The sequence below is a fragment of the Oncorhynchus tshawytscha genome, linkage group LG12 (genome assembly GCF_018296145.1).
Source record: "Oncorhynchus tshawytscha isolate Ot180627B linkage group LG12, Otsh_v2.0, whole genome shotgun sequence".
NCBI lineage: Eukaryota > Metazoa > Chordata > Actinopteri > Salmoniformes > Salmonidae > Oncorhynchus > Oncorhynchus tshawytscha.
In genome coordinates this window covers 36,180,520-36,252,608 of record NC_056440.1, presented here as the reverse complement: position 1 = coordinate 36,252,608, position 72,089 = coordinate 36,180,520, and the positions used below count along the sequence as shown (strand labels likewise).

At 41.3% G+C, this 72,089-nt stretch overlaps 3 protein-coding genes across 4 annotated transcripts in view; 1 reads left to right on the top strand and 2 right to left on the bottom strand.

Annotated features, from left to right (window-relative positions):
* Positions 1 to 13,243, top strand: part of LOC121847858 (adhesion G-protein coupled receptor D2-like) — a 13,525-nt gene extending 282 nt beyond the window's left edge. Inside the window, exons 2-13 of the mRNA XM_042331096.1 lie at positions 265 to 368; positions 615 to 717; positions 1,021 to 1,174; positions 1,651 to 1,784; positions 1,972 to 2,087; positions 8,572 to 8,692; positions 9,479 to 9,520; positions 9,663 to 9,716; positions 9,866 to 10,013; positions 10,694 to 10,755; positions 10,890 to 10,920; positions 12,705 to 13,243. Coding sequence (XP_042187030.1) covers positions 265 to 368; positions 615 to 717; positions 1,021 to 1,174; positions 1,651 to 1,784; positions 1,972 to 2,087; positions 8,572 to 8,692; positions 9,479 to 9,520; positions 9,663 to 9,716; positions 9,866 to 10,013; positions 10,694 to 10,755; positions 10,890 to 10,920; positions 12,705 to 12,712 — 1,077 coding nt within the window. The 3' untranslated portion in view covers positions 12,713 to 13,243. The remainder of the gene's footprint in view (positions 1 to 264; positions 369 to 614; positions 718 to 1,020; positions 1,175 to 1,650; positions 1,785 to 1,971; positions 2,088 to 8,571; positions 8,693 to 9,478; positions 9,521 to 9,662; positions 9,717 to 9,865; positions 10,014 to 10,693; positions 10,756 to 10,889; positions 10,921 to 12,704) is intronic.
* Positions 13,244 to 14,625: 1,382 nt separating this feature from the next.
* Positions 14,626 to 43,790, bottom strand: LOC112263084 (nuclear receptor subfamily 5 group A member 2-like). 2 transcript variants are annotated; one of them, XM_042294879.1, is made up of 7 exons: positions 43,592 to 43,790; positions 41,439 to 41,557; positions 41,198 to 41,339; positions 36,315 to 36,973; positions 32,098 to 32,217; positions 30,979 to 31,126; positions 14,626 to 17,131 (listed from the first exon to the last, which is right to left on the bottom strand). In XM_042294879.1, the coding sequence occupies exons 1-7, from the start codon at positions 43,611 to 43,613 to the stop codon at positions 16,878 to 16,880; spliced, it is 1,464 nt and encodes a 487-aa protein (XP_042150813.1). In that variant the 5' UTR covers positions 43,614 to 43,790; the 3' UTR covers positions 14,626 to 16,877. The 2 variants fall into 2 exon arrangements, with proteins under 2 accessions (XP_042150813.1, XP_042150814.1); XM_042294880.1 differs by lacking the exons at positions 41,198 to 41,339; positions 41,439 to 41,557.
* Positions 43,791 to 57,279: 13,489 nt separating this feature from the next.
* The window catches only part of LOC112263083 (nuclear receptor subfamily 6 group A member 1-A), a 24,322-nt gene continuing 9,512 nt past the window's right edge, over positions 57,280 to 72,089 (bottom strand). The window contains exons 2-9 of the mRNA XM_024439072.2: positions 67,242 to 67,472; positions 66,527 to 66,582; positions 64,268 to 64,437; positions 63,506 to 63,739; positions 63,000 to 63,254; positions 61,630 to 61,751; positions 61,311 to 61,463; positions 57,280 to 61,176 (exon numbers count right to left, since the gene is read on the bottom strand). Of these exons, the coding sequence (XP_024294840.1) occupies positions 61,037 to 61,176; positions 61,311 to 61,463; positions 61,630 to 61,751; positions 63,000 to 63,254; positions 63,506 to 63,739; positions 64,268 to 64,437; positions 66,527 to 66,582; positions 67,242 to 67,472 (1,361 nt within the window). The 3' untranslated portion in view covers positions 57,280 to 61,036. The remainder of the gene's footprint in view (positions 61,177 to 61,310; positions 61,464 to 61,629; positions 61,752 to 62,999; positions 63,255 to 63,505; positions 63,740 to 64,267; positions 64,438 to 66,526; positions 66,583 to 67,241; positions 67,473 to 72,089) is intronic.

The window sequence follows — 72,089 nt, the reverse complement described above, 5'->3', positions numbered from 1 at the left end:
TCCAAACAACCTGTTTTACAGTTAAGCAATAAGGACCAAGGGGGTGTGGTATATGGCCAATTTACCACGGCTAAGGGCTGTTCTTACGCACGGCGCAGTACTTTTTCTACCATTGCTGGTTACCAGCGTAATCAGAGCAGTAAAAAAAAAATGTTTCGTCATACCCGTGGTATACCACGGCTGTCAGCCAATCAGTATGCAGGGCTCGAACCACCCAGTTTCTAATCTCTGATAAATACCTACCCATGTGTGTCTGTGTGTCAGAGGAGTCCAGAGAGTGAGAGAGCCCTCCAGGTCATGACGTTCATCGGCTGTGGAGTGTCCCTGTGTGGCTTACTCTTCACCTTCATCCTCTTCTTTGCTGTGGGGTGAGTGGTGCCCTGCTCCAGCGAAGAATCTACTAGCTTGTGGAGGCTACAATACATCTGTCTGTTTGAATGATTCACTCTGTCCCGTACATCACTTCTCTTTACTATGCTGAGTAGACAAACTGCTGCTGTGTTTCCTATGACTGTATAATGACTGACTCACGGTCGGTTTGTCTGTATGTTGGTCTGACCTTGATCATCTCCGTGTCCTTCTCCACTGTCTGGCCTGGTGTGGTGTGGGGGCAGAGTTCCTAAGTCTGACCGCACCACTGTCCACAAGAACCTGATTGTGGCTCTGGGGATAGCTGAGCTGCTGCTGATGTGCAGTGACTGGGCCTCTGCTAACGAGGTGGGACTCTTTACATGGCTGTGTCTGTCTTTAAACATCTCACTCTCTGTATATGGTCATGGGTACTATGGACTAGAAGAGGGCACAGGGTCAGTTGTGTCAGTGATCCAGGAGTCTATAGGCTTTTAGCGGCTTCTGTCGTTGAATGTATGATAGGACTCCATTCTCTTTTCTGGATTTTAGTACTATATGTGCATTACTTTCTATTGTTTTTGAGCCCGTGCCACCATGTAAGAGTAAGTGGTGGACAGATGTCTATGGCGATGGGAACCATGTCAATGCCATGTCCCTCCTGTCCACTAGGGGGCATGTCTGCTGGTGACGGCCCTGCTGCACCTCTTCTTCATGGCCTCCTTCTCCTGGATGCTGGTGGAGGGGCTGCTGCTGTGGAGTAAGGTGGTGTCTGTCAACATCAGCGAAGACCGCCGGATGAAGATGTACTACGGCATTGGCTGGGGTGAAACACCATGCAGAATCACACCTCACTCCGCTAAGATGTTCATTATTAAATGATACTATACAATGTTCCCATACATTCCACACAGGACTCATCCACTCACATAAGACCTTGGCCTATATGCTATAGTACATAGAAGTATTGTTTGGTAAGAACACGGTGTTGTCTGGAACACCACTCATCTAGACCAAAGGTTGTGTTCCTACTGACCCCATTGGAAGAGTGTGTGCATTCAAAAAGCTTAACACACTCATGATGATGTTTTCTAAGATGCCCAGATATACCAGCCAGCTGTCTGAGGTGTTCACCTGTTCAGACTTAATAGAATGGCTGGGGAATGGACAGTTGGTGTCTTCTGTAGTCCCTGGCCCTGTACCACAGCAATGTAAACTCTCTTCACTAAAGACATGCATGTGTTGTATGAACATAAGAGACCTGTTGAATTAAAAGCAATAAATATTGTGTTATTTTTGCAGGTCTGCCTGTTGTGATTGTTGGTGTAACCTTGATGATATCCCTGGACAAGTACAAAGCAGACAGTCACTGCTGGCTCAATGTCGAGACTGATATGATTTGGGCTTTTGTGGGACCTGTTCTTTTAATCTTGGCCGTATGTAGCTTCACTTCACTTATTTACTGTGTGCGTGCCTGTGTGTGCGTTTCTGTGTGTGTGTGTGTGTGTGTGTGTGTGTGTGTGTGTGTGCTTGCATGTGATGTTTACTAATGTGTCATACATGTGTCATACGGCAACAATATGGCATGTCTATCGGTTGTTCTGAGACTTTGGGTACTCCTAGGTCAATGCGGTGGTGCTTTGCCGTGTTGTCATGGTGACGGTGTCCAGCGCTCGTCGTCGCGTAAAGAAGCACACTCCCAGTTCAGCATCTAAACTCCACACCTTTGACCTGACCTGGTGAGTCCCCACACTATAGCCCATTCTCTCTCTCTCTCTCTCTCTCTCTCTCTCTCTCTCTCTCTCTCTCTCTCTCTCTCTCTCGATATACATATACATATATATATACAGTTGAAGTCGGAATTTGACATACACCTTGGCCAAATACATTTAAACTCAGTTTTTCACTATTCCTGATATTTAATCCTAGTAAGAATTCCATATCGTAGGTCAGTTAGGATCACCACTTTATTTTAAGAATGTGAAATGTCACAATAATAGTAGAGAGAATGATTTATTTCAGCTTTTATTTATTTCATCACATTCCCAGTGGGTCAGAAGTTTACATACACTCAATTAGTATTTGGTAGCATTGCCTTTAAATTGTTTATCTTGGGTCAAACGTTTCGGGTAGCCTTCCACAAGCTTCTCTCAATAAGTTGGGTGAATTTTGGCCCATTCCTCCTGACAGAGCTGGTGTAACTGAGTCAGGTTTGTAAGGCCTCCTCCCTCGCACACGCTTTTTCAGTTCTGCCCACAAATGTTCTGTAGGTTTGAGGTCAGGGCTTTGTGATGGCCCTTCCAATAGCTTGACTTTGTTGTCCTTAAGCCATTTTGCCACAACTTTGGAAGTATGCTTGGGGTCATTGTCCATTTGGAAGATCCATTTGCCACCAAGCTTTAACTTCCTGACTGATATCTTGATATGTTGCTTCAAAATATCCACATAATTTTCCATCCTCATCATGCCATCTAGTTTGGGAAGTGCACCAGTCCCTCCTGCAGCAAAGCACCCCAACAACATGATGCTGCCACCCCCGTGCTTCACGGTTGGGATGGTGTTCTTCGGCTTGCAAGCCTCCCCCTTTTTCCTCCAAACATAATGATGGTCATTATGGCCAAACATTTCTATTTTTGTTTCATCAGACCAGAGGACATTTCTCCAAAAGTACGATCTTTGTCCCCATGTGCAGTTGCAAACGCTAGTCTGACTTTTTTATGGCGGTTTTGGAGCAGTGGCTTCTTCCTTGAGGAGCGGCCTTTCAGGTTAGGTCGATATAGGACAAGTTTTACTGTGGATATAGATACTTTTGTACCTGTTACCTCCAGCATCTTCACAAGGTCCTTTGCTGTTGTTCTGGGATTGATTTGCACTTTTCGCACCAAAGTATGTTCATCTCTAGGAGACAGAGCGCTTCTCCTTCCTGAGTGGTATGACGGCTGCTTGGTCCCATGGTGTTTATATTTGCGTTCTATTGTTTGTACAGATGAACATGGCACCTTCAGGCATTTGAAAATTGCTCCCAAGGATGAACCAGACTTGTGGATGTCTACAATTTTTTTCTGAGGTCTTGGCTGATTTATTTTGTTTTTTCCATGATCTCAAGCAAAGAGGCACTGAGTTTGAAGGTAGGCCTTGAAATACGATCCACAGGTACACCTCCAATTGACTCAAATTATGTCAATTAGCCTATCAGAAGCTTCTAAAGCCATGACATCATCTTCTGGAATTTTCCAAGCTGTTTAAAGGCACAGTCAACTTAGTGTATGTAAACTTCTGACCCACTGGAATTGTGATACAGGGAATGATAAGTGAAATAATCTGTCTGTAAACAATTGTTGGAAAAGTTATTTGTGTCATGCACAAAGTAGATGTCCTAACCGACTTGCAAAAGTTTAGTTTGTTAAAAAGAACTTTGTGGAGTGGTTAAAAAGCGAGTTTTAATGATCCAACCTAAGTGTATGTAAACTTCTGACTTCAACTATATATATGTATATACTGTACACTACACTACATGGCCAAAAGTATGTGGATACCTAATCATGGGCATTAATATGGAGTTGGCTTTGCTGCTGTAACAGCCTCCACTTTTCTGGGAAGGCTTTCCATTAGACATTGCTGTGGACACTTGCTTCCATTCAGCCACAAGAGCATTAGTGAGGTCAGGCACTGATGTTGGGCAATTAGGCCTGGCTCGCAGTTGGCGTTCCAATTCATCCCAAAGGTGTTCGATGGAGTTGAGGTCAGGGCTCTGTGCATGCCAGTCAAGTTCATCCACACCAATCTCGACAAACCATTTCTGTATGGACCTCGCTTTGTGCACGGGGGCATTGTCATGCTGAAACAGGAAAGGGCCTTCCCCAAACTGTTACCACAAAGTTGGAAGCACAGAACTGTCTAGAATGTCACTGTATGCTGTAGAGTTAAGATTTCCTTTCACTAGGACTAAAGGTCCTAGCTGGAAACATAAAAACAGCCCCAGACCATTATTCCTCCTCCAACAAACTTTACAGTTGGCACTATGCATTGGGGCAGGTAGCGTTCTCCTGGCATCCACCAAACACAGTTTTGTCTGTCGGACTGCCAGATGGTGAAGAGTGATTCATCACTCCAGAGAACACTGCTTCAGAGTCCAATGGCGGCAAGCTTTACACCATTCCAGCCGACGCTTGGCATTACGCATGGTGATCTTAGGCTGCTCAGCCATTACGCATGGCGGCTGCTCAGCCATGGAAACCATTTCATGAAGCTCCCGATGAACAGTTCTTGTGCTGACCTTGCTTCCAGAGGCAGTTTGGAACTCAGTAGTGAGTGTTGCAACCGAGGAGAGATGATTTTTACACCCTACACACTTTAGCACTCGGCGGTCCTGTTCTGTGAGCTTGTGTGGCCTACCACTTTGCGGCTGAGCCGTTGTTGCTCCTAGACGTTTCCACTTCACAATAACAGCACTTACAGTTGTCTAGCAGGGCAGATATTTGACTAACTGACTTGTTGGAAAGGTAGCATTCGACTGCCAATGTTTGTCTATGGAGATTGCATGGCTGTGTGCTATATTCTATGCACCTTTCAGCAATGGGTGTGGCGGAAATCGCCTAATCCACTCATTTGAAGGAGTGTCCACATACTTGTAGTGTATCTCTTCCCCTCTCTCTCTCTGTTCTCTCTCTCTCTCATCCACTCTCTCATTGACACTCATCCACTCTCCCATACTCTATCTTATCATCTCTTTCATCTACTCACTTGTCCTCTCTTTCCCTGACTCTCCTGCTCTCTCACTCACAAACACACGTGTCATGAAAACGTAGGACACATAAATTGTATTTCGAGCCTGACTCGACCCCAACATCCAACCCTTGGTGGCTTTTCACGGTATGCTTTATATGTGTGAGATACAATGAGACAACTCCAGTGAGGGGTGAGTCAGAATAAGTTTCCTTTGAAGCGCAATGGAGTAGGAGGTTTTCAAATCCACAAGTGACAGATCCACACAGACAAACTGAGCAGAGAGACGGTGACTGTGTGAGAATGAGGTAGTTTGAGTTTGAAAGAGTGGGAGTTGTATGGGTCTTATCAGCCTACCACCTGGTCCGAGAGAGAGAGAGAGAGAGAGAGAGAGAGAGAGAGAGCTTTTCACTGAGCTCATTGTCTGCTTAATGTGGACTCTAAACAGGGACCCGGGCCTAGGGTTCAGTCCTGGCTACCTGCGGAGACAAGATAAATACATGTGTATTGTACACCCTGCTGATCTATGAACGCCAAGAGCGTATTTCATAATAGATTTCTGAAATTCTATATTCTGTTTCATTCATCGCCTGTTCATTTGCTTGTAAAGAGAGTGAAGGAGTAAGCAAGTCATCTCTGCCCCCTCCGCAGTCGATCTGTTCCCTGTAAGAATGTGATGATGTCACAACATTAGAAGGAAGACTCAATTGAAAAAGAAAAGAAGAGGAACTGCTCACTTTGACCTTGTGGACATAGTTCAGTGTGAACTCAATCTCCTGGCCCCTGTGCAGCAAGACGACGGCAACAGCAGTTTGAACAAACAACCTCACAAGGCAACATTAAAGTTATTTCACGTATGAACATATAACAGATTAAAGGGATGATTGTGAAGAGCGAAGAGCACGGCTGCAGTGCCCTGTGAACTTTTCTGGCTATGTGAGGATGAATACATGATGGTAATGTTGGTGCTCCAATGCCATCGAAGGTCCTCTGTATATTATGCTTTTTGTTTCATTTCTTTTGATATTTAAAGGACAGGTTCACTTTTTTTAACCAAATCTGTATTTTGGATATAAATGGTATGTTATAGACGGGTTGGTTGTTTAATAACTATTAGTTTGTTGACAACATGTAAACTATATTTTGTCTCTGACAAAACATACAAATATTTGCACAATGAGCACTTCTCTCAAATACATTGTTACAGTTGTTGGTTAGCTAGCTAGTGAATTTGAGCCATATTAGAATAGACATGACATCAGTCAAAACACCTCAAAACATTACATGGTGTCAAGAACAATCTACCTGAAATGAGCCACCTATGATTCTCCACATGGAAGATTCTTGTCATTGTTGCTAGCTATCTGGCCATGCAAAATCCCAACAACACACAGTCTTTTGCCCCATTGAAGTGCACGCATCATTTTCGTGACGTTTTCCAGACACCAGCAATATACTTTCTCATGCTCGTTCTGCAGTTGCAGGGGCACAGAGAAAACATGATCAAAGGCTCCAAAAACAGCCAAATACATTTTTTAAAATAAAATACCCAAAACATTTATCTGGACACTTTAAAACTTGTTAGGGAGGATGTTCCCTTGTGGGGATCAAATCAGCGGATATTTTAGAGCGTCACTGATCGTTTTTCGTTAAAATTCAAACTTTCATGAAAACACACAAACAAGGTATTGAATTAAAGCTACACTCGTTGTGAATCTAGCCACCGAGTCAGATTTGTAAAATGCTTTTCGGCGAAAGCATGAGAAGCTATTATCTGATAGCATGTCCCAAAAGACCCGTAGAGGATGTAAACAAAAATAATTAGCATAGTCGGCGCTACACAAACCGCACAATAAAATATAAAACATTCATTACCTTTGACCATCTTCTTTCTTGGCACTCCTTGATGTCCCATAATCAATACTGGGTCTTTTTTTGGATTAAATCGGTCCATATATAGCCTAGATATCGATCTATGAAGACTGTGTGATAAACGGAAAAAAATAGCGTTTCAAACGAACGTCATTTTTTAAAAGTTAAAAAGTCGACGATAAACTTTCACAAAACACTTCGTACCTTTCTAATGCAACTTTAGCTACACGTCAATAAGCTATAAAAATCATCAGTGGGCGATGTAAATTCGATAGCCTGCCGTGTGGAAAAATGTCCGGAAAAAAGACAGACAATGCCTCGGGTCGGTGGTCGGAGAGAATCGGTTCCCTTTGGTCGGATCTACCAAGAATCAATTCAGATTCAAATGAGGAGACTCTATAGATCCTGTGGAAGCTGTAGGTACTGCAAGCTCGGCCCCATATATTACGGTTCACCTTTAACAATTCATGGGAGTGGCGCATGGATATTTTTTTCCATCTCCAGTGATCAGATTTTCCTGCGCTTTTCGATGAAACAGACGTTCTGTTATAGTCACAGCCGTGATTTAAACAGTTTTAGAAACGTCTGAGTGTTTTCTATCCACACATACTAATCATATGCATATACTATATTCCTGGAATGAGTAGCAGGGCGCTGAAATGTTGCGCGATTTTTAACAAAAAGCTGCGAAAATTCGCATCATCCCAAACAGACACTTTAACATGCCCTTTACTTCCAAAATACATGTTTTACCTGTCCTTTAAGCAGGACAGAATGGCTCTTACACTCCTTGAGAGGAATTTATAGAAGGGAAAAAACATTTAAAGTCATAGCTTCCAAATCAGAGCATATACAGTGAGTGGACAAAACATTCGGAACACCCTCCTCAAATTGAGATGCTATCCCTTTTGCCCTCAGAACAGCCTCAATTCGTCGGGGCATGGACTCTACAAGGTGTCGAAAGAGTTCTAAAGGGATGCTGGCCCATGTTGACTCCAATGCTTCCCACAGCTGTGCCAAGTTGGCAGGATGTCCTTTGGGTGGTGGACCATTCTTGATACACACGGGAAACTGTTGAGTGTGAAAAACCCAGCAGAATTGTAGTTCTTGACACACTCAAACCGGTGCGATTGGCACCTACTACCAGACCCCGTTCAAAGGCACTTAAATCTTTTGACTTGCCGTTTCACCCTCTGAATGGCACACAGACACAATCCATGACTCAACTGTCGCGAGGCTTCAAAATCATTCTTTAACCAGTCTCCTCCCCTTCATCTACACTGATTGAAGTGGACTGAACAAGTGACATCAATAAGGGATCATAGTTTTCACCTGGATTCACCTGGTCAGTCTATGTCATGGAAAGAGCAGTTGTTCCTAATGTTTTATACACTCAGTGTACATAATATTAATGTGACATTTTGAAAAACTTATACTGAATTTAATTTGAATCCAGTCAAATCAAGTATAGCTGTGGTTTTCCAAACCATTTAATTGTGTGCAGTTATGCAGGATTTTCATTTTAATATAAGCGTGCAGGTTTGCGTACATCAGTGTGTGTGTGTTCATATGGGTTGGTGCGTGAGTGTGGGTGTTTTCACTATACTGACAGTATGACTTCTGTAGGGCTGTGACACGACCAGTCCTTATTCTACTGCCAGTGCTGGGCCTGACCTGGCTGTGTGGAGTCCTGGTGCACCTCTCCATGGTGGTGGCGTATGTCTTCATTGCTCTCAATGCCTTTCAGGTGAGCAAAGCACCCATAGAAAGATCATTGTATGTAATTGTTTCAAGAGAAACTGAGAGTGAGAGAGACACAGAGAGGAGGGAGGTGGGCTTGCTGTAGATAAGCAGAGTTGGGCTGCAGCAGGTCCAGTGGAGTGGTGGGTGTGGCGTGCGTGAGTGAGTGAGTGCGCGTATGCGTTTGTGTGGGGGAGAGGGTGGCTCAGAGTGGGCCTTTGAAGGACAGGTCATGGCAGGGCTCCAGGGTTCTCCAGGCTGACCCATCACCAGATTTACCTCCACCTCCCTTCCCATCATACCCCTGATAAGCCCTGTAAATCAGCTGGAGGTACTCTGGACTTCCCCTCTATTCCTCTCTCTCTCTCTCTGCCTCTCTCTCTTTCACTATCTCTCTCTCTCTCTGTATATCTCTCTCTCTGTGTTCCTGGCTTTCTCTCTTTCTCTTTCTCTCAGGGACTTCAAGCACGGTTGTTAATTAATGTGAATGCGCTGGCCCCGGAGTACCCCTCAAAGAGATGCTAGTTAATTTAGATTTACTGAGGTTTCATCCAGAAGAGAGGGCAGAGGAGATAAACCTCAGTCTTTCTCAGAGCGGAAAATATGCTCATAGAAACAACCCACTGTTCTCACCAAGCAGGAAGAAGTTGGTCATCATCGTACAATCAGGAACTTCTATCTACACAGCCTCATCAACAAGTTGTCTAACTCACTAAAGCCAGGATAAAGCACATATTGTAGGTAGTCTACAGCCATGGGTAATATATTATTGTCTGTCCTTCCCTTTCTGCAGGGCCTGTACATATTCTTGGTGTATGCGGTTTACAATAGTGAGGTAGGTTTTCAAAGAACTCTTTCAGCGAGGCTTCTTTCTCTCCGAATGTAGTTGTCCATCTGTGGCATGCCAACCACTTGACGCTGCCAAATACGTCAGTGGGTGTACAAGCTATTGATGGTATTGTCTGCTTTTCTTAAAGGTGAGGAATGCCATTAAGAGGATCAAAGAGAAGAGGAAAGCCTTGTCTTTCACGGTGAGCCAAAAAGCATACAGCGACATCCTTACTAACATTTTCATGTTCCAACTGGAGAAAAACACGATGCTAATTCAGTATGCACATGCTTTGAATCCACAATCAGACAGCTTCATCTAAACAGTTCCACACATTTTTATTGGTTGTAGAACTGTTCCCAGCCAATCAGCTTCCTGCCATCCCAGAGGGGTCCGGCCCAGTCGTGGACACACAGTCTGCCCCGTCCCTCCAGCCCAGAGACCAGCGGGACCTCAGGCCCCGGCAGCACCACCTCTACCTCACTGGTCATCAAGAACGGTAGGAGAGGCAGAATAGGGTGGGTGGGCCTGGGGCTGGAGTGAGGCATGGGCTGTGGTGGGTTGGGTCAGGTTAGATGGGTTTGGGTAGTGGTGGGTTGGATTGGGTTAGGATTGGGTAGTGGTGGGTTGGGTTGGGTTAGGATTGGGATTGGGTAGTGGTGGGTTGGGTTGGGTTAGGATTGGGTAGTGGTGGGTTGGGTTGGGTTAGGATTGGGTAGTGGCAGGTTGGGGTGGGTTAGGTTGGGTAGTGGCAGGTTGGGGTGGGTTAGGATTGGGTAGTATTGGGCTGGGTTGGGTTAAAATTGGGTAGTAGTGGGTTGGGTTAGGATTGGGTAGTGGTGGGTTGTGGTGGGTTAGGATTGGGTAGTGGTGGGTTGGGTTAGGATTGGGTAGTGGTGGGTTGGGTTAGGATTGGGTAGTGGTGGATTGTGGTTGGTTAGGATTGGGTAGTGGTGGGTTGTGGTGGGTTAGGATTGGGTAGTGGTGGGTTGTGGTGGGTTAGGATTGGGTAGTGGTGGGTTGTGGTGGGTTAGGATTGGGTAGTGGTGGGTTGTGGTGCAAGGCGGTTAGTTGAGTCATGCAGTCTGGATATTACACTCAGGTGTTCTACACCACCTGACATGAATTCCATTAATACCAGGAGAATAACTGGTGGGATTTTGCCCTTTTGTCTTTCAGAGAGTTATGGAAAAGAAAGTAGTTTTGTGAGCTTCTCTTTGAAACCAGCATTAGGAAACCAGGTATGTTTGGTATTATGATTCTAAAGAGCCCATATCCACCTATTAGGCCTACGATCACTCCTAAATGGTTCATTGTGTATTTGAGAATGCTGCTCCATCTCCAACACATCAACATGTATGTTTTACTTTCCCAGGTGGTTCAACTGACTGCTTTCAAGCCTTCAGGTAATTTCACAATTTCCTTGACAGTGAATCTGACTTAAAAATTCTTAAAAATCTAACATGCTGACCACTCCACTCGCATCGCGTGCTTTGCAAAATAAATGTACACATACAGTACATGTTATTCAGTCATTTCACCCACACTGCTCGCGTGCGTCAACAAGCGTCTGCGTAGCCAGGCGTTAAAAAATAACTTGTTTCTATTTGTGACGCTTGATCTGCTGCAAGTCCCGCCTCTCCCATCTCATCATTGGTTTTTAGGAGCATATACCCACGTGGGTGATTGAAAGATGAACTGAGGTCTACACTCCAGTCCAGTTGGTAGTGGTAATGCACCTTAAAGTTGGTTGCCAACCACTATATAAAGTCCAAAGAAGAAGAAGCCTGAAGGAGGAGAGATTACTAGAAACAAAATCAGTTTACACTTTTATCTGTGGATTACTTGTCTGAGTAGTGAACCATGTGCATTTCAGGTAAAATAACAACCCAATGTTTATATCCCAGGACAAATTAACGAGCAACAGCAAGCTAGCTAGCTAAATTGCCATAAACGTTTAATGCATTTCAACCTGTCCCCAAATTAATATAGTTGGTTCAGAGTTAGTTTTGATATTTCAACTTGCGTGTCCTGATCGTGTCTGGTGTAGGGGTCTGGTCAGCATGTAAACTGTTGGGGGGAGGAGGGGGTTCTAAGCTGACATATGGAATTGTTTTAAGATGGTCATACTATGGATCATTTAGTTATTTGATTTAGAATTTTAGGACCCCTTTAGGTATTAAAAAAAAAAATATATATATATAAAAAATGATTTGATAAAATATTGAATTTGGCCTTTAATACTATAGCCCAGAGAAACGCATTGATTAACACACATACATAAATAGAAAATATATGTATCATAACAAACAAACGTTTGATGTGTTTGTCCTATATCTCGGAAATATAAGAAAGGTCAAGAAATATTTGTAGTTTGTTTTTTACTCATATTTAACCCTTTATTTGGGGTAGTCACAAAACAATTGTCATACTTCCATTCATTCTTTTAAACCAGTACCAGTAACCAGGTGAGAAACACCGCTCTGGCTCTGCCATTGAGACGCAACCAATGCAACAAAAAAAAAGAAGCAGATTGGGATGTTACTCACCGGTGCGTCAATTGACTCTTGGGTTATTCAGCTTGGTTTATTAAAGATAATGTGGCTGACACCACATAGAGTAAGGAACCAGGCTACATTGCTGACAATTCCGTCGTAATTGAATTCCCTTCAGTTAGTATCTTTTCTTCAGATTGAAAGTATTTTTTAACTGGACTATTACTTTCCCTACATGTAATAACATCAGGTGTGAGTTATGTAAACATATGGGCAGCTCTCTTTGGCTCGTTGAAGTGGGCCAGGTCACTTCACCATGTGTCTAATCATCAGAAAGGTTGAATGCCTTTTTTTCTCTGTTCCTTTTGTTTGTCAGAACATTGGGAAACCTCATTTTCCTCATTAGTTAGACAATCAGACTACAGCCGATCATCCACTCAAACACCTGCTCCCACAGAGGGACTGTTTCACACGCACGCACACGCACACAGACAGACAGACACATTCAATCCACACAAGAGGTTCTGTGTTGGGACAATACTGAAGGTTTTGTGAGGTCTAATCTGTAAGGATCCAACCATTTATAGATGTTCTGTGTAGTTTCCTTTTTGCAAAGAAAGGAACATGTATTATATTAGACATAAATAATACGATGATAGAATAATACATGTTTTGTTACTCTTCTGTTACTACAGGCTGCTGATGGAATTGGACACCAAGGCACATGTATCATATAAACTGGTGGAAAGAAAGAAGAATTGCACAGTGAATATCACAAACAGATACACACAATAGATGCATCTACTCTCATACACATATAGTAGTAGATAGTGTAAATAGACACACATTCACACACACACACACACACACACACACACACACACACACACACACACACACACACACCCTACATACAGAATTAAAGACTCAAATATGTACTTGCAAGCACGCACACACATACAGTGATGTGTATGTGATGCAGTGTGTGATGCAGGAAGTGTATTTTAGGAGGACAGCTCCTCCTCCACAGTGCCCCAGGGTCAGGAATCATCTGCTGTTTATGAAATGGTTGTTTTACAGAGGCAACACAACGTTTGTCGTGTGCATGTAGATTTCAGTTTAATTTTCTGTTGGAGAGTGGCTGATCACACCTTCAGGCTTTTTTACAATAATATTTGTGTGTGTGTGTGTGTGTGTGTGTGTGTGTGTGTGTGTGTGTGTGTGTGTGTGTGTGTGTGTGTGTGTGTGTGTGTGTGTGTGTGTACTTTTTCTTTTTACAGACATAACTAGACAGTAGTTATCACTGTAAACTGGATATAAACCTTTGAATCTAGGATTAAAGGGTTTTACTACTGTAAGAAATCAAATGACCAGACAACAAGATTGTGTTGTCAGTGTGAGAACGTGGATAGTAGGATGACAGATCATCTCATAGATCAACAGTATTAGATAGTAGAGATCGGCTGCTGACTTACTGTGGACTGACTGGGCAGCTCATAAAGAGACTTTATGAAGCCTATCACCTGTTGTCCACCTACTGTATCACCAGACAACCACTATGTGTATTTGAGACTGTGCTAGTTGCAGCTTGGCTGTCTCCCCAAGTCTTTCCTCCCCTACCTTAAAACAAGCAGCAGAAATCCTGGCCTCTCCCTATCTCCACTACAGGAAGGTGCGCTCTGAACTGAGACACATTATTCACTACAGCTCAAATGGTTGCATGAAACGATTTAGATCCCACAGAGAATATACTGTACTTTCTCGTTTGATGTAATTTTATACTGTTATGATATGGGGGGTCGTGTTAGGACAGATAAGCACACTACCAATCACTTCCACACCTCATTCCCAGGGGGCAGGAGCTCCCTGGCTCAAGTGCTCAGCCAGGAAGTCTTGTGGATCCTTGTTAAGTGTTGATTGGAAACAAGAGTGAGCCAGCTTGCAGAGCAGTGAGGCTGCTGGGTTTTCTTGGTAGCCATGTGCACCCTTGACTTTGTTTAGAATATTTTTTTTTGGTCATGTTTTTTCCTTTTTGTATATATTTATTTTCATCACCTCTTTGAACAATCAAAGAGGTCATGAAGGAGCTGCCCCTGGATCTAAGGTTCCTGTCTCCTGGGTACATGTACATACAACACTGTCCTCATGCACTGATTTCTCACATATATACACATCTTAAATTAGGTTAGAGACCAGTTGACTAGACCTAAGACCCCTATACTTAGCGAGTGCAACAGTATTAGCATGCTAGTTCATCTGTTTCGTGACAATACATTGTAAGATTTGTGTGAAAACGATAGGTTTTCCAAAGCCCTTATACTTTGTTCCTCAAAAGCATTGTTTAATTACTGTTTAATGGCCTCCAATCTTTGTGCCCTTTGTAGTCATTGGCTGAAATGTACATTTACACATGTATTTGTGAAGTAGCACTGGCTTATCAGCCAAAAATCACAGACTTTCACGTGGTGACTAGGAATTACATTATCATGACTCATAAATTGCTGCCACTATCCTGGATAGCCTCCCGAGTATTTTCAAAGAATGTATTAGGTATATATGACCCCAATGTCATTGATAAATTGCAGGGTGGTTCAATAGAAATGGACAACACATAAGTAGAGCTTTACTTAATTGCATTTATTGGTTTGATGCTATTGCAATAAAATATATTTCAAGAAAAAAAAAACATTTTGATTGTTTGTGTTTGAAAAGCATTCAAATTGCTGAGAGAGGAAACAAAGTGGACCAGCACAGACAGTTTGAGAATGAGGACTATAAACAGATCTCATCACCAAAAACGACTAAGACTGGGACCGCACGGAATAAGGTAAAAACACAATAGAAGCAAAAGCAACATCAAGAGAACCAATTACAAACAGAGACATCTGTTTGTTGAAACATCTGAGCTTGGTACAGCTCACTGTGTTAATCTTCTCATGTTTCCCAATTGAAATGTACTACAGCGGAGAGGTACAGATGACTCTCACATCAGTTACTAAACCATGGTCCATATATTCACAGACAGACAGGCCAGGGTTATCTTAAGGCAAGTGTTATGATTGTCTAGAATAAGTTAATAGAGCCAACCCTGCCATGTCTGTGTGACCAATTCAAACATGTTGCTTCAATATGTGCTGAAATGACAGATATGTGCGTGTTACACATTGTTTTTGTTGATGTTGTTCCTCATACCTTTGCAATTCTGATACTTGTTGTTTTCCACTTCATATGCCATTTCTCAAGTACGATTGGTCTGTATTCTCTTTACACTTCAATACAATTGGATTTCCCTATATCTCCTTCCTTCTCGTTTACCTTGGAAAGCAAACATTGCATACATCGACCAATTGCATGTTTTCATTCATTATGTGACTACAAAAGGACTGGAGAACATCCACAGTGCACGACCCCATATCCTTGACCTGGCTCTGTTGCCAGGGTGGATAGGTCTTTGGTAAGAGGATTTACACCATAAAGCTTCATGTTTAACATGTCTACTTAATAAGAGATTGCTTTCTTTGTTGTTCATTTTTCTGCTTCTCTTTCTGGGGCCCTCCTCCAGTCATCTGTTAATAAGAAATGGCTGCAGACAAAGATGGCTTCCTTTCATTCTGTCCCACACATCAGTGCCACATTTTCCATCTCCACTGTTTCTCTCTCTCTCTTTCTATCACTTTAAGCAAATATCTCCATGGAGTAACAGACTGTCATTAACCCACCCGGGGGGTTCTAAGCTAAATGGAATTGTTTTAAGAAGGTCATACCAAGGATCATTTCGCTATTTGATTTTTGAAGTTTAAGACCCCTTGAAGTATCCACAAAAAAATATGTACAAATTATTTGATGAAAAATTATGTTTGGCCTTTACTGCTATTTTTGGCCTTAAAAGCATTGAATAACAGATTTACTACATGGAACAACAGATAGTGTACTTCCATACATTTTTTCAACTGGTACCGAGGGACCTTCAGACATGTCATGTGAGGCCTGTGGGTGTCCTAGAGCAGACCGACATGTTTGTGTTTGTGATAGTCTCATCTTTCCATGGAGATGATTTTGTGAAAAGACAGATTTTCGGGATGTCTCATGGTCTGTCAAACAGCGCTCTAGCTCTGTCACCTTTCACCGCAGATGCGGAACTGCGACATCGGGGGATGTGGTGGATGGAGACGCATCCAATGAAACAACAAAAATATATCTCTAGCTTAAACTGACAGGTATTTATGTCGATTTTTGTATTATGCTAATTAGATTTCCACGGGGGCAAAGACATCGACTCTAAGGTTAAACTGAATATGAATGTGCTTATGTGATTCTTGTAAACACGTGTAGTTAATATATTAGAATATCAATATCTAATAGAAAAAAAAATATATTGAACATAACTTATTTTTCACACAACAATTTCTTTGTGGTGAAGTTGGTGACAATTTACAAAAGAACAAGTGCTCAAATAAATGTAGTGTTTACACTATATTTGAAAGGCTAGGACAAGTCTGAATGACGTGTGTTATAGTGCCTCTTTCATCTGAAGAATCAGAAATATCTCCACTAGCTCTGATATAACACCTCACTCTGCTGAATTCAAGAAAAGGGCAAAGTTACATTTACGTACAGTACCATAACAAAGCTTCTTTTGTAAATGTTATCTATGTACATTTAAAGAACTGCCAAAAACACAAGTCCATATTCTGTTTACACACACCTAGGACAGAGGGGCTGCTCACGCACACACACATGCACACACACACGCACACACAGAAACACACACATCATTCTCTCTGGGCTGTAATCGTAAACCCTGTCTGGCTTCCACAGCGTCAGTCCCACAGACAGTCTGTTGGTATATAGTGATGGTAGCATGGTGCTCATACACAGGCCCTCTTGGCATGCAGCATCTCGATGAGCAGGTTGTTGCAGGGCACCTCCCCACTCAGGTGTTTGTAGCACAGGTAGTCCTCTGCCTGGGTGCTGAGGGCTCGCAGCTCTGGCAGACGCATCACCACCTGGCTGAACTTGTCCAGGTACAGGGGGTAGGTGCACAGAGTGTATTCCAGCAGAGCCCCATTCACCTGCTCCTGAACACTCTCCACAAATGCTTGATTCTCCAACAGCTTTACATCTGGACAGGGACACAGGAAAGAGCTTTAGGGGCAATTCAATTACTCTCTAGATCAGGTATTCTCAAACTGGGGTACATGCAATACCATCGGGAGTACGGCAAAAATATGTGATTCACATGTAAAATATCTAGATTTTTTCTTCACGTTTTCAAACAGTACATTTCGATTTTCCGATGAGGCTATACATTTGGGTGAGGTTATTTTCTCGCCTGAGTAGCCTCGTTTCACTGCCAAAAATAAAATGAAACCATCTAGTGTTCAGTGAAATGTCAAATACAAGTAGCCTAGTCAAATAATTAACATCCAATCACATGAATCATTACTCACTCGCGGGAAACCTTCACTCTTGTGCGGACATTTAGAAACTAAACATGACCATTTGAAAAAAAAGCCATGTGAGTTTTTTGAGCTAGAATAAATACAACTTTCGAGTAGTAAGAAATGTGTAAAAGCAACAGATACCATTAATAAGAAGGGGCTAGAAGCGTCTTATATGGTGAGCTACCGAGTGGCTAGGACAGGCAAGTCCCATACTATTGTGGAGGACTTAATTCTTCCTGCTGCCGTGGATATGGCTGGGGAAATGCTGAGGGAAAAGGCCCAAAAAACTATACAGACAAGGTCTTCATCAAACAACACTGTTTCACGACGCATCAGTGACATGGCAGGAGATGTTTTGAAACAATGACTGCTTCGCATACAAGCCAGTGAATTGTATGTTACAGGTGGATGAGTCAACAGATGTGGCGGGCCTGGCACAGCTCCTGGTATATGTCCGTTTTTTTATGGGGGGTCAATTAAGGAAGACATCCTCTTCTGCAAACCACTGGAAACCAGGACAACAGGAGAATATATTTTTAAAGTACTGGACAGCTTTGTGACATCAAATGGACTTTGGTGGTCAAGATGTGTTGATATCTGTACTGATGGTGCAAAAGCCATGACCGGGAGACATAGTGGAGTGGTAACACGTATGCAAGCAATTGCTCCCGACACCACTTGGGTACACTGCAGCATCCACTGAGAGGCTCTTGCTGCCAAGAGAATGCCTGACAGCTTGAAAGACGTTTTGGACACTACAGTGAAAATGGTTAACTTTGTTAAAGCAAGGCCCCTGAACTCGTGTATTTTCTGTATTATGCAATGATATGGGCAGCGACCATGTAACGCTTTTACAACATACAGAAGTGCGCTGGTTATCAAGGGGCAAAGTATATGTTATTTTAAATTGAGAGACGAGCTTAAAGTTTTCTTTACTGACCATCGTTTTCACTTGTCTGACCACTTGCATGACGACGAGTTTCTCACACGACTGACCTTTCTGGTTGATGTTTTTTCTCGCCTGAATGATCTGAATCTCGGATTACAGGGACTCTCCGCAACTATATACAATGTGCGGAACAAAATTGAGGCTATGATTAAGAAGTTGGAGCTCTTTTCTGTCTGCATTAACAAGGACAACACACAGGTCTTTCCATCATTGTATGATTTTTTTGTATGCAAATGAACTCAAGCTTACGGACAATGTCAAATGTTATATAGCGAACCACCTGAGTGAGCTAGGTGCGCAATTACGCAGGTACTTTCCCGAAATCGACTACACAAATAACTGGATTCATTATCCCGTTCATGCCTGCCTCCAGTCCACTTACTGATATCTGAACAAGAGAGCCTCATCGAAATTGCAACAAGTGGTTCTGTGAAACTTTTATTTAATCGGTAGCCACTGCCAGATTTCTGAACATTTGAAGGGGTACCGGACTATAAAAGGTTTGCGAACCACTGCTCTAGATGATCACATAAATGGGAGAATATTGATACATATATTTTAAACTGCTCCTCAAATCCCAGTGTTAAGTCTTAGCATCAACATCTTGTTGAGATGTGGGCCAGCAGTGTGTGTGTGTGTGTGTGTGTGTGTGTGTGTGTGTGTGTGTGTGTGTGTGTGTGTGTGTGTGTGTGTGTGTGTGTGTGTGTGTGTGTGTGTGTGTGTGTGTGTGTGTGTGTGTGTGTGTGTGTGTGTGTGTGTGTGTGTGTGCGTGCGTGTGCGTGTGTGCATGACAATACCTGGACCATCAAATGGACTCCTATTCAGCATCAGCTGAGTCTTGCCAGGAGAGGTATTCATATAGTAATTCAATATTTTGAATAATCTTTTCAAAACGCTTAAGGGCAACTAAATTGCCCTGATAAACCTGACTCATTGATTGAAAGACGAGGGAACGAGAGAATGAAACATTCAACGGAGATGGTAATATTTTCTGCCTGTGACGAGTGCTCTCATTATTCTAAATCCTTTTGTTCCCAGCACGCTGGCTCTAAATAGCAGTCGCTTAAGGGAATCTGGGCAACTGCTGTCTATACACACACAACATATGCAGAAGGCACTGCATGAATGTCAGTCAGACTATCCAATGATAGGCCCATCCATTATTGTTCCATTGAGTGCTATTAAGGGGTAGAGTTGTCTTCTTTGTTAATGTTGCCTTTTGATAAGGCCCTGCATTTAATTAAGTGAATTTACCTGAGAATAAAGGCTTGGTTCAGACAACAGTTGGATCCTTCTGGAAAAATATATCAATGGCTGTGACATTTCCATTTAAAATGTCACTACTGCCTTTCAAAATAAATGGGACAGCGTGGGTTGAATAGATCCGAACCATCTTGTCAACTAAAACCTATTTCCAACAAAGCTTTTGAAAAAGTTATTTGCCCAAACCACAGCAACATTACAAAAAAAGTGTGTAGAAGTACTTCAAACCTAATCAAATTCAGAACTTGAAAGGCCATAATCATTTTCAAGGATGGAAAAAAAAGTCCTGTTATGTGGTCTATCACAAATCTATTCCATTGTTGGACTAGCTGTAATGAGATATACATGAGCTGTATGTTGTGCAGTCAGTGCTTACACTGTGATAATCTAATTTAAAAAGCTGTTATGAAAAGATAAATAGAAAATAAAATTATATAAATCTGTCATTATGTTCTGTTATTTAATGTTTTTTCAAAACTATTCTGTTGGTTTTTTTATGTGCAAAAAATATATAATGTTAAAACTGCCTTATAACCTCAGGAAAGGCGTCAGGGTATGCCAGGGCAGGCAGATTTCCGTAGGGGGGCACATTATTGTTTTTTTTAATGGGTGTTATAGTAAAGACCATCGGCGGCCTGTAGGTTTTTAAGTTTACAATTTATCCTACCATTTCTACCGGTCTGCATGCCAGTTATGATTATTTTTCGTGGAACAGTTTAATTTCAATAACAATGTCCTCATTTCTCAAAATCATTGTCACGTGATTAATCATATAAATCTGAATTAAAATGACAAAAATGTAACTAATGCAAGAGCACCAGCCTCTGCTATATTGACACATTGAAACACTGTTGATCCAATGACGGGGGGGGGGGCTGCATGTAACTCAGAGATAGCCTATAGGTCAATGCAGCAGTAGGCCTATAACTTCCATCATCAAATACATAGGCCTAAGCCGACAAATAAACAGTAGAAAATACCCTGTTGAAAGTTCACGTTCTTTCAATCTCATTAATCTACTCTGCCTGTCTGCCTCCCTTTCTATCTGTCTTGACTTTAGCTATGCTGGTGAAGTGCGATGTATCAAATCATTCAACTGGGTCAAGCCCAAAGCTGTCACTAGCAAACTTGAAACATTGTATCAACTAGCCTAATTTGGGCCCTCAGACTTTCCTGCACCAGTGAGCTCGGGACAGACAGCTGTTTTTTATGACATTTCCACTGGATACGGGATCATCAGACCACAATATTTTGCTCTTTCACATCGAGGGTTGGTGATTATCGAGGCCAGGAGAGTGTTGGAAAGATTTTTCAAATAGTGTGAGAAACTATTATCATTCTCAATGGATGTTTAAAAAACAGACTTTGTTGACTTACTGTGTGAGGTGAAGAAAAAATGAAGGAGAAGCTCACTTTATTCGTGGTGGAAGTGATGAGTTAAAGGACAGGTTCACCCATTTTGGATGTAATATTGTTTTTGTGCATCTATGAGTGATGTTCCATCGATTCCTTGGGTAATTTCATATTTTCATGTGTATCTGAGTTATTGGCGTTCAAGCAGGCAGAAATCCGGCTCGTATGACGTAGCACTCTAAAAATTAGGGGTTCAAGAAGGGTTCTTCTAAGATCCTCAAAGTTCTTCAAAGAACCTTAGGGTTCTTGACACTGAAAATTGTCCCCAAATGTTCTTTCAAGAACCCCATAGGAGGTGGCTTTCATCGAGGAGCTTCATTAGTTGCCCAACTGAAACATTTAGTTTTGAATTTGAAAGGACAACAGGTGCAGGCACTTGCCTGAAAAATGTAAAGATCTCCAGAATTTAACCTTATCACACGAGTTCCAAATATCTCTAACCGTCGCCCCTGCCTGAGTTTTTTCATGCAGGTGATGTCAGAATGCTGTCACTGTTCCAAAATGTGATTGTTACACAACAGGACAGTTACCCATGCTGCCCTCAAACCAAGGCACGCTGCCTGCTAATTATATATAGGCTATGTTTCAACTTGTCAATTTCAAATTATTTTCAAACAAGTTTATTTTTCTAACAATAGTTTGAATTGAGGTGTGACCCGCCTCCTCGTTAATTCGCATAAAAAGTAACTAATTTCACTGTTGCGCACCATTTATGTTTGAGGCTTTACTGAGCGGACAAACTTCTCTCTTCAACAAGAGCCCAATCACTTCCCTAGTGTTTCCCAAGATCAAGTACATTGCGCATCTCTAATCAGAACAGGCCTTGCACAAACATTTTCCCCCAGCACATTTTCTGGCTGGCGCCCGCATTGCCTTCATAGTTGTTTTCCTTACAAATGGGGCTATGGACATGTGTGCGATCCTATCAAAGTAAGTTGCTTATTTTCTGTATATCATGTTGTCGTTTCTGCTGTAGCACACCATATGTATGTATGGATCATAATGTATTTACTGTTTTATTCACATGTTTTCAAGTACTGGTGACAAATCATGCATTACGATTCTTGCATCGATTGTAATGGACACACATGATGTGTGTAAAATACTTCTTTGAATGTTGTACTGATGATGATGAGCTACTGCTAAACTATTTGCCAGCTATGTGTGGCGCCATGTTTGTTGACATCATACAATGCATTCTGGTTGTCATGTAAGCGTCTGTCAGACCAAAGATGTTATAACAAGGGATCGACCACTCAACTGACTTATGGTGCTTTCAAGACAACTGTGAATACTAGGTAAAATCATGACGTCAATGACCTTCAGGTCAGAAAGTCGGAGTTCTAGAAAGAGTTCCCAGGTTGGAATTCCGAGTTGGATGACCGGTCAAAGGGATTTTTCCCAGTCAGAGCCTGAGTTCCTAGTTGTCTTGAACGCACTAAAGTCGGGAAGTATGAGATTTCCCAGTTCCCAGTTGTTTTGAACTGCATCAGATTGTAACTTTGGTACCTCAGGGTTGCCAGCTCAGACCCTCCTTTCCAGGGGTTTTATTTTTTATATAGCGTATAAACTTCTCTTGTGGTTGTCCCCCATTTATTGATAAATCCCCCATCAAAGTAATATTTCCTGCATCATATCCCCCCATGATACCTTCTCCTATTTCTACACCCCACGGACCTGAAAAAAACCCACAAATTAAATGAACCCCCCCGCTGCCTCCTCCCTTACCTCTTCAATAAAAATCCCATAGGCCTCTACATTATGGACAAGGTATGTGTTTTAAAACCATTATCAAAACTGTTTTTGTTTTCATTCATATTAACCACAAAAACCAAGCTATGAATTCTGTCCTGTACACGTTTTGTTAATCATCTGTATAATTACTATTTTTTGGATTCACAGACTTCACTCTCCCTACACCTGTGATGAATATAACAGGAAACCTGTTCGATCACCATTCACTGCAAAATCAGTCTGGCAATAGATACAGAGAACATCAACACATTAATAACATCAACACTCCAGAGGGTATGCCCATTGAACTTGGGGCTCTGCTCGATGTTTACGTCATATTTGATTTTTTTTTATTCTGCTTTGCCACTAAAGTCATAATAAACACTGAGAACTAAAATATTGTGTAATTGTTATGCATATTATTATTATTAATAATAATAGGGGGAGTAGCTCAAAAGGATCTTCGAGGATCCATTAAAATGGGTTCTTTGAAGAATTTAGAGGGGTTCCCTCACAGTTTCAATTTGAAGAACCCCTAAAGGATACTCAAGGAACCTTTTCTCTTTATAGTGTAGCACTCTAAAGAACCCCTTTTAATGGACTCTAAAGAACAGTCAATTACTGTAACGGATACATTCATTAACATAAATGAATGTACCCAAATTACAGGGTTTAACGGTACATTTACTAGGCCTACCGGTGACATATGTAATGACATATATAATACAGTATATGCAACAATTCACACAATGAAACAATTATGCGCAAGAATTGGTGGGGGACAGCTAAGCACATACCGGAGAGCTGAGTGCATGTATTTTGGAGAGAGACGTGGCATATCTTCGCCACACACCCCTCCCCTTCTTCTTGTATCAACATTTTAAATTATACTCAAGACACATTATCTTCACACATATTTTACATGCCCCTCTGTCTTGCTATCTGTAGCACATGTATCTGACGCTGTCTGGCCAGAAATAATATGGCTTGCAATACTATTTTTGTCCATAGACTATACACCTGCCAAAACAGGGGGTGGCTGTTTTGCTCGCACGGACGCTTTATCTGAGATTGATGCGCCTTTTTGTCGGTGCGCGTCTCAGTGAAATAAATGATATACACTGCCATTCAAAAGTTTGGGATCACTTAGAAATGTCTTTGTTTTCCATGAAAACATACATGAAATTATGTTTAGGAAAAGGAATAGGAAATATAGTCAAGATATTGACAAGGTTATAAATAATTATTTTTAATTGAAATAATAATTGTGTCCTTCAAACTTTGAATTCGTCAAAGAATCCTCCATTTACAGCAATTACAGCCTTGCACACCTTTCGCATTCTAGTTGTCAATTTGTTGAGATAATCTGAAGATATTTCACACCATGCTTCCTGAAGCACCTCCCACAAATTGGATTGGCTTGATGGGCACTTCTCACGTACAAAACGGTCAAGCTACTCCCACAACAGCTCAATGGGTTGATGGCCACTCCATTATAGACAGTATACCAGCTGACTGCTTCTTCCCTAAATAGTTATTGCATAGTGTGGAGCTGTGCTTTGGGTCATTGTCCTGTTGTAAGAGGAAACGGGCTCCAATTAGTCTCCATCCACAGGGTATGGCATGATGTTGCAAAATGGAGTGATAGCCTTCCTCTTCAAAATTCATTTTACCCTGTTTAAATCTCTCACTTTACCACCACCAAAGCACCCCCAGACAATCACATTGCCTCCACCATGCTTGACAGATGGCATCAACCACTCATCCAGCATCTTTTGTTTTTCTCTGCGTCTCACGAATGTTCTTCTTTGTGATCCGAACACCTCAAACTTAGATTTGTCTGTCCATAACACTTTTTTCCAATCTTCCTCTGTCTGGTGTCTGTGTTCTTTGCCCATCTTAATCTTTTTTTTTATTGGCCAGTCTGAGATATGGCTTTTTCTTTGCAACTCTTTTGCGGGTACTATTTAATAAAGCTGCCAGTTGAGGACTTGTGAGGTGTCTGTTTCTCATACTAGACACTCTAATGTACTTTTCCCCTTGCTCAATTGTGCACTGGGGCCTCCCACTCCTCTTTCTATTCTGGTTAGAGCCAGTTTGCGCTGTTCTGTGAAGGGAGTAGTACACAGCATTGTACGAGATCTTCAGTTATTTGGCAATTTCTCGCATGGAATAGCCTTCATTTCTCAGAACAAGAATAGACTGACGAGTTTCAGGAGAAATGTCTTTCTCCACTTCTCCCGGCTGCGGTGCTCCGAAGCACCTCTCACGCACATTGCTCTCTCAGATGTAGCCAATGCCGTCACGTAATCGGGTCCTTTCTCACAGGCATTTTAGCAAAGAAGTAGGCTACAAGTGGATGAAGACAGACACATTCGGGATGTAACTGTGCGGGTCCCTCTTATCGAATTCCGAGGCGCATATTGAAGATGTTAGAACTGTTCACATTTAGCCTACTGTTAGTCAGCCAACAAGAGTAGACCTGATGAACAGCAAAAGCACTAGCCTATGTCAATCTACTATCCCCCATAGTACAAAAGTTGACCTATTCTGTTGGCCAACTTGTCCTTCTGTGCAATAAATAAATATTCCAAACATACTCTGGGCCAGTTGTGGGATGCGATAGATCCTAAATTAATACAACCACTAGCATAAAAAAAATTAAAAGCAACGAGGCTGATCGCTTAGCTTAAACTGTTCATAACCTATTAGGCAATTTTTTCACATCAGCGCAGCAATTAGCACATTGCAGAAGGCAATAAGCACAAATGTTCAAAAATGCAATCAATTAGCGGGAAAACGTTTTGAAGGACCTTATTAGAGCAACATGCTACCGAGGTAAACAAGAGTTCGAATGTCACGGTAATGATTAGAGTACAAGCTCATGTAATCGTAGCAACTACGTGGCGTGATTGTATACCTTTGCTGAAAAAGATGAAAGATTAGCTAGACACCTGGAGACTTCCACAGTGTTTTTGGGTACATCAAACAGAATACAGAATGATTTGATTGAAGCAGTCAGTGATGTGATTCGAAAGGACATCCTTCTAATACAGGCCCATTTGATGTGTTAGAAGAAGATGAGACCAAAGATGTTACAAACAAAGCCCAGATCTCTGTGATGTTGCGTTATGTGACTTTGGGGTTTTGATGATGTAAGCATGACAAACGAGCTACGGCCTTTGCTGATGATGTATTTGGAGTGTTGGGGAAGTACAACTGCAGCATCCTTGGTCCTCATGTCAATTGAGACTGAGAGACTTTTCAAACTCCAAAGGATTAAATAAGACTTATACAACGCTGTTACCAAGAGTTTCACCCTGTTGTACTTCATTTACAAGTAAAGGTAGACTTCAATGCAATATTTTTTTGTGAGTTAGGCTACTGTTGAATGAACATCAGAATAGTGCTGCTGTCCATTCAGCACCACGGAGTTAACCTGTAGACTATCACATGATAGGACAGCCCCCGGGGCGCTGTCCTATCAGATATCTTTATAAAAGATTTGACTTTGTAGCTTACTTCCTCATTTTCACCATTGTCTATACTTTAGTGGCTTTAATATGTATTTCATGTCCTAAAGTAGACGAGCTGTTTATTGTTTGGATTTACGGACAACATACCTTTGATGCATTTGATTTATCAAGCAACATTTTTGTTTCGATGAGACACTTTTTTGACGTTCTGAATGGCATTTTTCAGTCATTTCAATTCTTGACATGATAATTTAGTTAGAACCTTATTAATTACACTTAATTACACTTTTTAATTACAGTTTATTAGCTACACCCATCTAGTACTGGGTCAGATCCCCCTTCTGCATACAGAACAGCCGGAATTCTTCGGGGCATTTGCCACATCATCACTCCACCACCCCCAGCCTGTACCGTTGACACCAGTCCGGATTTCGCCAGGGACTCATGCTGCTTACACCAAATCCTGACTCTGCCATCAGCATGACGCAACAGGAACCGGGATTTGTCGGACCAGGCAATGTTTTTCCACTCCTCAATTGTCCAGGGTTGGTGATCGCGTATCCACTGGAGCCACTTGTTTTTAGCTGATAGTAGTGGAAACCGGTGTGATTGTCTGCTGCAATAGCCCATCCTTGACAAGGACCGACAGGTTGGGCATTCCAAGATGCCGTTCTGCACACCACTGTTGTACTGCACCGTTATTTGCCTGTTTGTGGCACACCTATTAGCTTGCACGGTTCTTGCCATTCTCCTTCGACTGCTCTCGTCAACGAGCTGTTTTCGCCCACAGGACAGCCGCTGACTGGATGTTGTTGTTTTTTGCCGCACCATCTTCGAGAAACCCTGCACACTGTCATGTGTGAAAAAGCCTGGCCGATACTGGAACTGCCGTTTCTGGTACGGTCGATTATACCACACTCAAAGTCAATTAGGTCACTTGTGTTGCCCAATTTAACGTTCAGTCGGACAGTAAATGAATGTCTCAATACCTGTCTGCCTGTTCTATATAGCAAGCCACCGCCACATGACTCACTGTCTGTAGGAGCTAACTATTTTTGTGAATGGGGGGTGTGCCTAATAAACTGGCCCTGAGTGTATATACAGTGCCTTGCGAAAGTATTCGGCCCCCTTGAACTTTGCGACCTTTTGCCACATTTCAGGCTTCAAACATAAAGATATAAAACTGTATTTTTTTGTGAAGAATCAACAACAAGTGGGACACAATCATGAAGTGGAACGACATTTATTGGATATTTCAAACTTTTTTAACAAATCAAAAACTGAAAAATTGGGCGTGCAAAATTATTCATCCCCCTTAAGTTAATACTTTGTAGCGCCACCTTTTGCTGCGATTACAGCTGTAAGTCGCTTGGGGTATGTCTCTATCAGTTTTGCACATCGAGAGACTGACATTTTTTCCCATTCCTCCTTGCAAAACAGCTCGAGCTCAGTGAGGTTGGATGGAGAGCATTTGTGAACAGCAGTTTTCAGTTCTTTCCACAGATTCTCGATTGGATTCAGGTCTGGACTTTGACTTGGCCATTCTAACACCTGGATATGTTTATTTTTGAACCATTCCATTGTAGATTTTGCTTTATGTTTTGGATCATTGTCTTGTTGGAAGACAAATCTCCGTCCCAGTCTCAGGTCTTTTGCAGACTCCATCAGGTTTTCTTCCAGAATGGTCCTGTATTTTGCTCCATCCATCTTCCCATCAATTTTAACCATCTTCCCTGTCCCTGCTGAAGAAAAGCAGGCCCAAACCATGATGCTGCCACCACCATGTTTGACAGTGGGGATGGTGTGTTCAGGGTGATGAGCTGTGTTGCTTTTACGCCAAACATAACGTTTTGCATTGTTGCCAAAAAGTTCAATTTTGGTTTCACCTGACCAGAGCACCTTCTTCCACATGTTTGGTGTGTCTCCCAGGTGGCTTGTGGCAAACTTTAAACAACACTTTTTATGGATATCTTTAAGAAATGGCTTTCTTCTTACCACTCTTCCATAAAGGCCAGATTTGTGCAATATACGACTGATTGTTGTCCTATGGACAGAGTCTCCCACCTCAGCTGTAGATCTCTGCAGTTCATCCAGAGTGATCATGGGCCTCTTGGCTGCATCTCTGATCAGTCTTCTCCTTGTATGAGCTGAAAGTTTAGAGGGACGGCCAGGTCTTGGTAGATTTGCAGTGGTCTGATACTCCTTCCATTTCAATATTATCGCTTGCACAGTGCTCCTTGGGATGTTTAAAGCTTGGGAAATCTTTTTGCATCCAAATCCGGCTTTAAACCTCTTCACAACAGTATCTCGGACCTGCCTGGTGTGTTCCTTGTTCTTCATGATGCTCTCTGCGCTTTTAACTGACCTCTGAGACTATCACAGTGCAGGTGCATTTATACAGAGACTTGATTACACACAGGTGGATTGTATTTATCATCATTAGTTATTTAGGTCAACATTGGATCATTCAGAGATCCTCACTGAACTTCTGGAGAGAGTTTGCTGCACTGAAAGTAAAGGGGCTGAATAATTTTGCACACCCAATTTTTCAGTTTTTGATTTGTTAAAAAAGTTTGAAATATCCAATAAATGTCGTTCCACTTCATGATTGTGTCCCACTTGTTGTTGATTCTCCACAAAAAATACAGTTTTATATCTTTATGTTTGAAGCCTGAAATGTGGCAAAAGGTCGCAAAGTTCAAGGGGGCCGAATACTTTCGCAAGGCACTGTATGTAGGTGTAAAACATATTTGTAAATCCATTGTGAAAGGCTATGGAGTTTGCAGATGAAATGTGTCCATATATTGGTCTTTCAGTGCCACCTATTCGTTGTAACTGTGGATGCCACATCGGTCTATGGCAGAGCTCAGTGTCATTTTGTCAGATCATATCAAACATGTCGCCATCGTAGGCTATCGCTTCTGTATTTTGTCTACATTGGTATTTACATTTGGTGAGAATTGTTTGTCAATCTCAGTTAATAGCCTATGTCACTCTGGTTGTCGGAGCTATCTGTTGCACGGTGAACTTGGGCTTCAAGGTTTATTTGTGAGTAAATCTGGCTTTGATAATAGCCCATGCTTACCAAGCCACCAACCTCACTGCACGGCACTGGTATACATGCATGACTGTAAGTCGCATTAGATAAAAGCATCTTCTAAATGGTATATTAATAATATATATATTATAAGACTAATAATCGTAATCTAATATGGTAGAGTACACCGTGAATATACAGTAGCAGTCAGAAGTTTGGATACACCAAATCATTCAAGGGTTTTCATTCTTTTTTACTATTTTCTACATTGTAGAATAATAGTGAAGACATCAAAACAAATCAAAATATATTTCATATTACAGATTCTTCAAGTAGCCATCCTTTGCTTTGAGGACAGCTTTGCATTCTCTCAACCAGCTTCACCTGGAATGCTTTTCCAACAGTCTTGAAGGAGTTCCCACACATGCTGAGTACTTCTTGGCTGCTTTTCCTTCACTCTGTGGTCCAACTCATCCCAAACCATCTCAAATAGCCCTTACACAGCCAGGTATGTTGGGTCATTGTCCTGTTGAAAAACAAATGATCGTCCCACTAAGCTCAAACCAGATGGGATGTTGTATTGCTGCAGAATGCTGTAGTAGCCATGCTGGTTAAGTGTGCCTTGAATTCTAAATAAATCACTGACAGTGTCACCAGCAAAGCACCCCCACACAATCACACCTCCTCCTCCATGGTTCACAGTGGGAACCACACATGTGGATATCATCTGTTCACCTACTATGCATCTCACAAAGACACAGCGGTTGGAACCAAAAATCTTACATTTGGAGTCATCAGACCAAAGGACAGATTTCCACCGGTCTATTGTCTATTGCTCGTGTTTCTTGACCCAAGCAAGTTTCTTCTTGTTATTGGTGTCCTTTAGTAGTGGTTTCTTTGCAGCAATTAGATCATGAAGGCCTGACTCACGCAGTCTCCTCTGAACAGTTCCTGTTTGATGTGTCTGTTACTTGAATTCTGTGAAGCATTTATTTTGGCTGAAATTTCTGAGGCTGGTAACTCTAATGAACTTATCTTCTGCAGCAGAGGTGACTCTGGGTCTTCCTTTCCTATGACGGCCCTCATGAAAGCCAGTTTATTCAAAGAGCTTGATGGTTTTGCGACTGCACTTGAAGAAACTTTCAAAACTCTTGAAATGTTGATTGACTGACCATAATGGCTTAAAGTAATGATGGACTGTCATTTCTCTTTGCTTATTTGAGCTGTTCTTGACATAATATGGACTTGGTATTTTACCAAATAGTGCTATGTTCTGTATACCAGGAAATAAATTCCACAAATGAGCTTTTAACAAGAAACACTTGTTAATTTAAATGCATTCCAGGTGACTACCTCATGAAGCTGGTTGAGAGAATGCCAAGAGTGTGCAAAGCTGTCATCAATGCAAAGGGTTTTTAAGAATCTCAAATATAAAATACATTTTTATTTGTTTAACACTTTTTAGGTTACTACATGATTCCATATGTGTTATTTCATACTGTTGATGTCTTCACTATTATTCTACAATGTAGAAACTAGTCAAAATAAATAAACCTTGGAATGATTAGGGGTGTCCAAACTTTTGACTGGAACTGTGTATATATATATATATATGTATATATATATATATATGTATCCATGTGGTCTACTCACTGGGATTGAAGAGAAGGAGGAACTTAAGGCAGGCAACCTCTCTCCTGTCCACCTGCAGGGTAAGCAGCCTCCCAGCCAGCACCTGTCCTCTCTGGACCAGTCCTGAAAGAGTCACCCCTGCCTGGGACCCCATGGATGACAGATCCATCTGCAACACAACACCGGAGGACAACATGATGTTTTGCTGTATACAGGCTTTAAATTGTGCCGGAAACACACCACATACAGTACAAATGTACTGAATTTACAGTACAGCTTCAGTACAGATACATAGATGCCATACAGTGAGTCAGCTGTATTTAAAAATTACAAATATTTAGCCTTTTTTTTAACTAAGCAAGTCAGTTAAGAACAAATTCTTATTTGCAATGACGGCCTACCCCGGCCAAACCCTAACCCGGATGACGCTGGGCCAATTGTGCGCAGCCCTATGGGACTCCCAATCATGGCCGTAGCTGTAGTTTCTCACCACTTTCTAAATTAATGAGATTTATGTGTTATGTAACATATTGGATGTTAAATCCTCCAATTCCCATAGTAGCTTCTAGAAATAATAAACCTTTTCCATTGCTGTCTTATGAGAAATAAATAATGCCATTTTAACAAGAGAAAAATAAAAACAAATATTTCCCCTCTCTTCCCCAAACCCAGGCGTCAGTTACAAGCTGCAGAGACAAGCTGAAGCCTGTCAGCTGATGGTTGTTTTTTCCTGTTCTGTTCTGCATCTCCAAAACATGACCAAATGTGGAAAAACAAGAGCAGGCATCTGTGTGGGTCATCATTTGGTCAGGGATAGGCACTCCTTACACTCACAGGGTCTCCACATACAGTAGTAGGCTATCTATCTATTTGTGGATATAGTCCCACTTTATATTGTGTCACTGAAATAATGTGTGGTAATTACATTGGAACAGTGTAATGACAGTAATTACGGTATAGATTCAAGTTATTACAAAATACATCTATCTACACAAATATTTATTGCTATCCATAGAGGTTGTATATTTGTCATGACTACATGATGAATGTGCATGTGTGTATGACTGTGTATGTATTTCTGGTATTCATGAATACATGAGCATTGTATTAGTTTTATATTGGAACTGTGAGGCTGCTTACCTCCTGGCCAGTAACCAGCAACAGGCTGCTCTCCTTCCCGTGCTGCACTTGTCTGAAGACATGGTCCAGAACCAGCAGCTCAGACCAGCAGTTGTGAAGAAGCTTCATCTGATCCCCCACCTCAAAGAAGAGACAGAAAACAGCAGGTCACCTCAAAGCTTTAACTCATTCCACACAGACGGCAAAACTTGGTGGTAGTGGAGAACCAATCTAATGTCAAACCCAATGTCAAATAAAACAGCCTACACTGATATTACAAACTCAAGCGGGCATCAATCTAACATCAACCCCCTTAAAAGCTAGCATCCACATGGGATTGTGTGGTTCCACCTGAAACACACATAGCTACATGGACAGATAAATGGGGTGACTATAAAACCCAGGGAGGAAGATGAGGGTCTTTGTGCCATATTTCCAGCGTCTGGGTCTGGTGTCAGTGTCTCGCAACTCATCACGCTGCATTTACGAGCCACAGAGATGACCTCTCCAACCTCCTCACCTCTCCGTGTCCTCCGTCACCCCCCTAGCTAGCCCATTAAAGCTGATGGTAGCGTGTGGTGTGTGAGGGGCTGGCCAGGGGGAGGTGATTGGACACTCCTCATTGCTAGTACATATGACTCTGGGAGCCGAAGGACGCCTCAGTCAGTAATTCTGCAGCTCTGCAGCTGGTGACACACAGAGTGTTGCTGTAGCCCCCTAATAGCGTTGTCCCGCATCCGGACACACATTCATCTGGCACGGGGATGACAGAATTACTACCACTTGAATGAAACTATATATCTGTCCAGAGGAGAAGTCCAATCTTGCTCCCGGTTGGAGCTACAGGACCAACACAAAACGTCTTGATTCATCAGGGGGGGTCATGGGGAGGAAGCTGAAGGGCACAGCAACCTACTGTACTTTCTCTCAAGGAGGAAACAGATACAACATTTCACACACACACACTCACATACACACAGATACACACAGGCTCTCACATTTTCCATAAGCATAATCCCATAGCTAGATGAGTTTACATAACATTTTATAAAATCAGATATTATGACCATTTAATCTGATATTGTTTCAAAACAAAAGCCCCATTACTATCATTGATGTTATGTCTCAGACCATTGTGAGTCCGGGGGCAGAATTCTCCTCCCCAGTCAGGTCTTTCACCATAGTACTGATGATACTACAGTAACTCCTGACCACTGATCACTACATCAGAACATGGGTCCTCAGAGGCATATAGGCCTACCAGCCTTAAAATAACCCAGTTGAAAGACTAAAGTGAGGGGTCACGGGCCCATGTGTGTATCCCTCTGACACAGCCTATACAAAGATACAGTGCCTTCAGAAAGTATTCATACCCCTTGACTCATCTCACATATTGTAGTGCTACAGCCTGAATTCAAAATGTATTACATTGATTTTGATCTCACCCATCTACACACAAAACCCCATAATGACAAAGTGAAAATGTGTTTTTAGACATTTTTGCTCATTTGTAGAAGCACCTTTGGCGGTGATTATAGCTTTGAGTTGTCTTGGGTATTTTTGAGTCTACTGGGGTACTATTTACGTAAGTATTCAAAGCCCTTTGCTATGACACTCTAAATTGACCTCAGGTGCATCCAATTTCCTTTGATCATCCTTGAGATGCCACTACAACTTGACTGGAGTTCACCTATGGCCATTTCAATTGTTTGGACATTATTTAAAAAGAAACACACCTGTATATATAAGGTCCCACAGTTGACAGTGTGTCAGAGCAGAAACTATACTATAGAATTGTGATGCGGCATATATCTGATGAAGGGTATAAAACCATTTCTAGAGTGTCAAAAGTTTTCAAGAGCACAGTCATCTCCATCATTGGGAAATTGAAAAAATATGGAACTACCCAGACTGCCTAGAGCTGGCCGTCCGACCAAACTGAGCAACCGGGCAAGATGGACCTTGGTCAGGGAGGTGACCAAGATCCCAATGAGCACTTTGAAAGAACTACATAGTTCCTTGAAGCCACTCCCGAGAAAAAGTCATGTGACAGCACGCCTGGAGTTTAATAAAAAAAAGCACGTGAAAGAATCAGAGCATGAGGCAATAGATTCTGTGTTTGATGAATGCAAAGCGCTATGTCTGGAGAAAACCAGGCACAGCTCATCACCCATTTAACATCATCCCTTCCGTGAAACATGGTGATGGTAGCATCATGCTGTGGAGATGCTTTTCAGCGGCAGGGACTGGGAAACTGGTAAGGATCGAGGGAAAAATGAATGGAGCCAAATACAGGCCAATCCTTGATGAGAACCTGCTTCAGAGTGAAAACGACCTTAAACTGGGGAGAAGATTTACGTTCCAACAGGACAATGACCCCAAGCATACAGCCAAAGTAACGCTGGACTGGCTTCAGAACAAGAATGTGAAAGCCCTTGAGTGGCCAAACCAAAGCCCAGGCTTGAATCCCAATGAAAATCTGTGGAAAGACTTGAAGATTGCTGTTCACTGACGCTCCCCATCTAACTTAACAGAGCTTGAGAATGGAAGAATGGGAGAAATGGGAGAAAATCCAAAGCTGAAACAGACATACCCATGACTCAAAGCTATAATCGCCGGCAAAGGTGCTTGTAAAAAGTATTGGCTCAGGGGTGTGAATACTTATGTAAAATAGACATTTCTGTATTACATTTTCAATAAATTTGCAAAAATGTCTTAAAAAATGTTTTTGTCATTATGGGGTTTTGTGTGTAAATGGGTGAGGATTTAAAAAAAATATTTAATCCGTTTTGATTTCAGGCTGTAACACAACAATGTGTGAAATAAGTTAAGGGATATGAATGCTTTCTGAAAGCACTGTACCATGTTCCTTTCTCACTCAGGGAGTGTGGCCCATCAGATAATCCACACAATGGACTCACTGTCACGAAGACAAGGCTGAGAGAGAAATAACAATAACGTGACAAAAAGTTGCTTCTAAATGTACGCTTCAATTCAGATCTGGTGCTACAAGAACAAACAATCCATTAGTAAGTTCACGTCGTAAACCATTATCTGGCTGAGGACATCATGAACAATTAGCACAGTGACCATTGAGCAATAGCACTGGTCAGCATTCATTATGGATGGGCAAAAAGTACAAAATAAAATTACAAAATACCATTAAAATCAATGTATCAAAATAGACTACAAAATACTTATATTTTCAAATGCATTTAATTAAAATACATTTATTTTCTATTTTAAAGTACAGAATTTAATTTGCAAGTAACTGGCCCAAAATAACAACAATATTCTCAGTAACTGATACCCGAAACGTTTTACTTGCTATAACTGATAGCAAGATATGTTGTTGTTTATCTACCTTAGTTGAACGCACTGTAAGTCACTCTGGATAAGAGTGTCTACCAAATGATCAAAATGTAAATGTATACATGGAAATACACATCCCAAAATGAACTGCAAAGCACACTGGGTATTATTAATGGCCTTGTGTCAGGCGGAGCTCATTAGAATAATTCAGCATGCTTTGCAATTGTAATTTTTTAATTTGGAATTATATTTACTTAATTTAGCAGATGCTCTTATCACAACGTAGTGCCATCAGACTTCTGATAGCAATGCAGGTGAACCGCTCTAAAAAAAAATGTCAATAGAAAAGTATTTTGTAACATATCCAGGTCAGCCACCACAGTGTCCGACAACAGTATTGATGTCTTTCCCCTTTGGGGCCGGGAGTAACATTTGACTGGGGCCATAACTTGTGCTGTACCGTATGGCACAACACAAATGCACCATTCAGTTGACAAAGGGAATTAAAGTACAAGGCCTATCTGGCTCGGACAGTGATGCATCTCAAATCATTACCCAGAGGGAAACAGAATGGGTTATGGCGTCACCTCTTTAACTGCTGCTGTTTGAGTGCCTCCACCAGGAACAAGGAGATACAGAAACAATGACAGCAATCTGTCATAATAAATAGATCATTTTACACAGGCCTTCATTCTTTACTGCCAATATCTGTGTACAGGTGCAACGTTTTAGAAAGAACATCAGGTAACCAAAAGATAAAGCTCTACCTCTATCATTTTTTCTTGAATATTCTTGATATTGCTTATCTATTAAGTATGATCATTACAATGATAAGATATGATAATGCAATCATGATTATAAGGATAATTTCTCAATGTGCATCTCTCGCCTATTGTTTCCCAGTGGACTGGAGCCTGGGAGCTTACCTTGAGCTCCTTGAAGAAGATGCAGCTCCTGGCCCACTCCACTATGGAGAACAGAGTCTGGTCGGCCATGCGACACATGAGGCTGAAGGTGCTGAGCTTTTCCTGCCGGCCCCGGCCACTCTGCTCCTGCTGCAAGAAGGCCATGATCTTACTCTGCACCTGCATCTCATCTGGGTCGCAGCGCAGCAGCTCCAGCACGAGGGGGGGCTGGCTGGGAAGCTGCGGGGAGCCACCAGAGGGGTATCCGTCAGGTAAGGGGTACCCCACCAGAGACTCTGGGGAGCTTGTGTAGGGGTCAGGGTACTCAGACTTGATGGCCCTGCTGGGGAATGCTGTGTACTGGTACTGGGTGGGCAGGGGCCCTTGGGGTTGCATGGCCACCCCCAGGGAGGGGGGTCCGTAGAGGCTGGCCTCGTAGTCTGTGGGGTTGATGGAGGTTGGCATGGAGGGCATAAGGCCTTTGGGGAGGGATGGGAGGCTGTGCAGGGTGCCGGTGAAGCCATAGTTAGTCTGTACAGGCGAGAGCTGTGGAGGAGCAGAATCCAGCTTGAAGCCTGTGGAACGGATCAAAGCCTTCTTCTGCTGCTTCATGGCTCTGTCCCGCTTGTACATGGGGCCAAACTTATTCCTGCCCCCACGCATGCGGTCTGCACGCACCGCTGTCAAAGAAGAGACATCACGTTGAGAAACAGAACCGCTATCGACAACAGTGGATCTGTTATATGCCATTTGTTACTAGGCTCCTTTAGCCAGAAAGATATCAAGGAATAATGTCACTCATGTAAAATAACTCCTTATGTAAGTCCTTATAAAGAGAAACTCAGTCAAACGTCTATCATTGAAAATACAGCCATAACAAGTGCACAGGAAAATATCCTAATTTAGTCAGGAATGTTTGGCAGTTTCCTGAACAAATTTTTTGAAAAAGCAATGTAAAACAACCGCCAGGGTATCATACTCCGGTAACACTTTATTTGGATAGACTACAGTATCAGTAGCATTTCAGCTAACTATCTACTAGCCCTAGCTGTAACCCTAACCTTAACCCTTTTCCTAACCCTAAACTTAACCCTTACCCTTATTCGAAACCTTACCCTAACCTTAACTGTAGCAAGCAGTTGCTCATCAACAGATAGTTTGTTGAAAGTGTGACCCATTCTCCTTTATTCTACTACACATTTGAATGATCTTTTTGACAATTTACTATACACAACATAAGCTAATGCCTTTGACGTTACGTAACACTAAGCTTGTTGATGTAAATAGAACGCTTAAAACCATCAGCGAGAAGCCCAGAGTTTTATCAGCAAGTCAAGAATGTGTCATTTCTCCACGGAAACAGGTGCTTTCTCGCATCACATGCCTGGGAATCACTGGTGAAATTGGCGCTCTGGCCACCGTCATGTTTTGCATGCTCTATCCCCTCACAAAACCACATGGACACTCTAGTCTGTATGTTGTCTGTCCCTAATGCAAAGCTACCACAACAACTTTTGCACAAACATTTGACAATACAGATGCAACTGATTGCTAAGGCAGGCTATAAAATCCATTCTATACTCTAAAATGTAGGTATTCAACAAGGGTTCTTCTAATATCGTCAAAGTTCTTTGAAGAAACTTTGGATTCTTGACACTGAAAATTTCCCCCAAAAGGTTCTTCCAAGAACCCCATTGGAGGTGGGGTTCATGGAGGAACCTCCTTAGTTGGTGGGGTTTCTTGCATGAACCTAACTGCCAAACTGAAACATTTGAATGTGAAAGGACAGCAGGTGCAGGCACTTAACTGAAAAATGTAAAGATCTCCTTAATTTAAGGTTTGTCCCTTATATGATCTATATTGATATTATTGATGAAACCATCTATCTTTCATATTTGTGCAAATCTTTGTAAAACAGAAAATGGACACAATTCAAAGGAAATCAATCAACAGGGGTAAGAATATGTAGAGTTGAAGTCAGAAGTTTACATACACTTTAGCCAAATACATTTAAACCCAGTTTTTCACAATTCCTGACATTTAATCCTAGTAAAGAATTCCCTGGCGTAGGTCAGTTAGGATCACCACTTTATTTTAAGAATGTGAAATGTCACAATAATAGTCGAGAGAATGATTTATTCCAGCTTTTCTTTCTTTCATCACATTCCCAGTGGGACAGAAGTTTACATACACTCAATTCGTATTTGGTAGCATTGCCTATAAATTGTTTAACTTGGGTCAAATGTTTCGGGTAGCCTTCCACAAGCTTCCCACAATAAGTTGGGTGAATTTTGGCCCATTCCTCCTGACAGAGCTGGTGTAACTGAGTCAGGTTTGTAGGCCTCTTTGCTCGCACATGCTTTTTCAGTTCTGCCCACAGATTTTCTATAAGATTGAGGTCAGGGCTTTGTAATAGCCACTCCAATACCTTGACTTTGTTGTCCTTAAGCCATTTGCCACAGCTTTGGAAGTATGCTTGGGGTCATTGTCCATTTGGAAGATCCATTTGCCACCAAGCTTTAACTTCCTGACTGATGTCTTGAGATGTTGCTTCAATATATCCACATAATCTTCCTCCTCATGATGCCATCTATTTTGTGAAGTGCACCAGTCACTCCTGCAGCAAAGCACCCCCACAACATGATGCTGCCACCCCCGTGCTTCACAGTTGGGATGGTGTTCTTCGGCTTGCAAGCTTCCCCCTTTTTCCTCCAAACATAACGATGGTCATTATGGCCAAACAGTTCTATTTTTGTTTCATCAGACCAGAGGACTTTTCTCCAAAAAGTACGATCTTTGTCCTCATGTGCAGTTGCAAACCGTAGTCTGGCTTTTTTTCTGAGATCTTGGCTGATTTCTTTTGATTTTCCCATGATCTCAAGCAAAGAGGCACTGAGTTTGAAGGTAGGCCTTGAAATACATCCACAGGTACACCTCCAATTCACTCAAATTATGTCAATTAGCCTATCAGAAGCTTCAAACACATTGACATCATTTTCTGGGATTTTCCAAGTTGTTTAAAGGCACAGTCAATTTAGTGTACGTAAATTTCTGACCCACTGGAATTATGATACAGTGAATTATAAGTGAAATAATCTGTCTGTAAACAATTGTTGGAAAGATTACTTGTGTCATGCACAAAGTAGATGTCCTAACCGATTTGCCAAAACTATAGTTTGTTAACAAGACATTTGGGGAGTGTTTGAAAAACGAGTTTTAATGACTTCAACCTAAGTGTATGTTAATTTCCGACTTCAACTGTATGCTATAAGAATCATTTGAAGGCTGGCTGTATTGGGTGCGGATGACTTAACAGCTCAATTTTGTGTCTGTGTCTGCAGGTATACAGAGGAGGAGGCATACACTACCGGTCAAAAGTTTTTGAACACCTGGCATTCTCTCAACCAGCTTCACCTGGAATACTTTTCCAACAGTCTTGAAGGAGTTCCCACATATGCTGAGCACTTGTTGGCTGCTTTTCCATCACTCTGCGATCTGACTCATCCCAAACAATCTCAAATTGTTTAAGGTTGGGGGATTGTGGAGGCCATGTCATCTGATGCAGCAATCCATCACTCTCCTTCTTGGTAAAATAGCCCTTAGTGTGTTGGGTCATTGTCCTGTTGAAAAATAAATGATCGTCCCACTAAGCCCAAACCAGATGGGATGGCGTATCGCTGCAGAATGCTGTGGTAGCCATGCTGGTTAAGTGTGCCTTGAATTCTAAATAAATCACAGGTACCGGAGGGTCAAGTCTAGGACCAAAAGGTTCCTCAAAAGCTTCTACCCCCAAGCCTTTAGACTGCTGAACAATTAATAAAAATCTTCTTCTCATTGGTGCCCTTTAGTAGTTGTTTCTTTGCAGCAATTCGACCATGAAGGCCTGATTCACACAAGTCTCCTCTGAACATGTTGAGATGTGTCTGTTACTTGAACTCTGTGAAGCATTTATTTTGGCTGCAAATTTCTGAGGCTGGTAACTCTAATGAACTTATCCTCTGCAGCAGAGGTAACACTGGGTCTTCCAGTCCTGTGTCAGTCCTCATGAGAACCAGTTTCATCATAGCCATTGATGGTTTTTGCGACTGCACTTCTAGAAACTTTCATGTCTTTAAGTAATGATGGACTGTCATTTCTCTTCGCTTATTTGAGCTGTTATTGCCATAATGTGGACTTGGTCTTTTACCAAATAGGGCAAGGTGAATACTGTCGTGTGCATATTCTGTTAATCATCTGTGTAATTACTATTTTTTGGATTCACAGACTTCACTCTCCCTACACCTGTGATGAATATAACAGGAAACCTGTTCGATCCCCATGCAATGCAAAATCAGTCTGACAATAGATACAGAGAACATCAACACATTAACATCAACACTCCAGAGGGTATGCCCATTGAACTTGGGGCTCTGCTCGATGTTTACGTCAGATTTTGATATTTTATTCTGCTTTGCCACTAAAATCAAAATGAACACTGACAACAAAAAAGTGTGTTATTGTTATGCATATTATTATTAATAATAATAATAGGGAAGGGGGGATAGTTCAGAAATGTACCCCAAAAGGTTCTTCAAAAGGTTATTTGAGGATCCATTAAATGGGGTTCTTGGAAGAACTTATAGGGGTTCCCCACAGTTTCAATTTGAAGAACCCCTAGGATGCTCCAGATACCTTTTATTTTTAGTGTAGGCCTACTGACCATAAAGAAGAAATGTACATATTTTAGATGAATAGCAAATTATTAAATGATTAAAAAATGCAAATAGATCTACAGTCATACAATTTGATTTGCATATGGAAAAATATGCCACAACATTAAGGGCATATTTCTTCTGGACAATAATGTTGAAATGCTCTCACTGATAACGTCAAATTAAGGGGTAAAATGATGAGGAGAACCATACCTTCTAATCTCATGCCAACATTGAGGCATTTCTGGAATCGGCAGAAGGGACATCTCTTCCGCTGTGTTTTGTCTATTTTACACTCCTGGTTTTCTGCACAAGTGTACCTCTTATTATTCTGGACTGTCCTCTTGAAGAAGCCCTGGAGAAAATATCTACATTAGGTTGACGGGCCACAATACCCACAAACACAAGGGGGGAAAGGACATTTTAAATAATGAGTAATTCCAAATGAAAATACCTTACAACTTTCACATGTAAGGAGTCCATAGTGGTATCCTGAGACCTTATCTCCACAAACAGGACACAATTCTTCCAAATCGGCATCATAGGTGTAGTCCATTACTTTCAAAGGGACGCCTAGTTAGCGAATAAAATCAAGGGTCAAGAAAAACGGTGACGCAGGGATGTCATTAATCAATTAATTCAAATAATGTACCGTTTTTTAATCGAATGCATTTACTTCCCATGACACATTGTAAAATGCAGGACGAAATTGCAGGATTCATAGCAGTTGTGACAAAAATGTATGTTTTAAATCAAACGTAATTCCAATAGTCCTAAAACCTAACAAAAACAAGTTTGGCTAATAATAATTATGATCTTAATATGGGTTGACAAATCATAATGTACATAGGCGAAGAATGCAGAAGTTTATTGATTTCCACATTGAACATGATAAATAGTTGATCTAGTGATATTCGCATTTTAATAATGAGAGCTGATCTATTTCAGAAAAATAAGACCGATGATTCCATACTGTATGCGAGCATACATACCATATTTATATTAATAGTTTATACAAATCCAATTGAATTTTATTTTTATGTTACGTCTATTAGGGGTAACAAACATCCTAAAATTAAACAGGCATATGATTACACAGATTCATTCAGCCCAAAAGACACCAAATATAAGACGCATAGATGGATACCTTTATTGTCCCCTTCTTCCAAGTGCTTAATCCTATAAATCATGAAATGCCCCAAACCAGGATAGAATAACGCTTTGTATAATCCAAACACACAACACCGCCACGCGCGCTTCAGCTTCAGTAGTCTTCTGTCTGTATAAACCTCGCACGCATTGCCTTCGACACAGGTCCTGTACTCAAGGCTCTTCTATTGGGAGATTGGTCATTGATCAGTGGATGCGACCACCTATTTTTCGGAAACAACCTAAGCGGTACGGTGTACTCTTTCTTGCAACATAATAAACGGTTAGAGATGTCAAATCTGAAGGAGAATGCAGTGAACCATCAAAAAGGAACAGAGGATGACCGAAGGTGATATTAGCCATTACTATTAATATTGTTAGTAGGCCTATTATTAGTATTATTTTCTTATTAATCGTATTAGCATGATGATTAATAATAATCATATTTATATTAACATTATGTAGCATTGTTAGGCTATATCGATCGTTATTACAATTACTGTTATTATTATTCATGCTTTTGTTGTTATTGATATTACTCTCTCATAATCATCAGTCGTTTTAGTTTTCGTTATTTTAATTATGTGACTAAATTAGGCCATATTGATGTGAACAGCAATATTGTTTTTACAAGAAATTAGTAGGCCTATAGCCTACGCATCAAAGGATAGACGTATACTTTCACATCAACAGGCCTTAGATATATGCTAGGTAGATTTATAAAAGGAAACGCATATGACTTAATTATATTTCAAGGCTGTTTCAACAATACATTTCAACAAGGAGCGTTAGTCTATTAACTATTTTTTTTATAATTGTTCATTACAAAATAGGAAGATTAGGTTATATTCGATAAGTAGGCTTAATTATTTTGTTCGGGTATAAGTTATTTGGTAGAATTAAATTAGATTCACTGATTCGCACTGACTCTATTTGACGTTCTGGCAATTATGCAAATCTATTAGCTTACTCTATACCTCAAGTTCAGATGTAGAGAGGAAGCATTTCATTTTGTACCACTTTTATTTCAAATGCGCCAAACTAGGTAGCTAGCGTAATATTTTTCTTATTTTTCTTACTGAGACATGAAGAAGCCAAACAAACAAAAAATAAAAGTGTTCAAGGATAAATTCTTTTGAATAGCTTATTTCCCAGATTGCCTACTGAAGGCTTATGCAAGGTTTATATCATATTTGTCAGGATACATTATGCTTTACGGCCTAGCCACAAATATGGGAAGTGCAGACAGAATTTCTTTATTAAAATTGTGGTCTATCTCATTCTTAATGACTTTAAATAGACTATTCGAAATGGGCTTGCTACAACAAAACATTAGAGGCATATTGCTATATGTATAAAATATTGCATAAGCCTATCTGTGGGTTTACAAAGTTAATGTTGGCATATCCAAAGTTTAAGACAATTGTACAGATTCATCTAGCGGATTATTAGACTTACCTTGTGCCTTTTCTCCCAACATTTAATTGCCTATGAGGTAGGCCAGACGTCGACGATAATAAAACCTTAAATAAGATGCTGCAAATCTTTGGCCACTCTAGATAGCCTATAAAATCCGAATATACAAAACAAATACTTAGCCTAAAAACAGATGATTTAGGAAAATGGGGATCTCCACGAATAACTGCAGTCATTTCCAGCTTTGTCTTTGCTCTTCCTTCTTTATTAAATAGCAAAAAAAGTTACTAAAGTTCTTATTGGTCATCGACATGTCATGTGACGACCACGGATACGATGATGCGCCCCTTTCTCACAATCCAAGCAATATAATAACTGAGATGCACACATACAGTGTATCGTACGGGGCTATCAGTGTCCTCAACCTCATCAGTATCATATATGCCACAAAATGGACATATTTCAAACAAGCCATATTGTATTGTCTATCATTGAGCACTGTGTATGGCAGTTCCATCAGGTAATGTAATTATGAATGTTTTCTTACTGTGAAACTGCCATACTTTGGCTATGACAAAGACAATACGGAATCGCATTACAATTGTAGAAAATATGTAATTAATATAGTTCAGAAATCTAATGACAGTAGGTCAATGCATTGTGTAATGCAAGCCCCTCGGTGACCATAGAGGCACACATAATCATCTGAACCACTACCATCTATCTACAATTCCCGAGGATAAACTCCAAGGGAGAACTTGAACTTAGTGGTTTAACCAAACATTGTACATTTATAAAATCAGGAATGATAATTACCTGAGTCCATATTCAATGATATTGTTGCCACCAGCGCAGCCTAGTCTAATTAATAAAACTCGAGGTTTTTCTTGAGTTCTAAGAAATACATCTGCAGTTGAATCAGGTCTGAAATAACCACTTCTGTATACAGTATGTTCTGTGTTAATGAGAGTGGTGTGTACAATTAAGTGTTAATGCCAAGGAAGCCGGTGTTAGGAGGATATATTGGCATGGGTATTGATGGGCTCGAGAGGTAGTCGAGGGCCGGCAAACCATGACAATAACACCGACTTCGAGTGCATTATCACTTTTGTACATCGGGTTACCAACATATCTAATAATGACTGACATATTTTTATTAAAAATATTATTTCATCCTGCCACAAGATATAGTGCCAACACAAATTGAGGGTTGCTACCCAAGCCGGCTAGATTCATTCTATCTGTTCGGTTCATTCTATCTGTTCGGCTCTCTCTGACACTACTGTTCAGAGGAGCAAGCCAACAACACAGCTAACACAATCACTTCAAACTGAAGCTGGAAAGAATGCAAACTAGCTGCACTTCGTTGGGTTTGACATTTTTTCAATTTACATTTCTTTATATATATCCATAAAAATGATGCCAGTTGATTCATGATTTCGATTGGCTGTGTGCCTGTCTGTCTAGTCTTGACTCCCAACATGTTCATTGCTATGGGACAGCTGGATATTTTTCACACAAGTCTCCTCTGAACAGTTGATGTTGAGATGTGTCTGTTACTTGAACTATGTGAAGCATTTATTTTGGATGCAACTTCTGAGGCTGGTAACTCTAATGAACATATCCTCTGCAGCAGAGGTTATTCTGGGTCTTCCATTTCTGTGTCGGTCCTCATGAGAGCCATGAACCAATTTGAATATTGAAACAATGTTCCAAATGTCGGAGAGACAGACTGCAAAGTTTATACACATCTTCCGCTGTTAAAAACTAAATGTTAGTCTAAAAGAAATGTGAGATAATGTCTAGATGCTTTTTATAGTGGAGATCAAGTTTATAAATTGCTTGGCTGCACTGATGAGCCAGTGGATTGCGCAGTCAGATGGAACAGAGTAAATAGGCATTTTAATGTAATAGATTTAGCCTGGTGGTTACTTGTGGAATACACACTGACTGGAATGCAGTTTTAAACAATCAGCATTCTGGATTAGACCCACCCGTTGTATAATTAAGCAATAAGGCATGGGGGGGTGGTATATGGCTAATATATCATGGTTAAGGGCTGTTCTTACGCACGGCGCAACACAGAGTGACTGGATACCCGGGGGTGCCTTACTGCTATTATAAAGTGGTTACACACATATACCACGGCTTTCAGCCAATCAGCATTCAGGGCTCGAACCACCCAGTTTATGATGTGGATTTAGAACATAGGTTCGGGGAGATATTGTATAGAGATGCTATATTCTTAAAGGCCCAGTGCAGTCCAAAATGCAATTTTCCTTTGTTTTATATATATTTCCACACTATGAGGTTACATATCCCTCCCATTAGGCTCGTCCAATTAGGCCCCTCACTCAGACCACTCCCAGACAGTCCTAGCAAAATTCTTGCTTGAGAAGTTTTGGGCTATATATTACCATTGTAATTGAAGAAAATTACATTAAAGTACTTAATTGTTATCCAGAAATGACTTGATATTGAGATAAAACGGCTGTATTGAACCTTTAAGATATTGTGCTCAAGTGCCTGTCTATTATAATTACATGAAGGCCAAGATCGATTCAACCTCATATTTGAATGTGTAAAAGCTCATAACGTTTGTGGTGAAACATTGCAAGTCTACACCAGGCATTTGGTTATCTAGGCATTCTAGTTGTATCAATTGGTCTGCATAGCTGGAGAAATACAAAACCCACAAGGTATGTCTTTTGGAATTCCTGTTCATGAATCATGATAAACATTTGCTCCATTCTCCATTCTGCCCATTGTTTGCAGGTTGTGGACATGATTATTATCCTATGAGGTGGTGCAAAGCAGGAGTTTTAAACTATTACACTATTCACATACGGTTCACCGTTGCAAAGACGGAATGAAAAAGAAACCTCTAATTGGTTGTTATTGCACCAGCAGCATTAACTGTTACTGTAACAGAGGCATTAGCTCTATGAGACTAAGACTAACGAGTTGTCTATCCTACATTCCCTGTTGTATGTATCCTATAGTGCCCTGAGCCCACTGCAGTGAAGGATCTTAGTATGGGGCAGTGACCCTCCAAGGTCTCAGTTTAGGCAAAAACAAGGTCCCTGATTAGGCTATCAACACATCCTATTATTATATCTAAGAGGCAGAAAACAAACATTGAGCCTACTGTCAGGACAGGGTGAGGAGGAGGAAGAGGTCCTGCAGAGGCAGACACCAGGCTAGGCCTCTTGTCAATGAATCCCAGAAATATGGCCTATCTAATGTTTGTCTCCAGCACTCTTTTGTTTTGCGAGTGTGCTGTGGCTACAGGTCAATGGTACCCCAGCATCAGAAGCGCTCTGTCTCTGTCTCTGAGATATATTAGGACAATAAATAAAGAGCAGGATTGGGGCTTCGATGTTGTTTTGACTTCATCATTTATATTTTGCTCATTGTGCCCTCTGCAGCTATTTTCTGCTAAAACAGCAGAATCTCTGGGATAAAGAATTTATCGGAAAAAAATTGCTTTATAGGTGAAAGTGCATTTATGCTAATCTCTTTTACATGTGACACAACAACAAAACAAAAAAGAAGAGTGAATATGTCACGCAAAAAAAGTAATTCAAAAAGTACCTATTATTTTCTATGAACATTTAATTGAATGCATTCATTATATAATTATGCAATAGAAAATACATGCTGATAGTTCAGACAAGGATGGAATTACAGTAGAACAGACTGACTGGATGCAACATGTAGAATGTCAGTTTATGTGTAGCCATCTCACCCAGGTGTAACAACCGTTTACCAGTTATTGATTGGATCAATCGTGCCTCAAAGAGGAGCTATCTGAATGATACAGAAGAAAGTGTAAGGACACTGCTTTCTCAGAAGAAAGTGTAAGGACACTGCTTTCTCAGAAGAAAGTGGAGACTGCATTCGAAGAAGAGTATATGCATATGGAGAGACTACATTTCTACTTGTCAATAACAAATCACAAAGCAAGCATGAACAATACGATAACCCCTGGCTCAATACACATGTCAGTGTCTTCCGTTTGTCCTTTGGGTAAGGGTACTGCAAAAACTAAACCAAACAAAACACTTGGAGGAGGAGCAAAGATCGTCAAACTACAATAGCATCTTAAGAAAGCAAACGTGCAAGGGGTTTCCGCCAGTGTCTTCCCACAAGGTCAAAGATTAAAACCACAAACTCTTAACTAAGAGCTAGAATTACTTTGGAACTCAAATCTTTTTTCCCCTCAAAGAGTTTCATATGTTCATATTAGTCACATTTACAATAGACCATGGGGTTTGATGAAATGTGTTGGACAAGATGAACATGTGTATCTGTTATGACTATTTTGGAGTTATGCCCTCTGGTGGTCTACTCTATGTATATGGACTACCATCGTAATGCATATAAACTACCAAGGACGACAAAAGCAAACACTCTTTCAGTAGTGGTTGAAGCATGCACAGCAGGCCTACTGTGAGCATTGGGGATTGTATTAGCTATTCATTGTTATAGGAAGTAAGTACTAAGTAAGTAGTAGTAGTAAGTACAGTGGTTGAAAAAGTATCCAAATGTCATACTTGAGTTTAAACTATTAAAGTAAAGATACTAAGTAAAGATACTTTAATAGTCACCCAGATTTTTTTTTACTTGAGTAGAAGTAAAAAAGTATGTATACTTAAGTATAAATCATTTCAAATTACTTATATTAAAACCAGACTGCACAATTGTCTTGATTTTTGAAATTCACAGACAGCCAGGGGCACACTCCAACACTCCAACATAATTAACAAACAAAACATTCGTGCTTAGTGAGTCCGCCAGATAAGAGTCCGTAGGGATGACTAGGGATGTTCTCTTGATCAGTGTGTGAATTGGACCATTTTCTGTCCTGCTAAGCATTTTGAAATGTAACAAGAACTTTTGGGTGTCAGGGAAAATGTATGGAGTAAAAAGTACTTTATTTTTATTAGGAATGTTGTGAAGCGAAAGTAAAAGTTGTCAAACATAGAAATAGTAAAATACAGATACCCCCAAAAGCTCCTTATGTAGTACTTTAAAGTATTTTTTACTTAAGTACTTTACACCACTGAGTAAGTAAGTAAGTAATTAGTAAGTAAGTAAGTAATTAGTAAGTAAGTAAGTAAGTAATTAGTAAGTAAGTAAGTAAGTAAGTACGTAAGTAGTAAGTAAGTAAGTAATTAGTAAGTAAGTAATTAGTAAGTAAGTAAGTAAGTAAGTAGTAAGTAAGTAGGTAAGTAAGTAAGTAAGTAAGTAAGTAAGTCATTAGTAAGTAAGTAGGTAAGTAAGTAAGTAAGTAAGTAAGTAATTAGTAAGTAAGTAAGTAATTAGTAAGTAAGTAAGTAAGTTAGTAAGTAGTAAGTAAGTAATTAGTAAGTAAGTAAGTAAGTAAGTCGGTAAGTAAGTAAGTATGTAAGTAGTAATAATAAGGTAGTAGGAGATGGTATTGAATAATAATTGTGAGAAACCAATAAAACAATGCAGCACTTTCAGTATTTGTGCTTAGCCTTATTGATGCTCAGAGCTGGGAGATGCAAGCCAAGGCCTACTGTCACACCCTGGTCTTAGTATTTTGTGTTTTCTTTCTTTATTTGGTCAGGCCAGGGTGTGACATGGGTTTATTTTGTGGTGTGTTTGTGTATTGGGGTTTTAGTAGGTATTGGGATTGTGGCTGAGTAGGGTTGTCTAGTAAAGTCTATGGTTGCCTGAGGCGGTTCTCAATCAGAGGCAGGTGATTATCGTTGTCTCTGATTGGGAACCATATTTAGGCAGCCATATTCTTTCAGTGTTTCGTGGGTGATTGTTCCTGTCTCTGTGTTCATTGTCACCAGAGGGGCTGTATAGGTTTTCACGTTCCGTTTGTTGTTTTTGTATTGTTCGTTTTTTCATCATTATTAAACATGTATGAAAATTACCACGCTGCATTTTGGTCCGACTCTCCTTCGACGGAAGAAAACTGTAACACCTACAGCATAGATGGAGCACCTCAATACATTAACACCATTCCTTGGCCTTGACTTATTACTGAAATTTAACAGCCCTTTCCGTTAGTGCTTTTTTGAGAAGTCAGCTTTGTGTTCAACAACAATAGAAACATGCCCTCACAAGGTCATCCTCAAATGAAACCTTGCACACACTTAAACATATCACTATATTTTGGTTTGATAATCCATTATAGCAGTCAAAGTAATTTCATGCAGTATCAACTTGGTATGCATCAAAAGGGCCTATATAGGTCATTGTTGTGGTACATCTCTCTTCAGAATATTATTCCGCATTCACATCAGTCCAAAAATTCTCTGTCCTCCACATTTTAACATGTCAGAAATCTTCAGAAACCGCATTTATAAATGTTTCTTTGGCAAAACATTCAGTAATGAGAAAGACAGGAGCAACCCAGTTGTTTAGTACAGAGTAGTGTACTATAATAAACGTTTGAGGTGGATCTGTCAATATGGACTCTCTGGACAGTACAGCCACTTTAACATGTACAGTACAGATATTACTGTTACCGCCTGGCAAACCTCCTGGGGCTGTCCTTGACCAAAACTCTCCTCTCAAAATTTGGAGACAGATCTAAAAGTCCTCAATCTCTTTTGCCTCCAAAGTGTTATAGACGCAGAAACAAAACTTTAAACAAATTCTCATTTGTTTTCCCTCAATTTCATTTCCTGGCCCTGAGAATCAGGGTTATATCGCTCAATGTTTGATATGAGCATTTATTAAAATGTTGTTTCCATTTATGAGCATGCTCTAGTGAAGGGAATCAGATTGAAGTGATTAACTGGACAACCAGATGTTCAAATGTTGGCGTCTGCCAGAAGCCCATTCAAGGTTACAACAGCCTGGTAGCTGTTCATTAGGTAAGATTGTAGCATTTATAGCTTTTTGTCCATTATAAATCTCTGACACCAGACAGATAATTTGAGGAGACAAGAACAAAATATATATGTTTAAAATATATGTATATTTATAAGGCCAAACATATCTTAAACAATATTTTTTAAATATTTTAATCAATTTTCGATTGTTATTTCCTTATAAACTCAACAGACATGTCATTTGTTCCTGTTTGTAAGGGGTGTGCACTGGTGGCAGAGAAGTCAGACGCAGGAGAGCAAAAACGGCGTTTCCAAACGGCGCAGTTTAATAACAAAAACCCCACTGGAAAACAGAACAATAAAATAATGGGTACATAACCTGCCGCACACCAGGACAGACGTGCACAAGCTCTTACAACAAACAATCACTGACAAGGACATGAGGGGGAACAGAGGGTTAAATACACAACATGTAATTGATGGGATTGGAACCAGGTGTGATGGAAGACAAGACAAAACCAAAGGAAAATGAAAAGAGGATTAGCGATGGCTAGAAGGTCGGTGACTTCGACCGCCGAACGCCGCCCGAACAAGGAGAGGGACCGACTTCGGCGGAAGTCGTGACACTGTTGTACATCTTTAAAGGGGCAATCTGGCATTGGTACATTGATTATTATTTTTTACTTTTTTTTTTACTTTTTAAACTTTTAAATTCATTATATACCCATTGATTCTTGAAGAATAACATATACAGTAAGAACTCAAAATATAAGCTTGCTCTACTCCATTGTTTGTAAGCAACATAGCCCCAAAACATGGTTAAAATTATTAATTTTAATATCATGGATGATCAGTCAATTGCATTCATTGCTCTGTCTATGAATTTGACAGTGGTTACATTTCTCCAGGCCCAACTGTGTTATTGTTTAAACTGCATATTTCTCCTTTAACAACCAGAAGATTCAAGGGTCTTTCAGCCTTGACAGTTCAGGCCTATCAGTGTCCTCTCGGATTTATTGGCCTGTGTCCTTTCTGCCACGCTCCTGAAGCGTGGTTTCTCCAGGTGTGGTCATCTCCCCCTCTCCCCCTCTCTCTCTTGTCTCCCCCCTCTCCACATCTCCCCACTCTCCTTGGGGGAGCCCTATCATGTTGTTCCCCTTGACCCTGGCGCACTCCAGCCCCGCTGCCTTACGATAACAGTCCCACCATTCCTCACCCTCCGCCAACTGACACACGTTCAGAGGGATCTAACCTTGTTCCCTCACGTTTCTCTGATGCCACCACCATTTCCCTATAGTCCATGCTACATGCTCCCGAAATGCTCTCTCTTTCTTTCTCTCTTTCTCTCTCTCTCTCTCTCTCTTTCTCTCTCCCGCTCTCTCTTTTATCTATGTCTTTATCCACCCTCTCTAAGGATTTTTTCCTACCTCACTTTCTCCATCCCCCTCTCTCTCTCTCTCTTCACTTGTATCTCTCTCATTTTGGTGAGGGCATCAGGCCTAGCCTTGACATATCTCCAAGAGCAACGTAAATGGGCTCAACCTAAAGCACAGGCAGGTGTCACGGGGCTAGTTCAATTAAACACCGACACCACCACTGCTACCAACAAAGTCACATTACAGCATACATCGTCAAGGCATTGAGCGAACAAAATGAACACATGATGGTGCAGTTGGAGGAATGCGTGAATCCCAAAGGCTTGTTATGACGAAACCCCTTGGCAGGACAAGTAAAGATGTCATTTCCTCTAGATTGTCTTCACATCTTAATCAAAGCAGCAAATCCTCCCCTAAGTCTGTGGTACTGTGCTCTTATATCTCAGCTCCAACTCTGTGTTTATCAAACCTCTGGCTCTTATCAAAGAGATAGGATATTGGACTTTTAGTTCTGATAAGAGAACCTGGCTCAGAGGGTGGCATTTCTAAAGGGCAGCTCCCGCCATGGTGGGCCAACTAAAACCTAACGCTGCAGGGGCCTGCAATTAAGATCTCTCAACCCTGTCCTGACTGGGAGCTGCACAACACATACTATAACCATGTTTGGTTTTGAAAATGTTGGTCTTGACAATGTTATTGATTTTGTGACTTTTATAGTGTTATCATAACGCATTTAATTGTGTATACTGCATTTGTCATGGTATGGCCCATTTCTCTATTGTGAGTGGTAGATAGTAAATAGTGGTTTTGATAGGTTTTGCTATTATGTCAGGTATACACCATCATATTCAACACAATCCATGCACAAGACATATTTTCCCCTTCATACCCTTTGTTATCCCTGCATGATACATTTCCATGATACATTGAAAGGGACTCCACACCTCCAGCCTTGAGTGGGCCTGAGAGTGGAGGTCAGTCAGTGAAGGAGGGGATCCTGTCAGGGGAGAGAAGAGGGGCTGCTGTTAGTACAGCCTGTCAAAATCCCCTCGCCTCGCTCAGCCTTGAGCAGATAAGTAGGCCCCCCTCTGGCAATGGACCACTCCTGGGCCGGATCACAGACATGATGCAAGCAGCAGCTCCACTGATCAATCTCCAGATAACCTAAACAGGACAATGTTACTGTCGATCGTGTGTTTGGCCTCGATCTCCTCCTCTTCTTTGACTATATTAAGGACGACATTGAGATTCATTGCTTTACACTTCCATATGCATTGCAGTTCCATTCAGATTTAGCATTCAGGTTCTACCAAAAGGTGCAGTGTACTGTGGTCCTGTCCCTGGTCCTGCGTTTTAGTTACACCCTAAATGTAGATGATCATAATTCATGTTGTCTAGATACAGATCTTTCTCCCTCGAATGCAGGAACGGTTTGTTTTTGTGTGTGTGTGTGAATGATAGGCTTTCTCAGTCTGCAAAACAAATTAGGCTGGATGGGTCATGGACACACAGATTAGGCCTATCCAAAATCTGCTGACGGGCTTCAAATGACAGAGAAAGAGTGTGTCCCTTAAACCCTAGATGTACATGTCTTGGTAAACTTACAATGTTTCTCAATTGCTAAAACACTAAAACCCATTGGCTGAACAAAGTTCTCAGTTGCCTGGACTCATTAAGCTAATTATGCAGTCTGTTGTCCATACCTTAAACCATTTCACATGGTAAAACACAATTTGCAGATCTCACTTAGACTTTTCAGCAAAACTCTAAACACATTCTCATTCTCAAAACACATTCTGCACTCTAATGCACATGTCATCCATACTGGTAAACACAAGTGGCAACAATCAAATACAAATAGAGAAGACATGTCATTGATTGAACACAACCATTCAAAATTGATTTAACCTGTTTCAAATGATGCGACACAACCAATATAAGCCAGTTCAGAGAGCGAACAGAACAAAAAAGAACAAAAAACAAAATTGCAAAGAGCAAAGCAGAGTAGTAATTTCTGATACATTTTGAGCTACTATGATAGAACATGTTTTCGTTCATCAAAAGACAATGACGGAAAAATATGAATATTTTTTTAGATAAAAAAAATGTACTTTTCCCTGAGAATTGTATGTTTTGAACAATGTGTTTTCTATTTTTCGGTGTATTGTTTACTGACTGCTTGAGAGTGTATATCATTTTGATCACTTTGTTTATGATAGCAGTGTGACTTAGAACACAGGTAAAAACTGTTTTGAGGCGAATGTTTCATTTTGCAAGAGGAGTCAGAGGTTATGTAAATAGTGCTTGAAGATGAGGTTTTGTGTTTAATGTTTTCAGGAAATGGAGCAAGGTTTCAGAAATGGTGTTTTAGCGATTGAGAAAAACTGTAATACTATCCGATAGAATGATCAGATCGCAACGGTTCTTTTTTTGTACAGCAAATAAGCACCAAATAAAAGGGAAACGTAGAGACTCTTCACACCAGTCACTACCTGTTAAATAATAATAGACACGACAACAATTGCACAGTTGCATAACGTTCACATTTATTTGGTTTCAAGTCCTAACATATTCTAAACATGCGTTTAACACATATGGATCACATTTGTCACAGGTAGTTCAAGTAAGAAAAGCAGAGGAGAGAGGTTTTTCAAAAGATTTAAAGGGATACTTCGGGATTTTGGCAATGAAACCCTTAATCTACTTCCCCAGAGTCAGATGAGCTCGTGGATACCATTTTATGTCTCTGTGTGCAGTTTGAAGGAAGTTGCTAACTAGCGTCAGTGCAACTTCTAACTAGCATTAGTCAGTCGTACAACTGAATGCCTTCACCTGAAATGTGTCTTCCGCATTTAACCCAACCCCTCTGAATCAGCGCAATGACTGGAAATCTATGGTAACAGCTAGCATGCTAGTTGTTGCCATTGAGTTCCATTCATTGAGCTAACGGTACTTAGCATTGGCACGCGAAACTACCTCTAACTTCCCTCGTACTGGATGCAGAGACATAAAAATGGTATCCATGAGTTCATCTGACTCTGGGGATCCCTTAAAGTATCCCTTTAAGGAGAAAACAAACAAACATGACAGATAAAAATGTCATGCATTTCATCTGCGTATCCAGTGGTGCAGATTCAATGGAAATACTTTAAGACGTTGTTCCCTGAGATATGTTGTGATTTTATCTGCTCTAGTTGCCCCATTGTGGGCTCCTTAATAAGGAGCTTCAATGGATGAATTGTAATAACACTGAATAAGCTTGTAATAACAATGTATAAGCTTGTAATAACACTGTTATAACAGAAAACCATTCATTGTTGAGATGAGTGAAGGAAAGCATGTTAACAGGAAATGGCAAAAGGACCAAAGTTACATTCTAATGAATAATCACTCACAAGCAGCATTCTAAATATCAAACATGATACTGATCATTTAACCCTATTAAAGTCTTTACACTTTGCCTTTACATTGTTTGGTACACCCCATCTTGACAACTATATAGATATTGTGAAGGAACACAATACATTGTTTGGTACACCCCATCTTGACAACTATATAGATATAGTGAAGGAACACAATACATTGTTTGGTACACCCCATCTTGACAACTATATAAATATAGTGAAGGAACACAATACATTGTTTGGTACACCCCATCTTGACAACTATATAGATATAGTGAAGGAACACAATACATTGTTTGGTACACCCCATCTTGACAACTATATAAATATAGTGAAGGAACACAATACATTGATTGGAATACCATACTGGGTTATATGTTGCTGTATGAACTGTACAAAGAAACACTGATTCACCAGTAAAATGGGAAGTATTGATAAAACGACCGCAGAAAAGTGAACAAATGACATGTGATTACATACAGTATGCCGAGATTCCCACAGAAATGATTTGGTATGGTAATCAGGTGTGTTAATGATTGGTAGTGTACGGTCATGACGTGGTAGATACAGTGCCTTGCGAAAGTATTCGGCCCCCTTGAACTTTGCGACCTTTTGCCACATTTCAGGCTTCAAACATAAAGATATAAAACTGTATTTTTTTTGTGAAGAATCAACAACAAGTGGGACACAATCATGAAGTGGAATGACATTTATTGGATATTTCAAACTTTTTTAACAAATCAAAAACTGAAAAATTGGGCGTGCAAAATTATTCAGCACACTTAAGTTAATACTTTGTAGTGCCACCTTTTGCTGCGATTACAGCTGTAAGTCGCTTGGGGTATGTCTCTATCAGTTTTGCACATCGAGAGACTGAAATTCTTTCCCATTCCTCCTTGCAAAACAGCTCGAGCTCAGTGAGGTTGGATGGAGAGCATTTGTGAACAGCAGTTTTCAGTTCTTTCCACAGATTCTCGATTGGATTCAGGTCTGGACTTTGACTTGGCCATTCTAACACCTGGATATGTTTATTTTTGAACCATTCCATTGTAGATTTTGCTTTATGTTTTGGATCATTGTCTTGTTGGAAGACAAATCTCCGTCCCAGTCTCAGGTCTTTTGCAGACTCCATCAGGTTTTCTTCCAGAATGGTCCTGTATTTGGCTCCATCCATCTTCCCATCAATTTTAACCATCTTCCCTGTCCCTGCTGAAGAAAAGCAGGCCCAAACCATGATGCTGCCACCACCATGTTTGACAGTGGGGATGGTGTGTTCAGGGTGATGAGCTGTGTTGCTTTTACGCCAAACATAACGTTTTGCATTGTTGCCAAAAAGTTCCATTTTGGTTTCATCTGACCAGAGCACCTTCTTCCACATGTTTGGTGTGTCTCCCAGGTGGCTTGTGGCAAACTTTAAACAACACTTTTTATGGATATCTTTAAGAAATGGCTTTCTTCTTGCCACTCTTCCATAAAGGCCAGATTTGTGCAATATATGACTGATTGTTGTCCTATGGACAGAGTCTCCCACCTCAGCTGTAGATCTCTGCAGTTCATCCAGAATGATCATGGGCCTCTTGGCTGCATCTCTGATCAGTCTTCTCCTTGTATGAGCTGAAAGTTTAGAGGGACGGCCAGGTCTTGGTAGATTTGCAGTGGTCTGATACTCCTTCCATTTCAATATTATCGCTTGCACAGTGCTCAATGGGATGTTTAAAGCTTGGGAAATCTTTTTGTATCCAAATCCGGCTTTAAACTTCTTCACAACAGTATCTCGGACCTGCCTGGTGTGTCCCTTGTTCTTCATGATGCTCTTTGTGCTTTTAACGGACCTCTGAGATTATCACAGTGCAGGTGCATTTATACGGAGACTTGATTACACACAGGTGGATTGTATTTATCATCATTAGTCATTTAGGTCAACATTGGATCATTCAGAGATCCTCACTGAACTTCTGGAGAGAGTTTGCTGCATTGAAAGTAAAGGGGCTGAATAATTCTGCACGCCCAATTTCAGTTTTTGATTAGTTAAAAAAGTTTGAAATATCCAATAAATGTCGTTCCACTTCATGATTGTGTCCCACTTGTTGTTGATTCTTCACAAAAAAATACAGTTTTATATCTTTATGTTTGAAGCCTGAAATGTGGCAAAAGGTCGCAAAGTTCAAGGGGGGCCGAATACTTTCGCAAGGCACTGTAAGTCATCAGTCTGATCCGTTTTCATTGATCACTTGGTGTGACGTTGTAAACTGCATGATCGATCGCAGAAAAAAAGTTGTAAATGTAAACTGCCGCACGGTGGTCAAACTGACTCCCATCCACCAAGGCCGAGGCTGCAGTTTGTCCTGAGGTACCACGGAAAAACATATGAGGAAAAGTTTACATGCAAAATAGGTAACAGTGAGGTAACTGGATGAAATAAGAGACACAAAATAACAGAACATTGGTGCAATGAAACCAATAAATATGATTTTTTTTTTTAAACATTACCTGTGTGAGAGTAAGCAACGTGATGACACACAAAAAGAGGTAGTTTCAGTATAGAAATTGCAAATTACATATCCATTATCTGTAAAAACACATTCCAGAAAATAGTGAGAATGGTAATGAGTTTGTATTATATGTGTTTCAAAACATGAGCGGTGTTGGCAGCAAGGTAGCAATGTGACGTTTGATTTGAAAAGAGACTGCAACGAAGAACCTGCCACTTAAGAGTCCCTATATTCATGTATGATGGCCAGAGTGACACTGTATGGCAGCAGCAGCACTGGGCTAGGATCTCAAGCACAAGTACCCTAAAAATGTCTGATCCCTGAGTTTAGGAGTGCCACATGCACTGAGCCCCCCAGACCAGTGGCTGGCTACTCTCCACCGTGACTTCTGGCACACCTCAATGTTCTCTGCTTTGTTCACAGATGGTCAACTGAAAGAAAAGTAGGAAGCCACGGTGTGTGACTCCGTTCTAATATCTGTGTTGTAAACTCCACACCTCAGGCCCAAATGACACTGGGGAATACAGTGAAGGCTTTGCATGTGAAGGATCATGCATAATATTTACCAGTTTCACAGGTGCCTGTCTTCTGCCGAGTTAATTCACTGTCTTGCAGGTATCATTTTACTCATCAACTCTGTAACATGTCTTTGGTAATAGTAAAGAGTGACCAATCCATAAACAATTTTGAATTGTCATATCAATACCATAAACACTATATTCTTTTGGAACTTAAATTACAGCAGAGAGTTGATAGAATCACATCCAACATCCATCAGAAAGAATTGTAATGTCAATGTAAACAAACGCTGTATAGACTCAAAACATGGTTCAAACTAGAATTAATGTCCTGGATGGTCAGTCCTTGCATCCATAGCTCTGTCTATGAATTTGAGAGTGGTTACATTTCTCCAGGCCCATCCCTCAAGCTTTTTACCAAAACAGAGGCGGCGTGACCGCTTTGTTATTGTTCTAATTAAGGATTCTAATTTTAACAATAACATTGAAAATGTATAAAAACAAAAGATGGAAAGGTGGCTACTTGAAAACTACTGAAACAAAGAACACACCATTGGAGAAAGTATTCAAAGGGTGGTTCAGGGCATAAGATAGTACAGTGTTAAAGGAACATTCCACCCAGTGATGCATCATATGGGGAGGATTTCTGTATTTTAAAAGTTACATATCTTGAAAATTGATTGCTGACCAGCAAAACATTTTTGGCACTATGTCAACAATGGACAAATGAAACAAATAACAAAACATTGATTTTTTTTTTTGGGGGGGGGGTGGAGTACTCCTTTAAGGCAGGTAGGTAGTAGTGTTAAGGCTGAGCAAGACACACGAGGCTGGACTTACAGTAGTGATGAAGGGAGAGAGTAAGCCTACCTGATAGTTGAGGTTATTTTGAGCATGCTCAGTTTGGAAAGGGGACATCTCTGACATTTCGGCCCTGTCTCAGGCCACCTTCAGCCAAATCATCTCAACACTGAACTGGGAGCACTGGTTCACCAGTTGTTTAAAATCTGGTCAAAAACAATCTGTTCCAAAACATGCCCTTTAAAACCAACACATTCACTTTCAGAAAAACAGGAAAATATTTGAAAAAGAAAACACCTTCTAAGAAGGACCTACAATGTCCTGAATCCTACGACTACGAATCCTACAAGTACATCAGCATTGTGATCACTGAATAACTCCTGAATGCAATACACAACACTCACTTTACCCTGTTTAAATACAGGTCCACAAGGACCTGAGAGAGAGGAGCATGCAGGGTGGGGACTTTGCCAAGTTCATGGTCAAAGAATGTGTCCTGCCTCACCACAGCACGCATAAAAGAGAGTCATTTTAAGGACTGCATTGCCCCAAATGTTCAAACAACGGTTACTAGGAAACAGATAAAACTTGAATGATCAAAAAAGACTCTTCAAGTGGGAAAAATTATCATCTCATACTTAGAAAATAAAGAACCTATTTCTCCGTATGTTTCTTTTTTTTTTTAAACAATGTGCATATCTGTCTTAGATGATGTGCAAGCCGGAAGTAACCTCTAGTCCTTCCAGATTAATAGACAAGCCCCTAATGTCTCCTCCGTCTCTCCTCTTTTACAGCCAAAAAAGTAGTCACCTGAGCATTCCGAAACCAACACTGTCTAAAGATGTAGTAGTAAAAATGAGCAGGCCAGCATTTCCTTCTAGCCTAACTGTGCGGACCGGACCACCAACCCAATGAGCATGTGCAGAGGCTAAGGATTGGGCAAGGGAGTACCAGTGGAGGGCTAAAAGTTGTATGTCTGGAGCAACAGATGGGTGCTACAGGGACTAGGAGTGAAGACAGTGGGGCCTTTGTCTGTGGTGTCTCATAGTTAGGGGTTAGGATGGGAACCAGCTGCACTGTGTGTCTGTCTGTCAGCAGAAGGTCTCCCCTCCAGCTCCGACGCACATTGATTCATTTCTTATTTGGGTCCTTCATTGATAAGAAATCATTACATTGAGCTATCGGCTCATTGCCCATCTATGGGTTCTGCTTGAAAAAGCTTTGCATAACACTTTGGTCAACAACAACAAAAATCAATACAGCTAACAGCAAACGTCCCCTACCCCTGCAATTTAATTTGTTCCGCAGTCAATGATTGTAGAAAATACCCGTATGCTCGTTTTCTACGAAGATCCCACAATCCAGCTAAGTGTCACCTCACCGAAAGTCTAGGAATGTTCAAAACAGACCAGCCCATCCCTTACAGGAAGTCTGTCTGTGGGTTCTGTAAGAGATAGTGTGTGTAACACAGTATAGAAAAATACGACAAGAAGGGAGACAATACACCTGTAGTGAACATTCATTTGTTGATTGCAGGGGTGAACGCTTTTAAAAAAATCTTTGGTTCAACGTACAGCAATGCCTTTGGTCAATTTCGTGGTAAAGGCCTACTTATCAATCTATGATTCAGGAGTTTAAAGCATTTACAGGGATTGGATTTAGACTGGGCAACTCTTCATTTCAAAACGTCGAGAAAAAGGTACCTGAAAATAGAAACAACATCTTCCTGAGGTAGTCTCAAAACACTTGTCAACTCATTTATATCCGGCCCCATCCGAATAAAATAAATGTTTCAAATCAAGTTCTAACAATGGCAACACCCACACATTGAGCAATCGGATACACACTTGTAAACTCCAAAGACCAATGCATCAATGTGCATTTAGTTTGTACAGAAGCATGTGCACAGCATAAATCAGCATACATTCAGCTCTGTCATGTAATAAATATATAGAGAAAAAAAAAGCTTTATAAAACTAGCTGCTTGTCACATTCACAGGAAGGAGGACCAGTCCCTTGCCCTGCCCCCTAGGCCAGCTCTGAGTAAAGGGGCGGTCCTAGAGCCAGCAGGGCAGGGCTCAGTTCCCAGGGGAGGTACCCGTAGAAGTCAGACAGGGGGAACTTCCTGTCCTGTAGCTGATTAGGCTGGATTTGCAGGAGTGCAAGACTGCTTTGAACAAAAGGGGGAGCTGTTCCAGGGGAACATTCACCAGCTTGCCTGGAAAGAAACATGTTTCACAGGGTGTGAGTACAGAGCAATTATCCTATCGCCTACCTTGTTATGGACCTTTATATTAGCATTTAGTAATACACCGCCCGCCATGCCAATCCCTGATAGATGCCCCAACTTACCTGCCATGAAACGGATCTCTGGCAGACACATCATGATCTCGGGGAAGCGTTTGGGCTGGTGAGGGTACTTGTACTCAGTGTAGTCCTGACACACGTACCAGTAGCGCTTGTTTAGCTGCTCCAACTGGGAGACATTAGTCAGACCACGGATATCTGCACGACAGACAGGGACACATCGAGGAGAGGACCTTAGCTACTGTTCATGTATGTGTGACGTTTGCATTCTTTTTATTCAATAAAGCATCTGAGCAGCAGAGCAGTTCAGAAAATCCCTGAAGGATCAGTGCTGTGTCTGACTGTGTGTGTGTGTGTGTGTTACCTTGGTTCAAGAAGTTGATGGCTTTCATGCAGGCGTACTCCTCGTTGCTGACCTTCAACTGGTGGAACTTGCGGAACAGATAGATCAGCCTCTCCATCACTTCCATGCCATTCTCACTGAACCTGGAGAGGAAGCATAAACATGGTGAGATTGTGAAATGTGATACGCACGCCCGCTCACTCGCAAACAACCCACAAAATCAACAAGACTACCAGCTCTTGTACACACAGCTACAGAAGTGGAAAATCACAAAAAAATAACAAAGTTAAGGGAGAGTAGATTTATGATAGTTGACTCAATCATGACCGTAATAAGATGATGAGCAGGAGGGGGGGGCTGATCCACTACAAGTGATTAAGGACATTCATCTTACTGACTAAACATTTCCTTTAGCTTTAAGGAAGCAGCATGTACTTAAACACGGCAAACTGAACAACTGTACTCATCAATCTCTATACCTGTCTCTGCAGCTCCCCTTAAATCTTGATCTCTTTAGTACATGTGCCTACACACCGCTTAGCACTGGCTTAGTAAATCAGACACCTTCTCCTTGAATGTGCAAACTGCAGGCAAATGGGCCTTTGCAACACAACCCAGTCGTAAATCCAATAGAAAATGAGGAAGAAGTGTGCCAAAAGGGCTGATAATTCTGGTCTGATTTACACACAGCCAAAAGCCCCCACAGTATTATGGCCAATCTGGGACAGAGGGACAGACCTGTATTTCATAATGGCCCAGACAGTGCTAGCCACAGTCCTGAGGAGTCATCCACCTCACAGGACAGTTCACTGGCACACTTCCAAAACCAATATACCCCAATGTAATGGTGGAAATATCACAGCCTCTAGAGATGGTGAACTCACAGAGTGGAACGGTGGTCTCTGTAGGAGACTGTTGTTGCAGAAGGAAACACAACTCAAATGTTGACATCATCCCTTCTCTTAAGAGCCGTATTCAGCCACCACACCTCCCAAAAATACTACAATAACATTAGTCCAGGTAAGCAAACACTATTGCCTTCTAACATCTGATGCCTGAATGCCAACACAAAAGGATCATTTTATTTACATTTTTTAAATGACGGCCTATACCGGCCAAACCCGGAAGACGCTGGGCCAATTGTGCGCCACCCTATGGGACTCCCAATCATGGCCGGTTGTAATACAGCCTGGAATCGAAACAGGGTGTCTGTAGTGACGCCTCAAGCACTGAAATGCAGTGTCTTTAGACCGCTGCGCCACTCGGCAGAAGAGGAGGGTGTCCCAGCTAAATGGTCTCTTTCCATACAATGATTCCAAAATAAACCTATGAACACAACCTAGTATCATTGTTTAAACCTGACAGTGTTCCCACTGTCGGGCAATACTCACCCCTGCATCTCGTCCTCAGAGGGCGTGTACTTGGCGGTGACGTCGGCCAGGTCTCCAAAGATCTGCGCACTGTAGATGGTGAGGCAGGAGAGCAGGATGAGCTCCTGCCAGGTGGAGCTGAGCAGACAGGTGTAGTCCTCGATGGACAGCTCGCAGAAGAACGGCAGTTTCTTGATCCACGAGATCTGACGAAACAGCAGCTCGTCGGCCAGACGACACAGCAGCGCAAACAACTCCACCTGAGTCACCTTGTACCTGACACACATAACAGGGGAGACAGAGAGACGTGGATGTGAATATCGACAGGCTTCATAACAGCAAAGTGTTCATGTTATTGTATTGGGCCGGGCCAGGCCAGGCGTTGTAGCTGACCTGGTCACATGGTTGAACAATTCATATTGTAAAACACATTTCCAGATAGATGTCTGCTGGAATTGTTATGTCAAAAAAAACATGCCACGGTTTGAGTGCTCAGCAGATATTTCCGGTTAAGCAGGCATACTCACCCATCCTCTATCAGCATGGGGGTGGTCAGTGGGGCCAGGTCCTCTGCAGCCACTAGCTGCAGCACCAGGGGGTGTGACTGGGGGTAGAGGCTGCGGGGCTGTGGGGCCAGCAGGCCTGACTGGGCATGGTAGCTGAAGAGGTGAGGTAGAAGCTGGTAGGGGGTGTTCATGGGGGTGTTCATGTACTGGTCCCTGAGAGCCGCCGTGTAGCCGCCATTCATCTCTACAGAGCGACTGGACAGAGAAAACACAATGGTCAAACACACTCACACCTCAGACATGATGGGAAACACAGTAGAACTGTCATTGCCGCGAGATAATTTACTCACAGTAGTCGTTCAACTACATACTGTACTTACACTAAATGCCAGAAATTGTTAAGTGTGCTCATGTTGTTGAGATTTGATAAATAACTATTTCTGTGCATTTCTAACATAATCAGAGTACATGGCTGATATAGATATGTGGATGTTGACACAGAGAGAGATTCAAATAGATACCACCACACTACATAGACTATATTTGGCCTTGCTGCTTGTTGATAGACACTAAGCATGTCTCCATAGCCAGCAGACACTGGTACGAATTAATTCTACAGATATCACTGCTAAGTCTGAATAGATTGCATTCAGGCATTCTTCTAGTGGCAAACACCTTACTAACTTGGCAATGAGATGTCAGAGGCAGTTCATTATTTCGTAAATGTACAAACTGCTGACAATGGCTACGATGCTCCCTAATGTAGAGGAGTTGCTAACTCACTTGGATGACAGAGTGGATGCGGGTGATGGCTGGTTGCCCTCAGAGGCGCCGTTGCTAGGGGAACTGTGGTCACTACTGTCACCATTGTTGCTCCAGGTGTGCTCTGGGAGACTGGCTTCCTCCTTAAACTCCTGTCCTGACATGATCCGCTCAATCTCCTCATCTGTGATCTGTGACACAGAGACAGAGACAGAGAGAGAGAGAGAGAGAGAGAGAGAGAGAGAGAGAGAGAGAGAGAGAGAGGGAGAGAGAAAGCAGAAAGAGAAGAGAGAGAGAGGATAGAGAGAAAGATGAAAGAGAGAGCAGAAAGAGAAGAGAGAGAGCAGAAAGAGAAGAGAGAGAGAGACAGAGAGAGAGAAGAAAGAGAGCAGAAAGAGAAGAGAGAAGAAGAAAGAGAGAGCAGAAAGAGAAGTGAGAGAGAAAGAGAGAGAGAGAGAGAATATGTAAAGAGTCATGGCATTGGCAAGCCCATTAACTATTATAATTCACTCCCCTGGGTACTTCAAGTCTTTAGCTGTTAATACTACAGCATTGTTTTCAAGCATCTGAATGGATTAACATAGCACTGTTATCCAGGGTATAATTATCCTAGGACAACTTGTTCCACAGAGGCACAAGGCCACACCATGCACATGCGCACGCACCCACACATACAGGGGTCGTTCCACTTCAAAAAAACACAAGAAAGAGGATTTCAACACCCACCATCTCAAATTGTTCTGAAATAGTTTTTGTTGATAGAAACAGATAAGTATTCCTGCAACATTATAATGTTGACATATAACTTGATCTCTAAAATATTAAGCTCATTGATTGCACCCAAATTGGCCATTTTAATATATAGGATTCATATATTTAATAACTATAGTACCTAACATCTGATTTGGACCAAACGTTTTTCTAACAATGAGTTAGACATGAGGAATCCAAAGAAACTGTCAAAAGCCCCCCGAACCCCACACCAATCCCACCCCAACAATGAGTATAAGGTATCAGTTCCCTATGTTTGACAAGTAGTATGGAGCCGTGGCTTGGAGTATTGTTTCTTCATCCTATGTAATGTATGAATGTGTGAATTTGTTGATGTTTTCTTTCCCCTGTTCAGAAAAATGTGTAATTCTTTGAACTGTTTATGTCCCATCCTGCTTACAGGGTAAGAAGCAATATTTCATTTGTAATTTAGGTGAACTATCACTTTAATAATGGTGGTTGGGGGGAATAATAAAAAAAAAAGATCACCTATTAGCAGGAACAGCACAATCTAGTGGTCAGAACTTGTTAATTGGGATGTACAATAGGATGGGACACAAACCCAATAACTTAAATTACTAATTTCTCTGAACAGGAGAAAAAAATATATTTTGCCAAATTCATTGAGAATACATTACAAAGGATGAAGAAACAATACTCACAGCCTCAGCTCCATAATATTTCTCAAACATAGGGAAACGATACTATATACTTATTTTTGGAGTGGGATTGATGTGGGGTGTGGGCGAGGGTGGCTGTGGGTGGCTTTTGACCGCTTCTTTGGATTCCTCATGTCTTACTCATGGTTACAAAAAAGTTTGGTCCAAATCGGATGTTAGGTACAATAATTATTGAATATTATATGAATCCTATAAATTAAAATATCCAATTTGTGTGCAATTAATTAGCTTAATTTCTAAGAGATCAAATTGTATTTCAACAAAATAATGCTTCCGGAAGGCTTATCTTATCTGTTTCTAACTACAGACACAATTTCAGAACAATCTGAGAGGGAGGGTGTCATGGCTTGCTGAAATGACATGGAATGACCCACATCTTAGCTATACCAAAATTATATTTGAAAAGCATGGCTAATCCTTCATCTATTGTTAATGACAGATTTGTTTATTGTTTTTTTTTTGTGTGTGTTTTTTTACCTCCTAATTTCCGATCTTCTCTCATCACTTCAACTCGGGAGGAGTTAATGACATAGATTGAATTGAACACTGTAAATAATGACTGGTGCTGCAAGCAATTAGGGATGCTGATTTGCCCAATTACCTTGTTTAAAGCCAGCTAATGAAATCACTGTCAAGGATGGGTTCAATTTCATTTACAATAATCACAGTTCAGGGCAATGGGTTAGAAATTAGCAGTATTTTACATAACAATTCTTAGTAAGCAATTTAAATATACATTTTTAAAAATTCAGGACAGTTCGGCAATATCAAAGTCACTGTGGGAAACTAGCTGTAATTAGCTGTGGTAGAGTGCATAGTGAATATTTACCTGTACAGGCCCAATGCTTTTGTTTCTCCCTCCTGGCATGCCATCTTCCCTGATTGCTGGAAAACACACAGAACAGCCATAAGCACCACAATAAGAGAAACAATCTGTATGGTTAAAAAAAATACTATGTTTGGGTTTCAGGACATAAAAAACACTAAAGTACAGTACAATTCCTAGATGGGTAGTGATAGCAACATTGGTACTATGGCTCCACCTGGTGGCTGCTATGATTGTGCCACAGCAGATCATCAGGAAAGAGTACAGCAAAATGTGAAACTTCATCTACACAGTCAATCCAGCAGAGAGCACTAGCTACATAACAACAGAGCTGGGCCTAGCTGCGAGCTGACAAGAGGGTGGGGTCATCACTAGTTAACACTGCCACAAAGTCATCCCCCCCTAACCATTTATACAATTTATCTTCTTAAAATCACATGTTAAACCTTATCATTGACCCTAACCACACAGATAATCTTATGCCTAACCTTAAATGGCATTGTTTTGGTTTTCCAGAATTTTTTACGATATATAGCCAATTTGACTTTGTGGCTGTGCTATCTAGTGGAAACCCCCCCATGGAGCTTTTCCAATGAAATCTGTGGTTCTAGAACAATCTTCTATGGTTCTAGTACAGTACATTCAGCTCAGAATTCTAGGCCTCTGCATACGTGGCTCTTGTCTGCTCGTCACTCTTGCCTCTTTGGTCTCCTCTTACCTTTGCGGTTCATTCCCATCTGTAGACACTTGAGCAGGCGGCAGTATTGGCAGCGGTTGCGCTGCTTGCGCGACATCTCACAGTTCTTGTCGCGGCTGCAGCGGTAGACGCGCTTGTTGCAGATGCTGCGCTTGAAGAAGCCCTTGCAGCCCTCGCAGGAGATGATGCCATAGTGCAGGCCTGTGGCGCGGTCTCCACAGATGAGGCAAACACGTGGGTCAGCTGCAACATCTGACAGAAGAGACAGAATGACTTGTTAGAACAGGAGACAGAAAACCGACAGACGCCTGACACATATCGCAACATTCAAGTAACATCAATGACAAATTGGACATAATAAAGACAAATATCTACGGAGAAAATGCAGCATGATCAAAATTGCTCTCAGATCTGAAAAGAAACCCGTTGACATAAGTCCTCACCAAGCATATGTACCCTACAGCTCTAACCATCGTCGTGGAACTTAGGGTAGCCAACCCGTGTAACCAGCTGGATGTTAGGAGGAAGAATGGGCAGAGAGGGCAGACATCTTGAATGTTTTATTCAGTAGGTCTGAGCAGAGAAAGGGCCAGGCTAAACGACACACGCTGGGCTGCCTGGTGATTTGTTTACAGGCTCTCTTTTCCCTTAGACACAGTGGCAGCGTCATTTCAACTCTTCAGTGTGACTACAGTCTAACACCACTCGGTGAAACCTGACTAGATTCACTCCCCTTTTCATAGATATAGAGTACATTGAAACGCAAGCCCGCAAAAGATCTAAATCTCTCACTGTGAGCATAACACGCTGTTGTGACAAGGGAATTTATATTTGTTAAACTATATCAGACCAACTAACAGTTAACGATTCTCTAACTCCACAGGCGTGCAGTGACACCTTAATTGGGGAGGATGGGCTCATAGTAATGGCTGGAATGGAACAAATGGAATGTTATCGAACACATCAAACACATGGTTTCCATATGCTTGACACCATTCCATCCACCCAAATCAGGCCATTATTATGAGACGTCTTCCCCTCAGCAGCCTCCAGTGTCCAACTGGTAGGTTCATATCACAGTTATCTTCTTTGGAAGGCAAACACAGTGCCGACCAGAGCCTTTACATTGTAGCCTAAACCTTGTTTCCTCAAAGGGTATATGGTGCAGCTTTTCCTCTGAGAGTTTCAAAATGTGAAATGTTGTTAAGAGCAAGTGAGGGCAGTAACTTGGAACACATGTTGGGGGATATTTGGGGGCCTTTGGTAAAGGCGAGGGAAGGGCTGCCGTTGAGGAAGTAGTGGAACAGGATGTTCCAAATGAAGCACATTCAAAAATAGTTGGTTAAATTACACAGTGCTCTGAATTTAAGGTTAGCCAGCAGATTAACAACATGTGGTGGCCACGAGAGACCCAGATGTGAAAACAGAATAAAGCTCAAAACACCTAGCTTACTACGGTAGCCCTTATCCCCAAATGACAATATCGCTGATGCTAAATAGCTTTTGGCTTTACATTCATCTCTATAGAGTGACATTTCTTGCTTTCATGTGTCTGTGTGTGCACACGTTCCATTGGGTGTGCGTGTTGGAGTTTGGAATCATAGAGAGATGTACTTAAAGCTAGAATCCTCAATGGAAACAATAACTATGTGTTATCTCCTGTTTTACTAAAAAAGCTAAGGGATTGGGCCGGAGAAATGTAACTACTAGAGCTACGGATGCAAGGACTGACCATACATGATCCCAAATGTATTGTTTTAACCATGTTTTGAGGCTATACAGTTTAGATGTATGTTGATTATAAACATTGTTTTACTCCAATCTTATATTTTTGGGTTCTGATGGGGAACGACACTTGAACTAAGTGCATAAGGTGTTACTATCTTCAATTATTTTTTAAATATATTAAATATTTGTTTAACTCTTCTTGAACGGCACTGTTGGTTAAGGGCTTGTAAGTAAGCCTTTCACGGTAAGGTGAAATACCTGTTGTATTTGGTGCATGTTACAAATAAAGTTTGATTTGATTTGATTACGGCATTTATAGTTAACATTCTTCAAGAATCAATGGGTCATTCACTTATAAATCCAAAAAGAGACGAAGCAACTAAGGATTTAAATTGAAGACTTACAATCCTCTGTGAACTCCTGACATTCTTAGTTACTTTACTAATCCCCACAGAAACGGCACAATCTGCAGACCAGCACACTTTGAGGACACCAAACTTCAAAAAAGCTGTTTAAAATCTTAGCTGGCATAATCCCCATCTACCTCTAGGTTAGATAATAAAACACTATGCAGGCAGAGAATGAATTAGACCGAAAAACCTATTTCCCTACTCTCTGCTGCCCACCGTGTTAGTGCTACCCTATCGATCAACCCCCGTCCACCAACACACAAACACACACACACACACACACACACACACCCCTCAACCCCCGCACCATCCCCCCTCATAAAAGCTCTGAACAGATGGGTTGACGCCATGGTTACAGTGAATAGCCCAGTGAAGCAGAAGGCTGCCAGAAGAAGAGATAACACAGAACAACCCCAACCTTACTGGCTTAGCTTTCTAATTATGATATCAGTTAACAAGGCATCTCATCCCAGTTTCTGTAGGTTACTCAGCAATTACATGGGCTTTGTTGTCCCTGCTTTACCATCATCATCCATGACTAAGTATAATAAAAATGTTTTAAAAAAAAAGATATATCAGTCAGTTAAGAACAAATTCTTCTTTACAATGACGGCCAACACCGGCCAAACCCGGACGACGCTGGGCCAATTGTGCGCTGCCCTATGGGACTCCCAATCACGTCTGGATGTGATACAGCCTGGTTTCGAACCAGGGACTGTAGTGACGCCTCTTGCACTGCGATTATTGGTCACATACACATGTTTAGCAGATGTTATTGTGGGTGTAGTGAAATGCTTGTGTTTATAGCTCCAACAGCGCAGTAATATCTAACATTTTATATCTAACCATTTCAAAAACAATAAACACAAATCTAAAGTAAAGGAATAGAATTAAGAATATATAAATACCTGACAGCAATGTTGGAGCGGCATAAACTAAAATTCAGTAGAATACAGTATATACATATATAATGAGTAATGCAAAATATGCAAACATTAAAGTAGGGAGTGTGCTTCAAACAGCACTCCCAAAATAAAGTACCGTGAACTGGTTCATCCTGAAAAACAGGTGACCACTAACTGAGAAAATATAAACGGTGAAGTTATCAAAGTGAAGGTTTACAGATCAACATGGGAGACTGCATTGGGAGATTTCGTAAATATACAGAGAGAGACATCCAGAACCCCGGTTTTCACTTCCATTCTCACCTAGTACACCAGGACTAGAACTGGGGTCCAAACTGAGTTCAAACCGATTCTACATGTAGATTTACACTCAAATGTCGGCAGTCAGACGCCCACCGGCGGCAGGTGGTCCCGAAAACACACCCCACCGAACGAACGGCGGTGCGAATGTCAGATGAACGTTAGATGGAGATCCGGTGCGGTTTGTGCTCTCCACGGGTGGCCAGTGGCACCTTAATTGGTGAGGATGGGCTCATGGTAATGGCTGGAATGGAATAAATGGAATGTTATCGAACACATCAAACACATGGTTTCTATGTGTTTGATGCCATTCCATTCACTACCTTCCAGCCATTATTATGAGCCGTCCTCCCCCTCAACAGCCTCCTGTGATGCGCTCCCATAGTTAGTGAGCAAACTGAGAGCAGACTGAACTGCTTTCACTGGATTCTACCAACAGTAAATAATGACCACTGGGTTGTTGGTCTCATAACCCAGTCCTGAAGGAGACTGGTGAGAACTCAGCTATAGTGGTCATGGTTAATGCTACCTTCTCCTGAACCCATAAATGAACCCTAGCTGCTCTGAGGTAAGTCTCTTACTGACGGCCTTTGGTCAACCAGTAGTTCACATAGCCATGAACATTCCTCTCATCCAGGCATGGACTAACCCATCAGATATAAGAGGGAGACATGGGTGCAGTGATCTAAAGCAACAAGGTCATCAAACCCATGCCAACCCATACTGTGCAAAGGCTTCCTTTACCTTACACATTCACTGTCATCAGTGCTTGACTTGGGCTACCGCTTGAGCTCCTGTTCAAATGTACTTAGCTTGTGGAGCTCCTGCACCTAAATATAAACAGTGCAGGCCCCCAAAATGAGTCCCGGAACCTATTTCAGTCCAAACCAAGCACTGATTATCGTGAACGTATAAGATTGGCCAAAAGCTAATAAAATGGCAGATCGCAACTTTTAGACCTCAGGTACTATCCACAAGGGCACACTTGTGGACTGATAAAACACTAAACTACTACTACTGAGTGGTAACCTCATCTTCTTCCGAACTTAAATAGAGCTGCAACTGAATCAGACATCCTGTCAAAGAGATGACAGAGGTCCTATATGTCCATCCCTGCTCTAAGTATACTAGAAGCAGCAGTGTGCTTTCAAAGTCCAGGGTAAGGTTCCTGTTACTAGAAGGAGCAGAGTGGGCTTTCAAAGCCCAGGGTAAGGTTCCTGTTACTAGAGGCAATTAGCCAGAGCAGGAGAAATGTTAAGGAGCATAAAGCCTCTCCCAGAGCTACTGAATGGGGAATGGAAGACCTCTAAAGCCCAATGGGATTACCTATGAGGCTTAAGTCCTGTCTCCTCGGGACGCTCTTCTGGGGTCGTCATACTGTACACACACAAAAGGCTCACTCGGGTCCCGCCAACGGATTCAAATGTAATCCTTGGTCATTAACGTGAACATCCCACCCAGCCTGAGAACAATGAGGAGCTCTTACTCAAAACAAACGTGTTGAGGTTTGTAATAGATTATGTTTT

What these genes read in the sequence shown, in the direction of transcription:
- LOC112263084 (XM_042294879.1), bottom strand. Translation starts at nt 43,613, where the DNA reads ATGTTGGGAGAAAAGGCACAAG. An exon ending in TGTTGGCATGAGATTAGAAG is followed by an intron (nt 36,974 to 41,197) that starts GTATGGTTCTCC and finishes CTTCTTTGACAG; the next exon opens with CGGTGCGTGCAGACCGCATG. An exon ending in CCTCCTTCTCTTCAATCCCA is followed by an intron (nt 17,132 to 30,978) that starts GTGAGTAGACCA and finishes GTCCCTGTCCAG; the next exon opens with ATGTAAAGCTGTTGGAGAAT.